The 72,089-nt window shown below is 35.6% G+C and overlaps 2 protein-coding genes across 2 annotated transcripts; one reads left to right on the top strand and one right to left on the bottom strand.

Annotated features, from left to right (window-relative positions):
- The first annotated feature begins 31,862 nt into the window (after positions 1–31,862).
- Positions 31,863–47,028, top strand: LOC133305585 (uncharacterized). The gene is made up of 9 exons (XM_061505841.1): positions 31,863–31,900; positions 33,030–33,935; positions 34,964–35,609; positions 35,712–35,795; positions 37,270–37,467; positions 45,309–45,406; positions 46,186–46,285; positions 46,515–46,613; positions 46,703–47,028. The coding sequence occupies exons 2-9, from the start codon at positions 33,031–33,033 to the stop codon at positions 46,763–46,765; spliced, it is 2,193 nt and encodes a 730-aa protein (XP_061361825.1). The 5' UTR covers positions 31,863–31,900; position 33,030; the 3' UTR covers positions 46,766–47,028.
- Positions 47,029–51,921: 4,893 nt separating this feature from the next.
- LOC133305576 (3-ketoacyl-CoA thiolase 2, peroxisomal) lies at positions 51,922–57,732 on the bottom strand. The gene is made up of 14 exons (XM_061505833.1): positions 57,576–57,732; positions 56,907–56,983; positions 56,548–56,632; positions 56,237–56,363; positions 55,997–56,095; positions 55,844–55,911; positions 55,637–55,744; positions 55,459–55,536; positions 55,254–55,386; positions 55,069–55,165; positions 54,058–54,181; positions 53,865–53,973; positions 52,306–52,389; positions 51,922–52,222 (listed from the first exon to the last, which is right to left on the bottom strand). The coding sequence occupies exons 1-14, from the start codon at positions 57,663–57,665 to the stop codon at positions 52,116–52,118; spliced, it is 1,386 nt and encodes a 461-aa protein (XP_061361817.1). The 5' UTR covers positions 57,666–57,732; the 3' UTR covers positions 51,922–52,115.
- Positions 57,733–72,089: the final 14,357 nt, after the last annotated feature.

Here is a 72,089-nt window from a genome sequence, read left to right as displayed (position 1 = left end):
ACTAAAAACCAAAATATCGTCAAAAAAAAACAATGATAAAACGACGAAGAAATGGTTTAAACAAGGAGTTCATTGTGGATTGGAACGTAGCTGGGGCGTTACACAGCCCGAACGGCATAACCAGATACTCGAAATGACCCTCGTGTGTGCGAAAGGCAGTTTTAGGGATATCACCTGGGTACATGTGAATTTGATGATACCCAGAGCGGAGGTCCAGCTTCGAGAAGTAGCAGGCGCCGTGGAGCTCATCGATCAGTTTGTCGATGGAAGGAATGGGAAATCTGTCACGCTGTGTGATCGAGTTGAGAGCGCGATAGTCAGTACAGAAACGCCATGAGCCATCTTTCTTCCGGACAAGTAAGACCGGCGAGGAGAAAGGACTTGTACTATCTTGGATTATCCCCGCCGTTAGCATTTCAGAGGTTAGCCGTTCTATCTCTCGTTTCTGAAAATAGGGGTAACGATATGGCCGTACGTTGACCGGTTATGCTCCGTCCATTAATGGGATGTGGTGATCCGTTAATCTGGAGGGTGGAAGTTGAGATGGTGCATCAAAGAGGCATGCAAATTTGGAGATCAACTCTTCAATAACCTCTGGAATAGGTGAAGGAGGGGGTGGCTGCTGTGGTGAGGGCAAGACTTGGAGGTGGAACATTTCTGAAATGGATTGGGTTGAGAGCATTCGCCGCATTTGGGCCACGGATACATCTTGGGCTGCTGCTGTTGGGTTGCCGTGTATTGTGATGACCTTACCATTTCTCACAAATTTCATAGTGAGAGTATCATAGTCAGTAAGAATGGGACCAAGTGTCTTGAGCCATTGGACCCCCATAACTAGATCAGCCCCAGAATTCGGTAGTAGGTACACATCCACCTCAAACTTGTGGTCCCTAATGAGCAAACTAACTTGTTGACACCATGTGGAACAGTCCAATTCATCACCATTACCTACCAAAACCTGAAATCCTTGGGCCTTTTGTACGTCGAGGCCCAGAAACTTAGCAATGCGAGGTTGGATGAAGTTGTGGGTACTCCCACTATCAATGAGAATGGATAGTTGGGAGTTACCAATTTTGCCCAGCACACAAAGGGTTTGAGGTACAGAGTGACCCAAAAAAGCGTGGAAACTGATCTGAGCAGCCTCGTCTTTGTGAGCATAAGGGACAGTTGGGTCTGGGCCCGTGGGAACACCCGATTCCTCTAACAGCAGTTGATGCATGTCACCTGAATCCTCCATCTCAGGGGATGCTATTAAAATCATAAACGTGCGTTTGCACCGATGATTCCTGTGATATTTGTCATCACAGTAGTAACATAACCCTTTGTCACGGCGGACTTGCAGTTCTTCTGGGGAAAGACGTTTAATCTGCGTCTTTGAATTAAATGGGACCTTTGAATCGGTACCTGGTGGTTTGGCCGGCGTGGCAGACGGACTCGGAGGAATGGAGGCCTGAATCAGCGGAGCACGGTTAGTTCCTCCCGAAGAAAACGAAGAGGAAAATGGATACCGAGAGCGAGGCATGTTTTTGTGGTCGTGCTGCTTGTCTTCTTGAAGACGAGCCAGTCCGATGGCCTGCGCTAGAGACATCGGTTGCAGCGCCTGAACATCGCGGCGAATCTCAGGTTTGAGACCGGAGATAAAACAACTGAGGAGGTAGGGAGGTGGTAAGCCAATACAGCGGTTGGCCAAAATCTCAAACTGAGATTGGTATTCTCGAACAGACGTCGTTTGGAGCAATTTCATCATATCGCCTTTGGGGTCGTCATATTGAGATGGGGCAAAACGGAGCTCCAAGGCGTGGAGCATAGCCTGCCAGGAAGTAATCTGTCCGTTAGCGAACATCCATTGATACCAGCCGAGTGCTTCCCCTTCCATGTAGAAGGAAGCAATCTGAGGTCGTTGAATCTCAGGAGTGCCATGAAATTCGAAGAACTGTGTAATCTTAAAAATCCATCCGAGCGGATCTGTGCCATCAAAGCGAGGGACATCCAACTTGATGGTGGCTGCTCTGATTTCTGTAGGGATGGACGAGGTGTGGGAGGCGGAGGCGGAGTTCGAAGCATGGAAAACGGGAGCCACTGTTTTAGCCTCCAACGATGAAACCTTTTCAGCCATGGCTCTGAGCTCCTGCTGAAGGGCCAACTGCGACTGCAAGAGCTTAGCGAGAGTGGAATCATTGTTCTCGGAGGAAGTGGGGTGGCCGGTCATGGTGAAATGGCTCAATGAAAGCACCAAATTGATAAGAAGGGACAATAATATCTCACTTCGAGGGGAGATAAACCTCCTAAACCATAAGGTTCTGAATTAAAATTTGCTTAACCAATTAAAAGAAAGGTTACATAGCTTTATATCCTAGCACTCTCTCTCCATAACAGAAAAACAACTCTCAGCACCACTATCTCACACACTCACATAACCAATTTCACCACAGATTCCCCCCAAGGCTAACAACTTGCCTATCAGTAAATCCTCACACCTTTCCTACGCATACCCTATTCTGTTACATGTGAAAGTCCCTCATCCATTTTGGTTTAACCTTATTCCTCTTAGACCACCTATTTGTTGGGCTTGGTTGATGGCCCAACCCATACCCATCTGAGTCCATCTGTTCTATTTCTTGGTCGTTCTCTTCTTCTATTGTATTCTCCTGCATAACAATGTCACATGAGGTAAGCTTTTTTTCTACACACCATTTGATAACCGTGCAATATTTTTCTTTTCTTTCTTTTTTAATTTTTAGATGGTGGGTCCTACCACTATGTATCTATAACATGAGATTTCTTCTCTCATACAACATGAGACTAGATAAGCCCTATATATATATATATATATATATATATATATATACATAACAAATAATTTTATACCAACAATTGAAATATCCTAATAATTGGGTTGAGCTGAAGCATTTGTATTTGAGGAGCGACAGAAGAATGGAAAGGCATTAGAAGTGATGTGCCACTGAACGCGTGCTGAGATGTAACGTTTTTGAGGTTTGTGTCACTTTATTTTTATGTTGCGCAAAATGTGACAGATTATTCTCTGAACATTTTACATTCTCCAATTTTTTTTGTTCAGCAGAAGACATCTGATGCAAGGACATTCAACTGTTGTCCGACACCAAAGAAACGTTAGTGAACATGCCGCCTTCTGTGCAAGATGAAAACGGCACTGACCAGAACGTTTTCTAAAACGATAGCTATCCTATCGTGTCCTTTTCCGGCAACTGACGAACAGTGTTCTCATGCATTACTTAGGGCAATAGTTTGACCATAAACTTATTCCGGTCAAAGTTTTACAATTTTAAACTAAATAGGTCAAAAAGCCAAAAAAATTGAACGGCGAATTTTGCCTAGTTCACTTAAAATATAAGGCGCCAAATTATGCGTGGTATTTAAATGAAAGGCATTGTTTTTTCCTGATGCACCCATTAATATCTCTTTTTTTATTGGGGAAGCAAAAGCAACAGAAAATTGAAGGCTCATAAAATGGGTTTTACATTGCAATGCTCAAACTGCGCCTATTCTATTTGTGTCCCTCATCGCCCAAACCCCTCTATCTTTTTCACGGTGAGTTTGTTCACCTCTCAACTCCCACATTTAATTGTTATATCGGTTTAACTGAACATCACCATTTACTGCATAATTCGAGTTGCTTGATTTTGTCGAATTTCTTTCACAGCTTGCCACTGGCAAGGATTCAAGATTGTACTTGTTGAATGGTATTTTCTGCTATGAACGAGCGAAGCTCCAACCTCGATTCTGAGTGGAAAAGGTCTTCGTTATTTATTATTACATTTTTAGCTTCAAATTCCCCTTTTCCTTGTGATCGGAATTATGATGAATGTTTTAATTTCATGTAGAAAAGTTGTGGTCTGCTCAGAGCAAAAGAAGATTTATCAGAAGAGGAAGAGAACGACATGCTGGATTATTTGTACACTAACTCAGTATTAGGTGAGTTTAGTGTCACTTGTCAAAGTATTGATATTTTGTGCTACGTGTCAGTACCTTGTAAGTCACATTTCTCATGGGACGTGTCTCTATCCTAAAATACGCCCTATGTGGAGCGTGTTCCTCTGCTGAGTGTATGTTTGAGCGTTATAAATTTGTATTTACATTTGAAACGATTATAATTTTGTAAATTTTTATTAAAAAAACAATATATTAATTTTTTTCCCTCTACTGAGTTCTGTTTCAGGGATTAATTAATGTTTGATTATGAGTCTGAAATGGAAGATGACATGCTTTCCACATTTCAGTCCCTGGCTGCATAACACGTGTGATATTTTTCCCTTCCTAATTTCTTATATTCGATGTATTGCAATTGCAACGATATACACGGATGCAGTATCCTTTATGTTAATTACTTTTTCATTTATGAATTTATTAATAGTTTATTATTATAATTTATTTAATAATAGCATACAAATTTTTTTTGATAACACTAAATGCAAGATTTATTGGAAAAAAGAGATATGACCGCTAGGTCATCCACTTAGAAGAACTTTCTTCATTTTCTTTCACTCTGCCATTGTCCCCTCCCCTCCCCTCTCTTCAACAACTATAACAACCACGCTAATTGGTGAGATCATATTGCTAAAAATTGAATGCCCAGTATGACTTTATACAACATCAATGGTTTGATGGCTGCTCTTTTATGTTGATTGTTTTGATCAGGAAAAAATGTGTATCATTTTGAAGGACATAAAATTATATTATTTTAAGTGAAAAAATAAGATAAATCATGGGGAAAAAAATGGATGAGAAAAGTTTTAGAGGTGTGAGCCCCACCTCTTTATGGGAGTGAAAAAATATAAGGCGTGTCATTTAAATTAACACACCTTTTTCCCATTGCAATATTGTGTGAGAAATGCACTCATTTACCTCTATGACGAAATTAGAGCATGAAATTAAGGGACTCAGTCCAAGTCCAAGGGGGTCCAGTTATGAAACCTCAAGCAAAAATATTCAAACACATGATGACAACGATGCAATACCCACTTAATGTGTTTCTATTTAAGCATTATTATATGACGACGTTTTAATTCTTGTGTGGAACGTGAGTCACCTGGTTAACGTGTCATCTCAGCTACGTTACTAATGTCATGTGATTTTGATTGACGGAGGGACTAATGTGAATCCATTTTGTCTTTCTTAAAAATTTCGAGACTAATTTTTTTTATAAAGAACGAAAGTGAAGATCGTATTTTTTATTAGGGACCCAAAAGAAGCTTTAATGTTTAATAAATTTGATTTCATAAAGTAGTGGAAAGATGAGGAGGCAAAGACGCTTTCTGGATTTTGATTGAGGTTGAGAATCATTGGACAGAGAAATGCTCTTGTCACAGTACATGTATATAGGTCGCTTCTCCTAAATCTTTCATGGTGAAGCTTTCAGAAAGCCACTCCTTAACTGTTTGAAGTGTAGGGATGTTATTCCCTATCAACAGTATGTCATCTACATAAAGCACCAAGAAAATAACATTGCTCCCACTAACCTTCTTGTAAAAACAAGACTCATCCTCGTTCTTGATGAAACCATTACTCCTAACCACCTCATCAAAATGAATGTTCCAACTCCGTGATGCTTGTTTTAGCCTATATGTTGACCTTTGAAGTTTGCATACCATATGCTCCTGGCCTTTGGATTCAAAACCTTCAGACTGTGTCATATACACCTTTTCCTTCAAAAACTCATTCAAGAAGGCAGTCTTGACATGCATTTGCTAAATTTCATAATTATTATATGTTGCTATAGCTAGCATGATCCGAATAGATTTGACTATGGCAACAAGTGAGAAAGTCTCGTTATAGTCAACTCCTTATCTTTGACGATATCCTTTCACAACCAACCTAGCTTTATAGGTTTGAACGTTGCTATTTGCATCAGTCTTTTTCTTAAAGACCCATTTACATCCAATAGGAATCATTCCTTCTGGATGTGGAACCAAGGTCCATACCTGGTTTTGACGCATTGAATCTATTTCAGACCTCATCATGGCTTCAAGCCATTTGGAGGAGTCAACATCATTGACTGCCTCCTCATAGTTACAAGGTTCATCATCCTCAACGATTTGCTGATTCTCAATCACATAACTGTACCTCCTAGGTGGTTGAATAACCCTAGTAGACCTACGAAGTTGTGTGTTTACTTCTCTATTAGAGAATGTCACCTGCGGAGCAGACTCGGGTTCTATAATATGTTCTTGTGGGCTTTGAACTTCTTCAAGTTCAATTTTATTCCCACTAACTCCTTGAGAAAGAAGATCATTCTCTAAGCACTCAGCGTTCTTGGACACAAATACTTTGTGATCATCAAGTGAGTAAAAGTAGTATCCCCTAGTACCTTTAGGATACCCTATAAATAGACATTTAGTACTCTTAGCCATTGTTGTCAAAAACTAGTGTAAAAACGTAAAAACTTATGTTTTTACGGTTTTACTAGAATGGTGCATGTTAAAACGCAAGTAAAAACGGCCTTTGGTAAAAACTGGTAAAAACGCCGTGTAAAAACGTAAAAGCGATAAAAACTTACATTTTTACCGTTTTTACTTAAAACGAAATTTAAAAAAAAAAAGATTTACAAAAAAAGAAATTAAAAAAAAAACCAATTTTCATTTTCCTATAATCATATGCACATTATCTTGATATCTTTTTGTTTGGATATATGTCTTTTATAATTATGTCTTATAAAGCTGCAATTCTATTATAAGTTATGCTATGAGAATAGTTGTGTTTTTTGATCATTGTGTGCATTGAAAAAAGTGAAATTATATGCTGATGAGCGATGGTCCAAAATCTGCAGAGTGTATGAAGCAGTTAGAGCAGATTGATTATCCATTACTTGTTAGATATCACTGTTTATAATTTTGATACTTGGTTATCAAAAATAATTTTTCTTTTTAGATAGATAAGTGACTCAACACATATGTTCATTATGTGATATTTTTTTTACATATAATTTTGTATCTTGACCTTAAGTATTACAAAGTAGAAACTTTACGGTTCGTGTCGTTTCTACGATTTACGTTTCTACCACCCCTTTTCGTTTCTATGTAGAAACTCGAATTTGACAACATTGTTCTTAGCACTAAGCTTATCTGATGTCAATGCTTTGACATATGTCGGAGATCCCCAAACCTTGAGGTAGCTCAAGTTTGGTCTCCTACCAGTCCATATCTCATATAGAGTGGTCTGAATAGATTTAGAAGGTACCATATTCAGAAGGTATGATGCAGTGCTTAAGGTGTAAGAACCCACACCGTTAATTAAGGGAATTAAGTAATTAATTATGTTAAATTAGAAAATGATTCCATAATTGACCCTAATAATTATTAAGAGGCTTTAATAATTATGATAAGTGATTAAGAATGCTGAAAGTCGCTTTTCGAAAGAAAAGTGCAAATACCGGTTCTGCTAGTCGGTATAAATGCGTACCGAAAAAATATCCCGGAAAATTATAATAAGTGCATGATAATTCCTAGAATAATATATAGGACCTGTAAAACGAGTTTCAAGTTAAAATAATGAGAACTGGTGCCAGAAACTGATACTGGCTATGAAAAGCGTGTACCGAAAAGGTGCTCCGAAAAATATAATAAAAATATGATAATTCTTGTAAAATTGAGTAGTTTAAGAATCCTGAGTTTGGGATTAAAATGCTAAGATTAGTAATTAAAGTTAATACTGTGTGTTTTAAGCTTAAGTGATTATTTATATGATTGGCACATGATCCTAGGGCAATTCCTTTTGTCTTGAGCGTGAGTTTCTGGTCCTCCAGCAGCTGAGTGCTTCTCCTCTTGTCACCTTCACCTTCCCTCACTCTCTTGAACCAAAGGAGCCATTTTTACCTTTGGTTTCTCTAACTAAACACCTTGTGGTTGTGGGGAGTAGCCTTGTGAGTGAGTGAGACTCCTTTTTCTGAGTATCCAGCCGCTGTGAGGGAGTGTGGTTGGGTTGTGTTCCTTGTTGGTGAGGTAGGGGCCTTTACCTTGGCTTTGTGGAGCTTCATGGAGCTTTCTTTGTGAAGAAAGGAACCACCTTGCTGTGCATTTTCGTGCACCCTTCCAAGTCAGAATCTTGGGAACTAGTTGTGAGCTCCAAGAGCCTTCCTTTGCTGAGTTTGAAGCCTTGAGTAAGTGTTGAACCTTTGGTCTTGTGTTTTGATGATTAAAAGAGGTGTCTTGGTATGTTTAATGAGTTAAACAAGTAACCAACAGTTGTATGAACCTCAATGTGCCTAAAAATGCATGCTTTAACGTGTGTAAGTGTTAAAAATGGAACCTTGGAAGGATATCTTCGCGAAATGCAGAAACTGCATTCTGTCGCGAAATATCCGAATATTTGCTCGTGAAATATCCGGATATTGATATCTGGATATGGGAATCTGGATATCCGGATATTGATATCCGGATATGTCCCCGAAGAATATCCGGATATTCTGGGATTTCATAGAACAGTAGTTGTGTTGTGTGTACAGTAGGCTACTGGGGGTTTGTGGACCCTAGATTGATGAAGTTGAACTTCCGTAATTAATGAACTAAGTCAGAATCATGTGATTAAGGGCTTGTGGCTTTGTTAGGAGCCTTAAGACGTTAAACGTAAAGGAAAGACGTTGTCTTTAAGTGTATGCTTGTAGAGTTTGATTAATGATGTATTATTGGTCCATATCAGATTGTTATCTGCTGTGTGTTGGACTTGAGCTGTGTGGACTCTTGGCATTGGATAGCTAGCTTGCAAGGTAAGCTTTCGTGTCCTCGGTTTAGCCATGTTGTGGTTCCACCATGTCCCATGGGGGTATGGTTATATGCATGCTGTGTTACATGCTTTGATGTTTTGGAAATGCTATTGAGCTGTTATATGCTAGTGCTTTTACGATATGCATGTGGTGTTCCACCTATACAGTAAGCCTGAGTATGTGGTACATACAAGATGGTGAGGCTGTGGGTGAGGTGCAAGCGGTGTTCCTTGTACTACATGTAGGTATAGACGTATTCCTGCATTTCTCTGGCCAGTAGAATAGTTTAAACACACATGGCATGGATATCTTTTGCACTGCATAGTTTTGGAACTTATATTGATATAAATGCTTTTAGAACTTATATTGCACAGGTAAGTGAGCTTGGGGTGGAAGATCCTTGAGGACCCCTTGTCTTACTGAGATGTCTAGTTTAGAGATCTCACCCCACGTTTGGGGAATGCTTATTTCAGGTTCAGGTAATGTTGGGGTTGAGGCCCCAGGCGGCAGGAGGCCAGAGTTGAGTTAGATATTGATGATATTATATGCTGACATGTTGGATGCTGGATATGCTTGCTGCTTTTAGCTTCATTTTTTGATTTTGGATTATCTTGTTGAGACTCTGTCGTTTATGCTGTTGATTTGGTGAGCATGGGGATTGTCCATTCCACGTAGACTTGTTATGTCTTGTTTTAGTTGGAGTTGTATAATGTATCAGGATATTGTCCGGATTACGTGATGTAATGTTGTGACTTAGATACTCACTTTATATTTTATATTGAGGTATTTCAGTTAGTTGTCTTGCAAATTACCTACAGCCATTGTTTTTATGAAATTGATTAAGTAATCAACTTGGCTAAGTATAATGACGTCATAATTGGAAAAGAAAAAGATATTCCGCAATTTTTAATTAAGCGCAGCTTAATACGATAGTATGATAACATTACCGGGTATACACGGGGTGTTACATAAGGCATACCCCCAAAATAATTTTGGGAGTTCTGTCTCACTCATCATGGACCTAACCATATCCAATAAGGTTCGGTTCCTCCTTTCAGATACATCGTTTTGGTGTGGCATGTAAAGCGTAGTAAGCTGTGAGAGAATCTCATTCTCCTTTAGATAATTTAGAAACTCGTTGCTCAAATATTCACCATCATGATCTGATCGTAATGTCTTAATCATCTTGCATTATTGTTTCTCTACTTCACTCCTATACTCCTTGAACTTTTCAAAGGCCTCAGATTTATGTCTCATCAGGTATATATACCCAAATCTTGACCTATCACAGTAAAGGTAATAGAGTAGGAATATCCACCTCTAGCCTCGACAGACATTGGACCACATACATCGGAGTGAATGAGTCCTAATAACTCACTAGTCCTATGACTTTCAAGCCTTTTGGGCTTGGTCTGAGTCATTTTCCCAGCTAGACAAGACTCACAAGGTCCATAGGATTCTAAATCCATGGAATCTAGGTATCCATTTGCATGTAGCCTAGACAGTCTTGTTTCGTTTATGTGTCCTAGTCTACAATGCCAAAGATAATATTGATTATCTATCCTAGATCGTTTCACATTCACATTGAGGACTTTATTTTCCATTTCTAGAACATATAAGCCATTTACCAAAGAAGCAGTAGCAAAAACAATATCATTCAAAATGATAAAAAAATTCACCACTCTTAATAGTAAATATAAAACCATCTCGTTCTAAACAAGAAATAGAAATAACATGAGGCCCGTAGGCAAAACAAGGTCAACATCTCCAATAGCCAATGCAGCAACTCTTGCTCCATTCCCAACTCGAAGATCACTCATTCTTGTCAAGCTTCCTTGGATTCCTAAGCACCTGCAACATATTACAAATGTGAGAACCACAACCGGTATCCAATACCCATGAAGCCGGGTTAGCATAAGAAAAATTAACCTCAATCATGTAAATACCTGAGGTAGAAGCATCACCATGCTTCTTTTCCATCACACCCTTGATGTAGTCAGGACAGTTCCTCTTCCAATGGCATTTCTTGCCACAATGGAAGCACTCAACGTTATTTTGTCCTTACCCTTACCTTTGGCCTTGCCCTTCTTTTTATTGGACTTTCATTTGGGCTTAAGAGGATTGGGATTCACAAGCTCTTTCCTTTTACCCTTATCCTTGGTCTTGGAAGACCCATCAATAAGAAGAGCATATGTCTTATCCTTTTTGATAGACACCTCAACAATAGTTAACATGCTTAACAACTCAGGCATTGTAACATTCATCAAATGCATGTTATAGTTCATAATGAACCCATTGAAAGAAGGAGGAAGCGATGATAGATCTAAGTTATTAATTAATTCAGCATCCATTGTGAAGCCTAGACCCTCTAGCTTCTCAATAAGCGTTATCATCTTCAGGACATGGCTGTTAACAGACATGCCTCCAGTCATCTTGCATAGAAATAATTCCCTAGAGGTCTCATACCTCTCAAGCCTACCCTTCTTATTATACAACTCCTTGAGATGAAGGATAATGGAGGGGGCATCCATATGCGTGTGCTGCTTTTGCAGCTCGGGTGACATGGATGCAAGCATGATGCAACAAGCCAACACATTATCATCCGTGTGTTGCTTGTGAGCCTCAAAATCAAATTCCGTGAAACCATTTTCCCCTTCCTTAGGCGCAATAGGTAAAACAACATCAAGGACATAAGCAACTTTTTCGGCCCGCAAAATAATTCTGACGTTCCGATACCAGTCCATGAAATTAGGACCGGTCAACTTGTTCGTTTCGAGAATAGTACGCAGAGACAAATGACCTGACATATTAAGCTAAAAATGATGTAAAAATAAAAATTAATATTGTTATAAATAGACCATATTATTAAAGACTTCAAATAAACGGCCCCTCCCACTATTTTGTCTAAGTCAATGACCTTTTTCTTTATTGACCTAGGGCTATTCTTCTTAAGAATTTTCGTAGTGGGTTAAGAGAACGACTGTTTCCTTTAATTCCCGTCTGACACCGCAAGATCAAATTAAACGATGGGTTGATCATTATCAACAATATCTCATACCTTCTTTTAACATCAGGTTGACAACTCCTCGTCACTTAGTGGTGCATCTCATGCAACTAACCTAGTATTATTGCCCCAAGTACATAAGCTCGGCTGAACCTGCAACTTATGCACCCGGTCAAGCACAAACCATCATCCTAAGTGTCTCTACACTTCAAGCATTCATCTTACCCAACAAAATAATGGGTCTCAACTGAGTTGTAGAGCACCACCACATCGAAGGGATTCAATTTGTACCGATGGTTGGAGGCAATCATTCACTTAATAATTGTTCGTTTTAAAGGTTCCTTTTATTTTTACTATGGATTTACCAAGTCTCATCAAATGCGCATATTGTACTATCATGCTAGTCATTGCCCTATCTCATACATCTACAACATACTATACTAGTTGCTTTTGGACATGCACAATTGAAACATACATACGCAATTTTATGACATGCATACTAGTCGCTTTGACATACACGCATACATTCATAGGCATAATAAATCATATTTATTTTGGGATAGTCATGGTACTTATGCCATCTTCTCCCATCATGCTCCTTAAGTCGCGGCTCCACCATGGACTCCTCCATGCCTAAAACCCCACTAGCCTAATTTCTAATTACATATTTAATTCAAGAAACCCCAAGTTACATTTGGGGGGAGTAAGGTGAGAAAAGAATTTACACAAGAGTAAAAGAAAGGCAATGCATACAAGCCTTATTTACCAAAATTAAATTATAACGATTACAATTTAATTTTGGGTACCATGACCATCCCCTTCCTTTATTTGCTCCTGAAAAGTTAGTAACCAAACAAGTGCAAAAATATACAAAATATGTTATATGCTTTTACATGGACATATTAACATTTAACATATCCTAAAATTCAAAATTTTATACAAAGATCATATTTTTACCGAATAAAAATTTAAAGATCAAATATTTATTCGCTCAAAATGTCAAAGATCATATCTTTAACCAACAAAATGCAAAGTTCACATTTTTAACCGATTAAAACGTCAAAGATCAAATCTTTAATCAACCAAAACATAAAGGTCATATTTTTAACCGATTAAAATGTCAAAGATCAAATCTTTTACCAAACAAAACATAAAGGTCACATTTTTAACCGATTAAAATATCAAAGATCAAATCTTTAATGAACCAAAATGTAAAAATCACATTTTTAACCGAACAAAAGTACCCTAACTTGTCGATAGTAAAGCAACAAGCTCTGATGCCACTTGAAAGTAGCCTTTTGTAGGCCATGAACATAAAAGAGGGAAAATAAAAAATTATGTGCGGAATAAGAAACCTTTGTCCACCCTAAATTATGTTCAACCCATGAATCATGCAATAGACACGTTAGGAGTTTAAAGTTGATACCTTTATTCGAATAACTATTTCTGATCAGATGCGTTCTTGATCAATTCTTCATACTTGAAGAACACAAGTCCTCCGATGGAAATCCACACCACCTCTTTGTCTTGTAAGAGAGCACTTCTTCGAATGCCCAATTTCCTTCAATTGAGGTTGCTAGTTTCAAGAAAAGAATAGAAATTGGGTGGTGCTTTTGGTTATTCCAAGAGAGAGATTGTAACACCCTGTTACCGGACCGGTGTGTTATCATCAAATATGATATTAAGCGCAATTATAATCACAGTAGTTATTTGTAATTTACGGGAAAACTTTTTCTTTTTAATAACGTTTGCCTTTTTAAATAATCGTATCCGACAATATACTAACTGTGATCATAACCCAAAACTTTGTGCGGAATTAATAACACCATAGCTTAACATCATACAACTTTCATTCACACAATGCTAAGTGGTTCCCATAACCAACAAAGCTTAAACTTATAATTTTATTCATGTTTAGTACCAGTGTATTCACTATCTTTCTTATTATTCAATTAATTTAAAACTTATCTTTGGACTCTCATATCTTATTATGTTATAGCTCTCTCTGTTAGCTACGTGTGGGTACAAACCGCGCTCAATTTGAAGCACTGTAGCCCAAGTTATGAATTTTCGAAGAAAATAAATGCTGAAATCCTCAGGACCCCCACGCTCATAGCGTGAGTCTCACGCTCATAGCGTGAGAATGACCCAGGAGGCAGGGAGGTTGACACCCATAGCGTGAGACTGGCGCCCATAGCGTCAATCCTACGGCCTCCCCCTGATGGTTGGCGCTCATAGCGTGAACTTGACGCTAAGAGCGCCGCAGTTTTGGAGCAAGCACCAAAACAGGGCAATTTGACCTCCTTTTGTATTTTATCCATAACTTTAGATATACTACTCCTATTTACGCAATCTTCGTCTCCTTGGAAAGCTAAAAGAAAGATCTATAACTTCCAAGAGGGCCAAGAGGTATAATTCCATCATTTATGAGACGAAAATCGGGAATCACTCTGTTTGTATTTTCAGCATTTCCCAACTCTTCCATTATGTACCTAATCAATTATCATCACCATATTCATTGGACCATTTCACAACTCAACACATTCATTATGTCATTAACGATTCCATCAACTATAAACCTACATAAATTATTCTTTACAACAACTAAACTTTAAGCATAATTCAAGTGGCAATTACCATGATTCCCAATATCGTAGCCATTTTACTCATCAATTGGTCTATTTACAACATAAGACTACAAATGCCTCAAAACACACATATGTGGCCATGGACAAGTCTCATGCTCCCCAGTATCCAAAATGTAATAACATGAGACATATACGATTTCATATATACAAAAATATAACACCATGATCAAATGACTTAGAATTACGTATGAACACCAAAGCATGGCAACTATAATCTCATATAATCCAATTTTCATACTCTAAGTCCAAGATACAAAATCAATGCTAGTATGTGCATCCTATGTGATCCTGCAAAATGCTATGCTCTCCGTATGCTCATCATGATCCAACTCCTCCATGCTCGCTATAGCATGAAATGATGTCCCCAAACGCGGGGTGAGATATACAAATATATCTCAGTAAACTAAGGATACTAGATGATCACTCCACCCCATGGCTCACTCAATGTGCAACAAATAACGTAGTATGAAATGCATAACATACAATATCACAAACACTGGGGACGAATCCAAGAACATCCACATCAGGATTCCGTTCAAGGACCCCATCATATAACTCCCGGAACCTTCCTGGTGCCTCTCCCTTGGATGAGACGACCCCATGGAGAAACCCAACTGGAACTCCTCATGAGCCCTATTCAGCGGAAGTCCCACGTTTGGATCATCCTAGTACCACTCCCATAGTCGGCCCCACGGCAACAACCCGACTGGAATCCCCAAAGGATATATCCAGCGGAAGTCCAAACCAACACACATCTACTGGCCAGAGATCAAACCATTCAAACACAACATGCTCCAAGCATGTCACACAATCAAGCAATAATGCATGAACATACATATTCACACAATGTCCAAAGGCACAAAATCCAACCACAACCTTCCACTAGGTGTGGTGGAGCACACAAGGGATTAAAACCCAAGTTTCAAAGATTTACCTCAACTCCGAAACCAATGCTCCACAACGTAAGCTCCAAGCTTATTCCGCTTCTATAGCGTCCGTGAGAGGCAACCTAGATTGATCATAATGTTGACCATCAATACAGTTTCCATGCAAACCATTCATTTACACAATTGATAATCAATTAGAATCACCTAGGACTAATGACACACAACCATATAATTCACCTATCTCAAACACATTACCCCTCACTTAATCACGAATCAACAATTATTCATTAACACCTCAATTTCCTTCTAAACCCCACATGGTTCGAAATCCCCATAGATGGTACCCCAAGGTTTTTTCGTCCGTTCTAACAATTATACACATCATATAATCTACCATCAATTTATACCAACAACCACCATCCACTTACACAATTTTAACACAATCCCAAAATCACAATTTCATGGCACTATTCAAAATTTCCTAAGTTATGAACACAATTTCACCAATAATTTTTATAACATTTCTAGCTCAAACACATCATTCTAAGACATAATCATCTAATACACATTTTTCATTTGAGCTCTCTAACAACACATATCATCCAATTTCACTCTAGGGCACATATCATAAATCTCATGAATTAATCAATAGAAAATGTTAAAACTTACTCAATAGGTCGGTCTAAGGCTCCTCCACATCATACTAAACCATTGGGGCTCCAAACAACTCCATGAACACAAATCTCACACAAAGGGGCGCGACCTTTAGGGGGTTTTTCTCAAAATGTAGTGGGTTTAATGGCTTAATACTACTACCAATGGGTTTGGAAGGTTGTTTCCAACAAGTTTCAAGTTAAGAATCACTTGATTTGGTGTTGTTTTGATGAAGTTACAAGAAAAAGGAATTTTTGAAGCTCTATAGCCATGGAAGGGAAGGAGCGCGCTGGGAAGAAGTAGAATTAGGAGAGAGAGAGTGTGAAATTGTGACATATAAGTCACTTAACTCATAAGTGGGTTCCACATGCGATTTATCTTTAATCAATCACCTAATTTAAACCACAGATTCATAACCTACGTATTTTTCTCGTTCATGTCATATTTTTGTTTCTTAAAAATACTGACAATATTTTCGCGCTTATCGGTACAATTATACCGCAGTATTTTTACACCGGTAAAATCACCATTCATCAAATTTTTCGAAATTTGCCTATCACTCGATTTTTCGTCCTGAATCCATTTCCGGTATTATTTTTATCATTTGAGATCTTCTACTCAATTTTTTCATGCCTCGGGTTACGGTTTGGTAAATTACCATTTTGCCCTTTTCACATATTTTGGCCCTAATTTCAGGATTTTCACTGATCCTACCCCTTTAATCAACATTATCACATATAAACACATTTAAGATACGAGGTGTTATATTCACCCCATCTTTTTGAAATTTTGTCCGCAAAATTAAGTTATACTTATACGCTAACTAAGTATACAGCCCGAGAATCTCATTCTCTCGTCCCTAAGTAGCCTCCTCAGGTATACGTCCTTCCTACTGATTCCTTAACATTGCAATTATCTTGCTTCTCAGCCTATTTTCACTATGGTCCAGCATTTCAATATGATTAATGAGAGTCTTTAGGTCCTCCCAATTTTCACTATCATCCACTATCACCACATATGATCATCCGGAGCATACGTCACAGTTGCGTACTTCCTCTGATTTACCAATTCATTTTCACAAGTTGGGTTATCTTACATATAAGGCCCATAATTTTTTTAGAGGGTTTGCTATTCTAGTTAGTTTGTCAACAATATCCACGTAGGACCATATCCAGGGCAATTCAATCCATCACTTCCTAACTTTCAATCCTTGCCTCACAGGAACACATCACCCTGACACATTTCAATCAGCAACTATCCTTAGCTGAGTTTCATTCCTACGAAATATATAACTTTCAACATTAAATCTTTCTCAATACCAGTTACCACATAGTCTTAATTTGTTATACAACCAAGGTTTCTAACATCTTAGCCCACATTAAATACTCTTTCGGTATCTCAACAATTCTTCAGTGCAATTTCATCGATTTAATCATATAGTCTCCGCACATGGTAATTTCAGTTTCCAGGAAGTAATCCCCAATTACGGCATTTAGCCACAAGTTGTACGTACATATATCTTTACTCATGTTCTTAATCTAAGAACATGTAATTCCACTTCTGCACTTGCTATAAAACAGGCACCATTCTTGTGCCCAAATGTCGAATCTAACCTTGCAGGTTCACTAACTTCCATTAAAGCACATTGGCGAATCCATTTCCCAACACATTTCACTGTTACCTAATGGACCACTCATTATAGTTTGCATAACACATTGGCCATTTGAAAGCCTTCAACAACAATTCCACTTATAAACTTCTACTTACAAGGTCAAGCCTATACTTCCCATCAATTGTTCATTTGTTTCTCAACTTAGCCATCTCAAGGCTTAACATACAATTCCTCAATGATGTATGTTTCACATTAAAGACATATGCCTAAGACTTCCACAACAACTATGTTTGAATATCATTCAATACTCTTGCTATAACTTCCACATATGTTCCATTCCTGTATACCTCAATTTCATAATCATCACATTTAACCATTTATGTACCGTTCAAATATATCATATCATATCTCTTACAATTAAGTCCCATCATATAGGGATTTTCAAAACTTACTTATCCTATCATAAGGAACTAAGTCCATCACTGTCATTACTTTTATAATTCAACATCAGTGGGTATACAAGTCTCTCGGAATATTTCAAGTTACTACAAGCACATGACCATATATCATGGTACCTAGCCAAAACCACATCAACATTGTGCATTTTCAACACATCTTCCAACATAAGTTGCATATGCAATATACCAAACTCTATAAGTCACTCTCCCAGTAAAGCAAATCTATCAACTTTTTATTTAACCAATGGCAATTCCAGTTTCCAGTTATTATTACACATTCGTACTTGACTCCATCACAATTAACCTTTCATTAAAGGCTAATAGGTCACCGTCTTAACTTAAAATCTTGATCATCAATAGCCTTCCTAGAAGGACACTTACTCAATCTGTCAACATTAAATCAAGCTATTATCTCATCATACTTAATTTACGCACACAACAGTGTGTTTCAATATCATACTTCAGAACTCTTACACATTATGCCTCACATCCTATATACAATTTTGACATATTATTATCCACTTACAAGTATATGACCTCACATCTTGCATTATTCACATGGCACCACTCATTTGTGCACTAACATATGACATCTCATCTATACAAGTCATCTCACCAATTTAGGATGCTTCCAAGGATCATAGTCCTTATAGAAAATAACAATAGTCTCCGGGAATATAATCCGCGCAGAGATAACAATGGTCTCCGGGAACATAATCCGCGCATAGATAACAAGGGTCTCTGGGAACATAATCCGCGCAGAGATAACAAGGTCTCCGGGAACATAATCCGCACTGAGATAGCCATACACTCCGGGCACATAAGCCGCACAGAGGTACCCATACACTCCGGGCACGTAAGCCGCACAGAGGTACCCATACACTCCGGGCACATAAGTCGCACAGAGGTAACAATATTCTCCGGTAAGCCACACAAAGATAACAACATTCTCCGGGCACATAAGCCGCACAGAGGTAACAATATTCTCCGGACACATAAGCCGCACAGAGATAACAATATTCATATCATATCCGTATATAATGGCAAAATGTGTTTTGTATAAACACATGAGGCTCCCCTCATTATAAAAAAAATGGTATAACAATTATATCACATATATACATAATTCACTATGACTTCCTGAGTATGTTCTTTTCCACGAATGGTCTACTCATTTAACTTGACTAATCATCAGACCAAGTCCATAACATAATCATCATTACATGATTCCAACATCTTTCTCATAATTCTGCACCTATTTTCCAACTCTTAATAATTCTCGTATCCTGTTACAGTTCTATTCCATTGTCTATTATGGCTCGTACAAACTATGCCCAACACTGTAGAGCAACCCATCAATCTTCTTAATCACCTCTCCTCTTTGTGACTGTAGAATATCTACTTCATTGAAAATACCATCACTTGTTCTCTCCATAATTCACTATGGCATGCAGAGTGCCATCATTTACTAGTCCACGCAGTCAGTGCACAAGGATCGCCAGGTGAGTCTCAACTTCGATCGGTGCACGCCTGGGACTTCCAAGAGCAACACCTCTTAGGATCTAATCCACAAAGGAAAGCCCAGGACATGCCCAACACTGTAGAGCAACCCATCAATCTTCTTAATCACCTCTCCTCTTTGTGACTGTAGAATATCTACTTCATTGAAAATACCATCACTTGTTCTCTCCATAATTCACTATGGCATGCGGAGTGCCATCATTTACTAGTCCACGCAGTCAGCGCACAAGGATCGCCAGGTGAGTCTCAACTTCGATCGGTGCACGCCTGGGACTTCCAAGAGCAACACCTCTTAGGATCCAATCCATAAAGGAAAGCCCAGGACATGCCCAACACTGTAAAGCAACCCATCAATCTTCTTAATCACCTCTCCTCTTTGTGACTGTAGAATATCTACTTCATTGAAAATACCATCACTTGTTCTCTCCATAATTCACTATGGCATGCAGAGTGCCATCATTTACTAGTCCACGCAGTCAGCGCACAAGGATCGCCAGGTGAGTCTCAACTTCGATCGGTGCACGCCTGGGACTTCCAAGAGCAACACCTCTTAGGATCCAATCCACAAAGGAAAGCCCAGGACAATTTCATGTATATCATTGTCTAACTTGTACACCGGGACTCTATAATGAATCCATTACCAGATTGAGCGTCCAATGACACTCCCAAGAGACAATCTCTCAGATACTTCCCATCATAGGAGATTTCATTCAACATCATTATCCTTTTACCAAAGAATTTAATAATTTATTATAGCACAAATACATATAAGTGCTCAGGCCTTCACAAAGTGTATATATATATATATATATATATATATATATATATATACTGGCACTTAGGCCATCACAGGATTATCATCCATCTATTCATCAGAGTAAGTAAGCAGGCCATTATGTATTATTCATTACCCATTACAAATATCCCCTAACAATGATGTCATTTCAAAATACAATATTCACCCCTTGTAATTTCCAAGAGACATCCATTATGAGTCAATTCTCTTATGCATTATACCACCTGAACCTCTACCAAGGAGCCATTTCCAAGTAAAATCCCACACATTAATGCACACTTATAAGCATGTTACATCATAACAAAATCGCAAACTATCCGACCCCATAAAAGCATACTACTACTCTTAGTACATAACATTTCGTCATAGTTTCTTATATCTCATTTGTTTCCTTCATGGCATATTCTTTCAGTTAAACCACTATGTCATTATTGACAATCATACTTTCAAGGAACCTTGTCCAATGCCATCCATGGCAATTCTCTCAACTTACTTCATTGTACTCACAGTACATTATGATTTCCCCACTTATGACCACTCAATATCAATCATCATGGACTAAAATTCCATGTTCTAACATTGAAGTACCTACCACATCACTATCATAATCTTTCCAAGGTACTCACATTCCTCAACTCAGATCTCAACGATTTAAATCATGTCTACATCCAAACATCTTAGTTCATTTAAGGGTATGCCCTTCACAATGGACTTATAACCTCCTTATTTGATCTTAATGTATCTAAGCTTTACATATAGCATACCTATTCAAATTTTCAAGAATTCATCGGGATTCCAAGTCACCCACCATGTCAAAGTTATATCCCTAACTTCATATATATACTCAATTATTTTAGCTACTCCATACATATAGAGAATATTTATCAACCCTATCATCATAATATCAACTCATTTCAATTATACTTTCTAACCATAAGACCACACATTCAACCATGGTAGCATTCTACCAAAAAGGGTTAGACACAGCTCCAATTCGTTCTTACTAATTCCTCAACTACATATAATTGACTTACAAACATCTCTGTCCATTGAGCAGTCAACACTGCAACCACAACATCAGTCTAAGGACTGGAATTAGGTGCTCCAGGGTTGTCACGAAGGCGTCTTATAATGGCCACACATATAACACAAAGGAATGGGCTGATCAGACCCACACTAAAGAATCACATGTGCAATAATCAATAAGAGTCTACGTACAACTATACAGCACATACCACAATCATACACTAATCAAAGTTCCCTAAGAAACTGCTCTGATACCATAAATGTAACACCTCGTTACCGGACCGGTGTGTTATCATCAAATATGATATTAAGCGCAGTTACAATCACAGTAGTTATTTGTAATTTACGGGAAAACTTTTTCTTTTTAATAACGTTTGCCTTTTCAAATAATCGTATCCGACAATATACTAACTGTGATCATAACCCAAAACTTTGTACGGAATTAATAACACAATAGCTTAAAATCATAAGACTTTCTGTTAGTATATGGATGTCCTAGAGACAATCTTTTAATTAGATTAGGACATATGTGGACATTTGTATTGTCGCAAATAAATAAAAGCACTATTTATCCTGTTTCATATTTTGTCTCAATATTACTGTTAATATTTTATATGAGTAACTGGATAAACCCCTTAGAATAAAATATGTATCTCTTAAGTATCTGTGATGAGATCACGATCATGAGGATTCAAGGATACTGGATATTTATTCCTAATTTTATGTTCCTAGTCTAGAGACATTGAGAATGGGGATCAGTGATCTCGAGTAGGACTAGAACGACTTATCTACTTGTATTCGGATGCAAGGTAAAGACCTCATGAGCTACAGATATGGAGATGTCTTAGCTAAAGTCGTGGGTGGATCTATAAGGGTATAGCTCGCACTGAACAGACCCACAAAAGAGACTCTATGAGGAAATCTCACAGAGAGTATCATTAGAGTAGTCTCTTTATATTTGGGTATATCTTTCCTTAGACCAGAAGTTATTACCTAGACAGTGTTCTAGAAGGCATGCTTTGAGTGTATACCTCGTCTGCCTGAAACATGGAGACTCATAGGTATACTGTTGGGCTTGTCCTAAAAGAGCACAGGGCTAGGGTGATAAGCTGAAGGAATTCGTCAAATCTCTGTGAGAGATTAGGTTATTTGTAAACCGGAGAAATCGGGATGACAATTACAGGGACTCAGGAATCTATGCATAGTAAAAGAGATCATGAGATGATATGCCTTTAGAGTCAGTAAATTGAAGATTCCCTATTTCGAATAAAGCTTACCCTAAACCGCAAGGGTTGATACGCTTCCTTACCCTAGGTTTTATGGGAAGGTAACCGAGAAGAAAAGAAATACATACGACAACCAAATATGTGTAATAGGATGATCAAGTCATTAATCTAACTAGCTCTGGGGCAACAAAGCATTGCTAGTGCTCTGTGTTGTCATTAAATGGGTTGTGGGCTTGTTGGGCCCGAGCCCATTTATGTCAGTGGCTATGTTGGACCTAATGGGTCACACACTAACAACTTAATGTCATGATGATATAGCATCAAAGGTATTGGGCCTAATAATGGTTGTTAGCCCAAGATGAAGTTTGGAAGCCCACCTAAGAAGGGAGAGGCCCATGGTATTGTTAATGGGCTTGGATGGTCCACGATATTACTAATTAATTTAATTAGTTAAATTAATTATCAAATATTTAAATTTTGAATTTTGAATTTGAATTTTGAATTTTGAATTTGAATTTTGAAATTCGAATTTTGAATTTGAATTTTGAATTTTGAAATTTGAATTTTGAATTTGAATTTGAAATTTGAATTTAGAATTTAAATGTTTAAACGTTTGAATTTAAATGTTTGAATTCGAATTTGAATTGGCTATGAAAAGTTGTTTCATAACAAAAGGATAAGATGAGATCTTGTTGGAACAAATCCCTTGTATCAAGAGAAGATCAATGGAGATCTCCAAGGGCTGATTTGGGGCGCCATTTTGGTGGGAGATGATTGTCATCTTGTCAAACCAACAAGCTCCAATCAGATTTGGTTGTTGAGAGAATCAGTGAGCTAGTTGGTTCAAACTTGAATGTAACAGCTCAAATGTATCTGGACCCTTTTTGGGCTGAATAGGGGCGCATGAATTGGTGGTCATATGATGACCATTGGTTCAGAATTTTGACTAGATAAAGATCTAGTCTTATGAGGATTCAAAGGGGAGGTTGTTGGGATTTTTGAATTGCAACAACTCCACCTTTGTCTCACTCACTTGTGCGCCACTTTCATTATAAGTAAAGTAAAATTCTGATTTGATACACTAATTCTCTCCCTCTCTTGTGCGCCTAGTTGGTGAGTTCCTCCTTAAGGTTTTTCAAAAGAACCTAGCCAATTCTTCTATATACCATTCCCACTCTTGTGAAGTTTTCGTGCTGGAGACTTCACTTTTCTAAACACATATACCTAGCCTCCTTCTTCACCTATTGAGAGCATAGCAAGCCTCTCTGTGGTGGTCAATTGGTGGCTTTCAAGAAAGCGTTCTTGCATCTTGACGTGGGTGGTGTGGATCAACGTTAGAGGGTTTGAACCCTTCAAACCTAACACTGATCGTCTTGGAGTTTTGAACTCACAAACAAAGGTAACATCACATGCCATAAAGCATGATTCTTGATTGCATGTGTAATTCCGCATATGAAAAATTTTGTTTTTCCCTCTCACATGCGACGACCTTCAAGGTCATTTTAGTATCAAGTGGTATCAGAGGCCCGGTCGCTTTACCATCGGCGGGTGATGGTACTTTGTTTGTGAAATTAATTTTCTCACGGTCAAAAGGTCTTTTTGTTAAAGATTAATTCTTTGCATGTGGATTTTTTTTTATGAACATGTTTAATATGATTATGGTGTTCATATATCTACATGACCTCATGGTTTTGTTTGTTTTGATTCTTTGTGAAAGTTTTCAAAAGAAATATTTTTTTTGAAAAGGGAATATGATTCTGCCATGATGTGAATATTCAAAAGCATTATTTTCTCCATGATTTTATTTAATAAAATTTTTGTATATGATGATGTATGGTTCGGTCATATGAGTTATGGTTGAATAAATGGTTTAATTTTTGTGATCTTTGAGAAAGATTTGACAAAGATTTGAATTATGCATAAAGATGCAAAATTCGACCATTGAGAGAAAATTGGAAAATTTTTGAATTTTGATTCTTGTTTTGATATTTTAATTGTTAAATTATCAAAATATATGTGAGGAAATATTATATATATTTGATATTATGTGCTTGCAAGCTGTTTAAATTTTCAGGTGCAATTTGGAAGGGGATGGTCATGGTGCCCGGAATTCGAATTTCAAATTTTAAATTAATGTGTAATTTTGCTCTATTTTAATTAGAGTTGTAATTTGAATTTTGTATTTTGTATTTTTATTATTTGTCCCTCCAAAGATGTTTTGGAGTTTCTTTAATTATATGTAATTAGAGAATTAGGCTAGTGGCGTATAGACGACGAGGAGCCGATGCTTGAGAAGCAAGATGGACAAATGCACGAGCACCATGATCATCTCAAATAAAACTGTTTTATATGCATGTATGCTTTTATGTTTTGAACGACTAGTATGCATGAATTGGATAAATCGTGTTTGTATGTATTATTATGCATGTCCAATTACGACCAGTGTAATTCGATAGATGTTTGACATAGGATAACGACTAGCATGATAATAATATAAATGCGTTTGATGAGACCTAATAAACCCCAAATAAAAGGAACCCTTAAAGGAATAAATTATTAAGCATATGATTACCTCCCACCACTAATATTACTCGAACCTCCTCTACATAGTGGTGCTCCACAACTCAGTTGGGACCCACTGTTTCATTGAGTAAGAGTAGTATTAGAAGTGTTAGACACTTAGGGTGCTAGTTAATACTTAACTGAGACATAAGTTGCAGGCTCAGCCGGACTTATGTGCTTAGGGTAATAATGCTAGGTTGGTTGCATGAGATGCACCACTAAGTGACAAGGAGTTGTCAACCTAATGTTAAGAGAGGGTATGAGATACTATTGATGAGGATCAACCCATTATTTAAATTAATCTTGCGGTCACAGACGGGGGTTAAAATAGATAATCGCACTCTTAATCTCACTAAGATAATCGCACTGTAGCCCAAGTTATGAATTTTCTAAGAAAATGGATGCTGAAATTCCCAGGACCCCCACGCTCATAGCGCGAGTCTCACGCTCATAGCGTGAGAATGACCCAGGAGGCAGGGAGGTTGACGCCCATAGCGTGAGACTGGCGCCCATAGCGTCAATCCTACGACCTCCCCCTGATGGTTGGCGCTCATACCGTGAACTTGACGCTAAGAGCGCCGCAGTTTTGGAGCAAGCACCAAAATAGGGCAATTTGACCTCCTTTTGTATTTTATCCATAACTTTAGATATACTACTCCTATTTACGCAATCTTCATCTCCTTGGAAAGCTAAAAGAAAGATCTATAACTTCCAAGATGGCCAAGAGGTCCAATTCCATCATTTATGAGACGAAAATCGGGCATCACTCTGTTTGTATTTTCAGCATTTCCTAACTCTTCCATTATGTACCTAATCAATTATCATCACCATATTCATTGGACCATTTCACAACTCAACACATTCGTTATGTCATTAACCATTCCATCAACTATAAACCTACATAAATTATTCTTTACAACAACTAAACTTTAAGCATAATTCAATTGGCAATTACCATGATTCCCAATATCGTAGCCATTTTACTCATCAATTGGTCTATTTACAACATAAGATTACAAATGCCTCAAAACACACATATGTGGCCATGGACAAGTCCCATGCTCACCAATATCCAAAATGTAATAACATGAGACATATACGATTTCATATATACAAAAATATAACACCATGATCAAATGACTTAGAATTACGTATGAACACCAAAGCATGGCAACTATAATCTCATATAATCCAATTTTCATACCCTAAGTCCAAGATACAAAATCAATGCTAGTATGTGCATCCTATGTGATCCTCCAAAATGCTATGCTCTCCGTATGCTCATCATGATCCAACTCCTCCATGCTCGTTATAGCCTGAAATGATGTCCCCAAACGCGGGGTGAGAAATACAAATATATCTCAGTAAACCAAGGGTACTAGAGGATCACTCCACCCCATGGCTCACTCAATGTGCAACAAATAACGTAGTATAAAATGCATAACAAACAATATCACAAACACTGGGGACGAATCCAAGAACATCCACATCAGGATTCCGTTCAAGGACCCCATCATATAACTCCCGGAACTTTCCTGGTGCCTCTCCCTTGGATGAGACGACCCCATGGCAAAACCCAACTGGAACTCCTCATGAGCCCTATCCAGCGGAAGTCCCACGTTTGGATCATCCTGGTACCACTCCCAGAGTCGGCCCCACGGCAACAACCCGACTGGAATCCCCAAAGGATATATCCAGCGGAAGTCCAAACCAACACACATCTACTTGCCAGAGATCAAACCATTCAAACACAACATGCTCCAAGCATGTCACACAATCAAGCAATAATGCATGAACATACATATTCACACAATGTCCAAAGGCACAAAATCCAACCACAACCTTCCACTAGGTGTGGTGGAGCACACAAGGGATTAAAACCCAAGTTTCAAAGGTTTACCTCAACTCCGAAGCCAATGCTCCACAACGTAAGCTCCAAGCTTATTCCGCTTCTATAGCGTCCGTGCGAGGCAACCTAGATTGATCATAATGTCGACATCAATACGGTTTCCATGCAAACCATTCATTTACACAATTCATAATCAATTAGAATCACTAGGACTAATGACACACAACCATATAATTCACCGGTCTCAATCACATTACCCCTCACTTAATCACCAATCAACAATTATTCATTAACACCTCAATTTCCTTCCAAACCCCACATGGTTCGAAATCCCCATAGATGGTACCCCAAGGTTTTTCCGTCCGTTCTAACAATTATACACATCATATAATCTACCATCAATTTATACCAACAACCACCATCCACTTACACAATTTTAACACAATCCCAAAATCACAATTTCATGGCACCATTCAAAATTTCCTAAGTTATGAACACAATTTCACCAATAATTTTTATAACATTTCTAGCTCAAACACATCATTCTAAGACATAATCATCTAATACACATTTTTCATTTGAGCTCTCTAACAACACATATCATCTAATTTCACTCTAGGGCACAAATCATAAATCTCATGAATTAATCAATAGAAAGTGTTAAAACTTACTCAATAGGTCGGTCTAAGGCTCCTCCACATCATACTAAACCATTGGGGCTCCAAACAACTCCATGAACACAAATCTCACACAAAGGGGCGCGACCTTTAGGGGGTTTTTCTCAAAATGTAGTGGGTTTCATGGCTTAATACTACTACCAATGGGTTTGGAAGGTTGTTTCCAACAAGTTTCAAGTCAAGAAGCACTTGATTTGGTGTAGTTTTGATGAAGTTACAAGAAAAGGGAATTTTTGAAGCTCTATAGCCATGGAGGGGAAGGAGTGCGCGGGGAAGAAGAAGAATTAGGAGAGAGAGTGTGTGAAATTGTGACATATAAGTCACTTAACTCATAAGTGGGTCCCACATGCGATTTATCTTTAATCAATCACCTAATTTAAACCACAGATTCATAACCTACGTATTTTTCTCGTTCATGTTATATTTTTGTTTCCTAAAAATACTGACAATATTTTTGCGCTTATCGGTACAATTATACCGCAGTATTTTTACACCGGTAAAATCACCATTCATCAAATTTTCCGAAATTTGCCTATCCACTCGATTTTTCGTCCTGAATCCATTTCCGGCATTATTTTTATCATTTGAGATCTTCTACTCAATTTTTTCATGCCTCGGGTTACGGTTTAGTAAATTACCATTTTGCCCTTTTCACATATTTTGGCCCTAATTTCAGGATTTTCACTGATCCTACCCTTTTAATCAACATTATCACATATAAACACATATTTAAGATAAAAGGTGTTATAGAGATAGTCGCCACACTGATGTGTGTGTTGGCTAAGGTTTCAATGGAGAAAATTAGAGAAGAAGAGATGCAAAACTAAGGAAGAAGATGGGCTATATATAGATGTGACACCTCATTAACATAACACTGGGTCAAATCATCGCCTCATCAAATCCCAATTTTATTGGGTAATTTTCTTAATTTTATCCAATCAATCCAATTGAATGGTTTCCCCAATTTCAGCCAATTAATTTAATTAATTGGTTTCCTTAATTTTATCCAATCAATCCAATTGATTGGTTTCCCAAATTTCTGCCAATTAATTTAATTAATTGGTTTCCTTAATTTTTGTCAATCAATCCAATTGATTTGTTTCCCCAATTTCAGCCAATTAATTTAATTAATTAGTTTCCTTAATTTTGGTCAATCAATCCAATTGATTTGTTTCCAATCAATCTAATTGATTGGTTTCCTTTATTTTCTCCATCTTCAATAAATCTAATTTAATGACTATATTTAAATTCAAATTTCAAATTCGAAATTCAGAATTAGAATTTAAAATAATTTTATTTAAATTCAAATTTCAAATTCAAAATTCAAAATTGGAATTCAAATTAATTTTATTAATTTAATATTTAAGTTAATTAGGTTACATCATGGATCAAGTCCAACTTGACCCATGATGCCACCTACTTTCTCTTGGTCCAACATGTGCGTTTTTTCAACTTAGGCCCATTATGCCTTATTGGGCCCAACCACATAAGCTAGAATTCAAGATAACTTAAGGTGTTTGTGTGCGACCCGGCAGGCCTAACATAGCCACTGACATAAATGAGCTTGGGCCCATTAGGCCCAATCCATCTAATGACAACACAGAGTACTAGCAATGCTTTGTTGTCTCAGATCTAGTTGAGTTCATCGAATGGTCAACTTGTTATACCTATTTGGTTACCGTGTGAATTGTCCTTTCGTCTTGGTTATCCATCCCATTGACCTAGGTAAAGAAAAACGTATCAACCCATGCGGTCTAGAGTTAGCTTTTGCCGAAATAGGGAATATTCATTTACAGACTCTAAAGAGCGAGCCATTTCATGACTCCTTTACTATGCATAGATTCCCGAGTCCCGTAAATGTCATCCCGGTTTCACCGGTCTACAGATAACATAATCTCTCACAGAGATTGACGAATTTCTTTAGCTTGTTACACTAGCCCTGAGTCCTGAGGGCATGCCCAAGAGTATACCTACGAGTCTCCATGTTTCAAGAAGACAATGTATACAATCAATATGAAACAAGATAAAGAGTATTTTTATTCATAACTAGTAAAGAAGTACATGGATACATCTGACACTCAGATTGTCTCTTAGACACCTATGTACTAACACTTGAGAAAGCTGGTTTTAGTTGTTGGAACTCTTCATTTTCTCAAGTTAAATCTAAAACCAAAAATAGGCCCATGATGAGATGACACAGCAGGAAACTTGGAGCTTATAATTTTCCCTTTTTCCTCCTTATTAGCTCCATTGGAGTGTGTTGTCCTAGTTCAAAATTTTTCTCAACTTTGGCTCTCTCAAAGATCAAAGCATTTTGAGATAGATAAGATTTCACTAATAGATATAGGTATATAGTTGCTCCAGACCTGCAGTTATTCATTTTATCAGCAACATGTAAAGCCATCTGGCCCATCTCCCTCATTTTAAGATTACTACTTCTTATAATATGATCAATTTCCACGTACTCCTTCATATATCTATTTTTGTATCATACACAACGACTAAGGAATATTCCTAAAATAATAGTTATAGTAACTTATCATGTAAACTTTCCATTACATATAAGAACTTTACAAATTCAAATATTCTAGATGTACAAATACTCTTGACCCATACTTTTTTTTTTTTTTGGGTAAACATTGACCCTATAATTTAAAATAGAAATGAGAGTGAATAAGATAATAAAAAATATTAAATGAATGTAAACTTCACATCACAATGGATCTGTAAAACATACTTTAACTAAAAAAAATTTAGTAAAGAGAAAAAATTTAAAAAGTGAAAGTGAAAAAGAATAAAAGGAATAAAAAGATAAGAGCCTCCTTAAAAGAAAACAAAAACACCAATGTTTTAAAACAACCCAATCCCTCAACATATCTACGGGGGAAAAGTGCACCATGATATGGAAAAAATGACATTGCCACAAAATTATGGCTTCTTTATTTTTACCAAAACTAGTCATCAAAAATTGATCCAAGCATCTAGGGCACACATCTAAGGGTATAAATGGGCTAGGCCAGCCTACAGGGGCCTACGACCTCGCCTATATTAAGTCAAACTTGATTTATTATAAATAGTAAAATAGAGTAGGCCTAAGCTTTTAAACAAACCTATTTAAAAAATAGGTCACATGCTATTTTTGTACATGTCGGGCCTATAAGCTTATGGGCCGACCTATATCTTATTATTTATTTTAAATTAATAAAATTATTATTTTAATAATTTAGAATAATAAAGTAATATTATTTTAGTTATTCTTTTAATTGTTGAATGTTTAATAGGCTTAAACAGGCTAACATGCCTAGATCAAAACTTTTATTTTTTAAATATAGGTCATACCAGACCCAATATTTTTTACACAGACCTGACCTATTTAAGTTAAAGTCTAACCTGACCTATTTACACCCCTAGGCACATCCAATATTTTCCAAAAAAACATATCCAAATAAAGAATTCCAGAACACGTAGCAGCAAAACAATGTGAGAATCACACCAAAAAAAAAAAATGTGCGAATAAATGAGGAGCTTATCTTTTATTAAGAACAAAATATTTATGTATGACTTAAAGATTCCCTACAGAAAAGAAAAGAGAAAAAAATTAAAAAAATAATTTATTTCCGAAGTTTTAAATAAATATTTAAACTAAATGAAAAAAATTGTTACAAAAAGAAAAAAAGAAAAGAAATTGACAACCCGCTTTTTTTATTAGATTATTATCTATCTTCACTCACAAAAATATATGAAATTCACACAAGATCATATAAAAAGAAGAGAGAGAAAAAGATAATATGACTCCACACATTTTTATATGTTTGTAGGAGATAAAATTATTTTTTACATAATAAAAAATATTAATCTCTTTTTATTAATCTAATAAATAAAGGATATATGATATTATTAAATCAAAATTTTAAGATAAAAGAGAAAGAATGAAAATTAGTTAAATTCTAATATAATAGTATTTAAGATAAATAAATAAAATAAGCATGATAAAAAAATAGATAAAATATCGTATTCCAAGATTTAAATAATCTTTATAAATTGCGCAAGAGATAGAGAGGAAATTCACATCTTTTATTTCATTTATTTTCGGGCTCTTTCATCCCCGATTTGTGTCCAGTGAAAACGGTCCGACCCGACCATTTTGCATCTGAACAGATCGATTCCATTGAGCGCAGTGATAAATTCTCTTCCTTTCTCTCTCTTTCTCTTACAATTTTGGATCGCTCACTTCTAATCAGGTGTTCATTGTTATTTTATTTTGAAATTTTTAGAAGTTTTTGTCTGAATTCTGCTTTTAAAAATCGTATCAATTGTATCTGTTTTTTGTGCATGTTTTCTTTTAGTTTTCGACCTATTCCGATTTTATAATTTCTTTGATCTTTCTCTGTTAATTCTTAGGTTTTCGTTTTTCTTCAAAAAGTATTATCAAATTATTGTGTGGTGTTGATAGTGTCTCCCGTTCGTTTATTTTTGCATTTGTTTCAAGATTCAGTTTTTTTATATATTCTTTTTATGATTTTGTGATAAGGGTATGTCACATAAGTCATGTTGCTGCAGTGAAGCATTTTTTTTCTCCACTTTCTTTGGGGAATTTAAACTGTTCTGCAACCATTTTTCTCTTTTAAACCTAAAATAATCCCACACTTTGTGATTGTTGTGGTCATCATTCAGCGAAGTCAAATTATTTCTTATAATTTATGGGGTTTCATTTTCTTGGAGGAGTAATGAACCTTTCCTTTTAAGTTTGTGTTAAATTTTTTGTGTAGGTAGCCATTCTGCTTTCCCTTCAGTCTTACTTGGTTTAGTTTCCATTCCATTGCAGTTGCTTATCTTTGCATAATGTAATTGGTGTGCAACACTGCATTTACTTATCTTTGCTTTCCCTTTGGGCTCATTTCAGATTTTTGTCTCCGACTCAAGCCATATCTTGTGAAATTTTGCTTGTGGCTTTAAGAATTTGGATAAGTTCTTTTGTAGGTTTTACTTTCAATTTGTGACCTTTGAGTCCTGGGTTCTAATCTTCGTTTGTCATTGATAAATGAAATACCCGCTTTGGTGGCTGCCTTTGTTTATGTGTCTGGAAATATGAGTTACTTGTCCATTGCCTTGACCATAATCGATGTACATGAGATTTCTATACTACCTTGACTATGAAGTTTGCATTCATGCAATGCTTTTCGTCATTCTTGGCTATCATTTTTCTGTCAAATGTTGTTGGGTAAACTATTTTTTGTGCCTTTATAGCATTTGTGTACGTAGAATTCTTGTAGTCAATAGAAAGTTTTCATGCCATAAGTTTCTATCATTTATAATTATTACTTTACTGTTTTATGGAATAACTCTTGATGTTGTATATGATACAAAAACAGCATGGCGGAGGATATGGAAATTGATCATATTGTGGATGTACCTGATACCCCAGATAGATTAACTGTCAGGCATGATGATCGGAAATATGTAGGTAATCCTGAGAAGAGGGAGAGGGCTTTTCCTGTCGCTGATGAAATGAATAGCTGCAGCAACTATATAGCAGTGTACCCCTCAGAGAAATCTTATCCATCTCAAAATGCTCCCATTTTTAGGAGAGCCCAAACTGAGAAAAATTTTGGACCTAAGACAGAACACTCTAATGGAGCTGGAAAGATGGAAAAAGGGAAAACTATTAGCTCTAAGTTTCCTTCTAAATCATCTCACCATGGGCCTATTTCTGTTTTAGATTTGACCAAAGAGAATGGACAGTTCCAGCCTTTGAAACCATCTTTCTCACATCGTGGATCAAGAGAAAGTATTGGGAACACTTCATTACCATTCATTTCTGATTCTTCTGATACATCTAGAAATGCCTTCACTGGAAAATGTAAACTAGATAATAAAACACTTCCAGGTCGTAATATATCTATGGACCGTGGCAAGAGCATTTCTCTGTCAAATGATTCTCATGCTCAATCAAAAACTGATAGGCAAGAGTCTTTGCCTCCTCGTTTTTCCACCGCTCCAAGGAGTAGAGGGCACAAGAGATTGGTACGAAACGGGTGCATTTCACCACACAATATTGCATCAAGGGCAAAACAGTCAGCTGAGCAGAGCAGCCATCAAACCAATGATGTTGAGCACAGTCTTTCTGGGCATTCAGTTTCTAGCATTACAATGTCACCAATTACTGTTGATGATATAGTTGCTGAAGGGAGAGGCAGTGGTAGAGTGAAAGGAAAGGAAGTACTTATTCATCCATCATCACAGGAACTGAATGCTGGAACTATTCACACTGTTAACAGGTAATCTGACTGTGTTTCACATTGAAGTGCTTCTTAGTCGATGACCTGGTAGTCATATCACCTTTTCCAGGAAATCTGGCATCAATAGTTATGCAAGATTTCTATGCATGGTATTATTAAATTATATTAATAACCTGTTTGTATGTTCATAAATGAAAAAGTAATTTACGTAAAGGATATTGCAGCTAGTAAATCATTATAATATATTGAATCTTAGGAATGCAAAACTCTCCAATTTTAAAACATTTTTGGGTTTGTTTCCTCATTTCTTTCCTTTACCTATTTTCTGTCAGCATCAATTTGGTTATTTTTTGTCATTTAAATTTGTTGGAGATTGGTTACTTAGGTTTTCATGAAGTCCATGTATTTATAGCTGGTCACTGAAGAAGTATGTCTTCCATAAAGGAGCCTCGGAAGTTTTTCAGTTAAATGGATTATATTTTAACTTTTGTTGTTTCACCAGAAAATGAAATTAGATTATTTCTTTCATTACTTAAACTCAAAATGCATGTGAGTAGTTCATTTATAAAGGTCAGAATCTTTATTCAATAGTATGACCATATGAACATCATAATTATTGAAGTTGGTCTGACTTGTTGGAGCTTGGTATAATCTTTGTCAGAAGCACATTTAATCAGAATTAGGAGTGACTAAGAAAAATAACAAGTCAAATAAAATCTTCCACTAATATTATGGTAATTCTGATTGACAGGACAAATAATTGTTCTGCACAAAAGGAAGAAATTTAATTTGTAAGAGAGGAACGGTGATGGGAAGTTTGCTTTGATATAGATATCTTGATATATAATGGATCCTTTAGTTTTGCAATCCCGCTCAAAAATTCGCAGTGATTTGCTAAACCAGTACATTGATGCAAATTTTGTTATTTGTGGAATCATTCTGGAAAGTGAAAATATATTTAGATGTATATGAAGTTTTTCTTTGATTGTCTACATGTTTAAATAAGCCCTGTCTCTTATATCTGTTGACTACTTATGCTGAGATTGAAGGATTTACTGCTTCTTCAGCAGCCCTGTGATCAATTATGAAGATGCCAATGCTACCAGTAATGCTATAAGAAATTCACTTAAATTCTCTGGGGGACAAGGTGGTTGGAGAACTACACATAATGAGAAGAATGCTGATCAGCACTTGTATGATGTAAATGGGCATTGTTCAAGGAGAAATTATGATGCTGGAAGATTTGTTAATAGACAGAATACGAACAGAATGGACAGAAGAGACACTGGGAGCAGTCAAATCAGAAAGGAGGTTCATGGTTCTGTATTAGATCATACAGCTCATCCAACTTCTCTGATCATTCCGGAGGTAGACCCAACAACTGGAACACGACCTACTGCTGACACACTGACTAAAAGGCAAAGGAAACGTGGATCAACTTTGGGAAATCCTAATGAAGCTTCTTATAATTCAGAAATTATGTTCCTCGGTTCATCTGGGGAATCATCAAGCTCATCCCGGAGCCCTGTCTTGGATCCTGAAATGATTGAGTTGTTATCCACACCTGAGTACACCAACAGACTTTCTGAAGATTTAGATGACAACGAAAATAATAGCTCAGATGCTCGGGCAAGACAAGTAGAAGCAGATGAGATATTGGCTCGTGAACTCCAAGAACAACTGTATCATGATGATTCTTTTGAAGGAAGAAGGGTCAGCTATTTTCTTTTGCTAACTTTTTTTATGAATGATAAGTTCTAGTTTAAGCATATGCTTCCTATTTACAAGAACTTGTCATATGTTGATTTGCTGCAGATTGACGACCATTTAGCGTGGGAGATACAGCATGCAGAGGATCATCTGCATGCATCTGTTGATAGTCACCATATTTCTTATCCTGTAACTAAGCCTCTCTCTCTTTTACTCTGATTTAGATATACTAAAGTGAACTCCTTTCTTTATAAGCAAAGTTTCTTGTCTATGTTCTGCAAATTATCATCTTTCTTTTGTGTAGCAATGCTAAAATGACCTGTACCTAAGTTTTTGTCAAATTTTTGATCTGTATATCATGATTTAGTCCTATCACATTTATTTTAAAAGACTCATAGATGGTCCATGGATGATAAATGTGGAATTTAAAGGTGGAAGTACTTCGAGGCACTTGAAAGCTACATACTGCATAACCTTGTATCTATGTATTTATTATTAGGCTTAGCTTTTTTATCTCTTAAAGAGATCTGTAATAAGGATGTGTGATGTTATGTTGTATCCACATGATAGAGAGGTGGCAGGAAAAATATCAAATATTAGAACTCATACTTTAAACTTTAAAGTAGTAGGGCTAGGGCATATATTCTGGATGCTTATCCGAGATGCTATTCATCTTCTGTAGCCCTCCCCTTCCCTCCCACCTGTGGTTAGTGGGATTAGTATCTTGGAACCTTGATTATGCCCCCTACCCTTTAAAAGTATGGGATATATAAGATAGTAATTGATTGCTAAGTGGGTAATGAGTTTGGTATTCATGCAGCAGTGCTTAATGTGTTATATAATGAACCATCTATTTTTCTAGGTTATTAATAGCACGTGATTGCATTGCTATTGTGCCATATATGTGAGTAGTGGCCCCCTCTGCGATTTCTGCTACGCAATGCAACAATTGGCAACAAATTGCAGTAGTGGCCAAAATTGTGGCAAATCGCTTCACTACTCTGAATGAAGGATATCCTAGAACCCTAATTAGAGGGCTCACCTCGAGAGCCATTGCTGTGTTCTCACTGCTTTTAGAGAGAGAAAGATATGAGACTGGAGGGCTGTTCCTTCATGTGTGTGACTGTGAGATTTATATATGCCAATAAAGATATATGTTATGTTATTGTAAAATTAAAAGACAAGATAAAAACATTGAAAGTAATGTTGTTAAATTTAATTGAAATCCATTAAATGGAGTTTTATCATTTTGTTATCATTATTTTGAATTTTAAAATGAATTTGATTAATTTTGATTAATTATCTCATTTATTGTGGAGGGGTATTAATTAATGGGTAGTGGAAGAGTGGGAAGAGAATTCAAGAAAAGCGTTGGGAGTAGTAGTAGACAAGTTTTGGTGCCTTAATATCTTATTTTTTTTTTTTTTTTAATTTTAACCATTTACTTGTCTTCTTTCGAGTTTTGGGTAATATAATCATAACAATAATTAAAGAATGGTCATAAACACATAATGGTTTTGTATTTATTCCGTAATTAATCTCATAACTTGACCTCGTTGTAGCGGCTATACCGTTACCTGCTATCCCACTATAGCAGTTGTTGGGTCAGCTGCGATGCAATGTTATCCAAGATTGATAACTATGCTAATTTTTAATTTTACAGACATGGATACCAAGGGCAAATAGACAGCCTCGCTCACGGTCTCGTCAAAGTCTTTCAAATAGGAGGAGAACTGTGCCTCAAGTTCATTTCTCTAATAGAATGTTACAGTTGAGGAGTCGCATTACAAGTCGGTCTCCAACACCATTCTTGTCTAGAGAAAGACGCCCCCGGTTTCCTCTGGATATGGACTTAGACATGGTATTTTCTTACCATTTCCCATTTGTTCTACTCTTGTTTCTTTTCCTCTTTTACCTATCTTTGCATGCCATCATGGTTTTGTACTGTAAATTTTCTTGCAATGTCATGTTTGAATATCATGTTTATTGCTTTCATAGATTTCCTAGAAGGTATCATTTTTAAATTCAAGATTGTAAGATTGAATTTCAAATTGATTTTAAGATTTCTGGTTGTCTCTCTAGTGCTACTTCTTCTATGATTGTGAATGGTTTGGCTCTAATCCTTGTTCTTTAGTCAACAAGGTATTTGACAAGGGGATCTCTATCTTTGTTTTTGTTTACCTTAGTAGGTAATATATATTGGATATCTATGGATAGAATCATCAAGTGGATGATACATGTTTCAATAACATGGTTTTCTGAATAATTGTAATCTATAACACTGACTTTGTACACCTATTCATTTCTGCTATTTGACTTCGTAATAACCCTTATACCCTTTACTTTTGGTGCACTGCAAGAAAATCCTTTCTTTATCGTTAGGACTTTCCTTACATGAGACGTGCCTTATTAGTTTTACAATACTCTTTCCCTCCAACTCCAAGGATATTTTTGGAGATAGGGTTTTGGAGGGAACGAGAAGGGAGCATAATGTTCTCATTTTTTAATTTATAGAGTTATATAATGTTTAAAAAATGAATAAGGGATGATTTCAAGGCTCTGATAATATATCATTTTATTCCTTTCATTTTAAAAAATTCTTGAATTAGAGTATATTTACTGAAAATGAAAAATTCTTTAATTAATTCTTAGCATATCTTCCCTTTTCCTCCAATATCCCCCATCCGTAACATACCCTAAAGATTTTGGTAAATTTAATGTCAAAGCATTTTGGTAGTGTGCAATATTTTTTTTTTGTTCTCTGGTGTATTTTTGTTTTTTTGGAAAAGAAAGTAATAAAAGATTCTCTTTTGCATTTGCAAGTGGTGAGATTGTTTCTTTGTGACTAGAAGGTCACGGTTTTGAGTTTAGGAAATAGTCTCTTTGAATAGATCCAAGGGTAAGGTTGAGTATAATCAACCATTACCTGTACTGTTGCAAAGTCTGGAAGCTTTATGCATTGGGATTTGCCCTTTATTCTCTTGTGAATTTGGTTGTGGTATAATGGCTTCATGTTTGAGGATATTTTTTTGCTAAAACACTGTATTTCATTGATTGTCACCCAATAGGGTGTGGTTTTACAACATATGATAAGAATATAGGGGTAAAAGAGGAAAGAATCAAAGCACAATATGTTAAAAAGAAGGTAGCAATGTGGGTTCAACCCACAATTCCTAATTACAAGGATTTTCCACACACTCTGTCTCTAAATTTTGTGTGATAGAATTATATCTATGATTTGTCTTTGGTACTCTACCCATTTCTGTTTCATTCAATTTTTGACATGCAGAGGGACTGCCATCATTGTTTTTTGTTTTCCTCAATCTTTTTTGTACTTTTTATTTGGGTTCATTTGCCACCGACCCAAACTAAGTTGGGATAAAAGTGTTGTTGATATTGGTGTAGAGGGATGGACAACCTTGTTGCATTTGTTTTCTAGTTCGTGCTTTATTTATTTAAGAAAGCCAAGCAAACCATGAATTTTCTTTTTAACATTAGATGCTATTCAAGAAAGAAAACAAATAAAACATGAGGGATGAAAGTGAATTTTGAAAATAAGTTCAGGGACAAAAGTGTAATTTTTGAAACATGTTACACTCTCAAGTCTTTTACACGGCCCTGGTAAGTGTTAGGTTTCCCCTGAATGGTAATGTTACGATCCGCCAGAACAAAGGACATACAAACAGACCTCCAATCGATCCTCACATCCCCTAATGTTTCTAGCCAAGCAATTCCTAGAATTACATCCACGCCTCCTAAATGAAAAACAAAGAAGTCTCCCATCAGGTCATAGTCTCCCATGACTAGAGTCATTCAACTGCAAGACCTATTGATTGCTTCTTCTATCCATCTCCAAGTTGTACTCCAAATGTAGGAGTAGGGGTCACCTGTAGTTGCAGCCGTTGAACCAACTTTTGTTTGATGAAGTTATGGCTTGCTCTGCTATCAGCAAAATCAGCACTTCGTTTCCATCAAGCTCCTCCAACAACTTCATGGTTTTTGGAGGTGTGAGACAACAAGCCAAATGTAGGGACAGGTCCAGCCATTTGTGGTCCACCTTGTCCTCCAAATCGGCAGCACACAGCTCTCTCCGTTCAGGCTCGCCAATGATGGTGATCGGATCTCCATCTGGCTGCTCATTCTTTCCCAGAATCGTGTTCTTGGACTGACATCAATGGGCTGGGGTAAATTATGGAAACACCTCCATTCCTCCTGTTGGCAGACAAATTCATTGTATGGCAAACGACAGTTTCCTCTCCTGTTTGCTCCAGTAGAGAACACAGCTGCTGCTCCAGCCATTGGTGGTCCACCTTGTCCTCCAAATCGGCAGCACACAGCTCTCTCCGTTCAGGCTCGCCAATGATGGTGATCGGATCTCCATCTGGCTGCTCATTCTTTCCCAGAATCGTGTTCTTGGACTGACATCAATGGGCTGGGGTAAATTATGGAAACACCTCCATTCCTCCTGTTGGCAGACAAATTCATTGTATGGCAAACGACAGTTTCCTCTCCTGTTTGCTCCAGTAGAGAACACAGCTGCTGCTCCTCTGTTTGCAAATGAGTAAGTTGAGCTTCCAGCCTGTTACGACTTTGGATTATTAAAGGTAAGAATTACAGAAATGGGGTACGGGGAGGATGGAAAATGAAGGGAAATGGAAGTAAGAATAGTTCTTTATTGATTGATAGGAAAGAGTATAAGGATAAAGAGCAAGCTCTTCACAAGGGGAACTCCCCTTTCTTTGAGAAATTCTCAGCCAAACAATGAATCAATCAAAAAACTCCTGACTACAATCAGAGTATCCCTTTTATACATCAAGCTGTACCTATCCCTTAAAGGCCTAGTTGAATAACCACCTAATTACAAGCCTAACTGCCGGATACAGCAGTTACAACTTAACCACTCCCTAACATAGGTCATAACAATGCCACCCCTTTGCAAAACAACCTTTTCCCCAAGGTTGGAATCTTATAAACTGCTCCTGTATGGTGGTGTTATCTTCTGAGGAAGCCTCACTAGTGAGTTGATGTTGCCACTGGCCAAAGACTTCCCTTAATGCAGAATTGTTAGCATGCCTGGCCCGGGGACAGTTAAGAGATGCACAACAGCCCTCTCAGCCCATTAATTTGCCTCACGATGTCTGTGAGAAGTTCCTGAAGTTTAATTAGCCACAATCCTTCCCAAAACACAATAACATTTCCTAGTTCTTTTATCATTAGTTGAGCCCCTTGAACTAGTTGAGGGTGGATACCCCTTACTCAACCCAGCACATGATGAAGCTCTTATGAGGGCTTCTCTTCGTAAGCATTAACATCCACAAGTGTTGGGTACGCTAGAAAACAGGGGAATTGCTTGGCCATCATGTTCAGTAAGCCCTTCAATTGTCTCTGAATCACTTGTCCAGGATGGGAACTTATACGTGCAATTTGTTGAGCTGTAACTTCAATGTAGCCCTCAAGGTGTAGCTACCAGTTTTTTTGCTTCAAAGCCTCGAAACCAGAACCAAGCATCTGACTATGGTAAAAATAGGAAGATGAATAAGAAGGATATTGAATGTAATCATAAGCTGCATGTCCAAACAGAGACATGCTCAATGTTGTTAAAACGTAGAGTCTATGTAAAAACGGTAGGGGTGAGCAAAAACGTAAAATCGCAAAACGTAAACGTAAACGTAAAATATATATCCAACATATATAAAACCAAAATCCACAAACATGTTTATTTTATAAGAATGTCAATTTTAATCTTTGTTTTAATTTATATAGAATAATTTTAATGTATTAATTATATAAGTTACTAAATTTAAGCTAATTAATGACTAAAAATATATATACATTTTTTTATTATTACGTGTTATATATATATATATATATATATATATATATATATATATATTTGAACTATGCAAAAAAAAAATCATATTACGTTTCGACACTATGTTTGAACCGTTTCTACGTTTCGACACTACGTTTGAATCGTTTCGATTCAAAACCTGTTTCAACTAATGTTTTGACTCGATTTTGGTCATAAAAACGTAGACACGGTCCGTTTTTACGTTTCGACACTACGTTTTTACAACACTGGACATGCTTCTCCTCAAATACCCACCAAATATCAATAAAAGCATCCAATGCAAATATTGTATCAGATTCTCCTAGCCCAAAATTTTCATGTAACAAGCAAACTCTTAACCAAGATATCATGAGTGAACTTATAACAAGTAATGGAATATCCTTTGTCACATTTGAATGTGGTTGAAAGTGAAGGAACTGCAAACCAATCTTATGATTAAGAACATTATCCATTAGAGTCCAGGGGTTCTCTACATCCAAGGGTGGAATCCCAATGAGCAACTTGAATAAAATGACTGTAACAGATCGCCAATCTGCAGTACCCTCATGTCCAGTTCTCCAACATTTCATTGGTTCCAAGTAATCAGTCATATTCATGGTAGATAGTTATTTCCTCCGTTCTCCATGATTCCCTTAAGTGATTATGTGAGGTTCTCGCGTTGCTTCCGATTTGAGGTTCCCCAACTTGAATAAAATGAGTATAACAGATCGCCCATCTGCAGTATCCCCATGTCCAGTCCACCACCATCATTGTGATTCTTTGAATTGCAAATATTACAAAATAGTTGCATATGAGGAATCTGCTCGTACCTGACCATCTCATACCTATGAAAACACCCATTGAGCGTGACTTGTGTTGCTGCCATGTCACCTATCAGGCACAATGGCCTTCCTTCCAGGGGCATGTGATGAGTGATTTGCTCACTGACCTTGCACAAAGGAAATGGTTTCTCTCCGCCTACCTTTAGCGTCAGGTGCAATGTGGGTGTATGCTTAAATTGTGGGGCCCTTCCCAAAAATTGTTTTAGGTCATAAACAAGAGACCCATTAAGTCAAACCTAGATAGCCCAATCCAATTTGCTATTGTATCTCCTGAGTTGTGCAAGAGACCCAAGAATGGAGATTGGCATTTGGACGTGCTATCAATGGTGGCACCAAGCTTCTCTTCCACGGCATCTCAACAGTATCATGGATCCATCTTTCCCCATGAATGAACCTATTTTGGTCTTCTCCATTCTATGCTCGATCGCAAGTACTTCTCCATTTGGCTTATGCGATTGTTTCATCTCTGCATCGTATTTTTTGCTTTCTCTTAATTCCAAAAGATGACGTCTTCTGGCTTTCGCTGCATTTCTTCCTGCAATTTTTCTATTATCTCTATTTTGTTTTTCGTCTCCAATTCATGATTTGATTCTATTGTAAATAACTATTATTTTATTTATTATTTAGTATTCTAAAATCTTCTTTGGGCTTAGCCTAATAGGTCAGTTAGTCTCTTTAAATAGAGAACCCTTTGTACAGTTGTAATTACAATTCAATAATATATTTTTCTTCCATTTTTCAAGTTGGTATCAGAGCTCTGCTTCCGCGACTGCTGCCTTTAGAGCGGAACCCTATTTGTTTGCCTCTAGCTGCCAACTGAAAGTTTTCCGCAGACCTTTTGGACCGAGAGGACCTTTATTTGACTTTTTTTTCCCCAGATCTATCAGTCTGCAGACGTTAATGTTCATCGTGTTATTGTTCATTGTCGGAAACACTGTTCATCAACGGAGTCAGAAGTCGTTTCGATGTGCTTTTGTGTGTTTTTTGTGCCTCCTGTTGCTGTTTTTGAGCTATTTTTCGCATTATGGCCAACTCCGATGATGATTCGACTGTTGCACAACTTGTTGCGACCCCACTTAGTCCTAGTGATCTTCCTGCTCTACATCAGAGTTATTGACTTGATGGGTTGAATTATTTGTCATAGTCTAAGCTTGTTCGCACTACCATCAAGAGTCGCAATAAGATTGCTCATCTTGATGGCCCTATGTCGTCACTGCATACATTCCCTCTGGACGTCAATTAGTTGATATTTTGACAAAGGGACTTCCCTTGGATAGATTTCAAGAACTTACTAGCAAGCTGAGAATGATAAATATCTATTCCTCAGCTTGAGGGGTAGTGTTGTAAATAATTATTATTTTATTTATTAATCATTGTTGTATTCTAGAATATTCTCTGGGTTTAGCCCAATAGGCTAGTCAATCTTTTTAAATAGAGAATCCTTTGTATAGTTGTAATTACAATTCAATAATATATTTTTCTTCCATTTTTCAAGTGATTCCGAAACACAGCCACCCATGATCGAAGAGGCCTCAACAAATTGTTGGGTCTATCTAATAGAATGATAGACCTACCTTCTTCTGTCTCCTCTTTATTTTTATTGGTTTCTGGTTTTGAAACCACCTTTGCTTGCATCTTCTCCTCTCCCCTAGACAAACTCTGAGACTCTTCTTCGTCCTTTGCCACGGACTTCTCCGTACCTGATTTTGATTGCAAATCCTACTTTTCTTTCCCCTCATCTGACATCTTTGTTCCTTCAGTGCTGCTTTTCAAACCACAAACATCCATGGCAGAAAATTCCCATGATCACTTCTTAATTTCAGAGGATAGCTTCTCTTTCTCTTTCTCCCAATCACTTTTTGGGATCTTTAGCAATATTATTAACATCTCCTTATTCTCTACAATTTTGGAATCGCGCTCATCTTCGCTGGTCTCTCTTCAAAATCTTTGTCAAACTCTCCAGAGCTCCAACACTTGAATCCATGGCAGCCTTATCCAAGATCTGGAAGGTCAGACCAATTGTTACAGCCCTGGATTATTAAAGGTAAGAATTACAGAAATGGGGTATGGGGAGGATGGAAAAGAAAGGGAAATGGAAGAGGTCTCACATAGAAGAGGTCTGCTGGATTAGATGGAATTATGAAATAGGAAAATTTTGCTACATTTTTAAAAGATAAGTGGCTATTTTGGATGAGATAAAACTCAAGGGACAGAAGTAAAATCTCAAAAACAAACGAAGTACACTGATAAGGACGTTATACTCAAATACAGAAATAACACAAAGAACAAAGACTTTGGCCTGAATAATCAGATTTTCATATATTCATCAAGAGATAAACAATCCAGAAACAGTGAAACAAAGACAATTACAAATAAAGGAGAAAATTACAATGAACTGGAAATGTACTAACAAAAAAGGAAATAACAGTAAAGGATAATTCTAGAGGAATTCTAGAGTCCCTAGTCTCTCCCAAATCACCCTAAGGTGCCCAAGGTTCCAAAATGCCCAAAAATCCTTCCATCCTCCTACTATCCCTTATTTATTCTAACCGCTCAGCAATAACAAACTTGCCACAGTTACTAACCAATTCCCACTCACAAATTTGGGAATATTCTCCCATAACTGATTTGATGACTATCCCCTGTATACACTTCTAGAATTCAACCATAAGTTTGGTATTGTATCATACACGAAATGTTATTTTGCCTTAATATTTAGCATATTGTGATAAGAACCTTGGGATGCACCACTCCAAAAGTTAGCTCAAAGGGTGAGAGTATTCAAGGGCTTATAAACCCCACATTAGTTTCCTATACAACTAATGTGGGACTCCAAGTCCCATACCTTGCAAATGGGTCCTATACACTGCTTAATGTGAACATAAAGATGAGTTTCTGAACATACACCGCTTTTAGTCTTCAGAATTTTTATGGTCATTGAATGTTTAAATTTTGTGTAATCTTTTGTCATTGGGTGGTATTGCATAAATATAGTTCAAATTATGAATGGCATATTTCTCTCCTATGCAGAGACTTGATATATTGGAAGCGTTAGAGGATGCAGTGGGGGATCTTAGTGATATGGGAGTGGCTGATGACATTTTTCATGCTCATCGCGATTTCAATGAGTAAGCTCCTTGTGAATGATTTATACGCATAAATTATGTTTCATTCTTGTGTAGAATGACACCCAAACAGGCTCCGTGTTTCATTTACAAGATGGTTTCCAATTCTAGAAATTGGTTGATACCAGTAGGCTTGTTCTCATCAAGGATTTACGTTTCGGATATTATACATATTTTCTGTTTCTAATGGATGTGGATGGAACATTGTAGAAATAATGGTAATTGACAATGTAGAAGCAAATATATTTTCTTTTAGTTTGAAACTAAATTATCACTTTTCTGCTATAAGGTCAAAGAGTAGGGATTGGAATAAGATATATGAATTAAGCTGGGCAAATGTTTCCCTTTTTTGGTTGATTATTTTGTTTAACCTCTACCAAAATGGTGGAAAGTTTATTTTAATCTCAAAATCTGGCTTCTTAACTTTTCATTCTAAAAATTCTTAGAGAATAGCAAACTCAACTTAGAAAGTAAAAGAAAAGGATGAACAAATGCACTATACTTGATTAGACAAAGTCCCTCATTGAGACGAGAATCTCTCCATTTATATATAATGTAGTACTGCACTGTTTTTAAAAAGTCTTTGAGTTGTGCAAGGGCTTCTAGTGGACTCATTTCGGCATGTTCTCCTATTCCTTGATATCTGGGTTTTGTTAATAAGTTCTTGTGTCTGGCAGCTCCAAAATTGATAAGAAAAGTGTTTTTTTTTTATTTTTTTTTTCTGTTTATCATAAAAATATAACATTGAATTTAAGGTATGCCTTCCTTGTGTCCTTATGCAGAAACGATTATGAAATGTTATTGGCCCTTGATGAACAAAATCACCAACATACTGGTGCATCTGCCAATCAGATCAATAGCTTGCCACAGTCCACCGTCCAGGTAACTCATGAATGTCTAGGGATAATGGTCGGTACTTTTTGTCCATTTTTGGGCTGACTCCCCTCCTTTTATTTTAATTACCAACTTTTCGTCTTTTGCTATCACATTTTAGGTTTTGGGGCAGGGAAACCAGGTGGGGGGAAATAATGGTTGCGGGCAACAATTCACTTGGAAATTGTGGGAACAATTTTTGATTTAACTCTATTTTATGTTCCTGTTTATTTGCCAGACTGACAACTTCACAGAGGCATGTGCCATATGTCTTGAGAATCCAGTCAGGGGAGAAATTATTCGCCACCTTCCCTGTTTGCACAAATTTCACAAAGATGTGAGACCATTAAACAATGAATCTATTTATTTGTTTTTGTAAAGATATTATTGCAAAATGCTAATGCGTATTAACCTGTGTTATGGCAGTGTATTGATCCTTGGCTCCATAGGAAAACGTCATGCCCAGTGTGCAAGTCATCTATCAGCTAATTCATTTTGGAATTTAAATGGTTAATTTATCATGCTGCGGTGGATTATCTCAGCCGTCTCATTTTGTCTTTTGAGGTAAAGCAATGCATGACAATACCTTTCTGCTAGAAGTTGAAATTGTAATAAAGACATGCTTCCTTTTCAGTGTGCTATTTTAACTTCTTGATCTATTAATTATCAAAATATGAATATTACCGTATAGAAAAATTTGCAAGTTGGCAACTTTTATGGTGCTGATATAGTGTTACTGTCTTTTGGATTATGATTAGTTCTGGGATATGCATATTGAGATAACTGTTCTGAATCACGGTGTTGTAATTGAACTCCTACTGCTGGTGGTAATGAAGTCTGCAAATCAGTGGCAAGTCTGAAGGCCGTATTATTTCTAAGACAGATGAGTTACAAATGTTTGGTTGATGGAACCACAGAGATTTGTGGTAGCAGGTATCATGGATTCAAAATTAATTTGCATGTGGTAATTGGTAAAGATGTATAATTTTGCACTGGCAAGAGCATGCCAAATGCAAAGTTTCATTAACCCAGTTGTTTCATTTTTTTTCTGCTGCATCTAGATGGGTAATTTAGCCTATGAAACAAAGAAAAATACAAGTCAATTGAACTTAAATGGCTCGTTTCCCTTGTGAAATAAAAATAATATTGGAAATAAGTTTTGCCAACTAATAATGGTTTGATTTTTGGCCGTGTATGGAAAAGGTTTTGATGGAAGTTACTTACTTAATGTGATTTCTCGCCTCGAAAGGATTAGTCTTCTGCTATTGGAAGAATATATTGGGAAATGAAAAAAAAAGTCTCAAGGTTAGTTAGTGGCGGAGACAGGTTTTAATTTTAGCTTGGGTTAAAAAAATTTACATATCAAATTATCAAAATATTTATCGTAATTATAGGATATTGATTTAAATTATGTACTATATAATGTCATATAACATTAAAAATTCAAATAAAAAATTGCTAATGATTATATTTAAAGCAAACATATAAAAAGGTACTAATGTGACTGAAAAAAGAGAGGAAAAAACAAGGTTTTTCGTGTGAGAGTGAGACTAGGTCATATTGCTATCACATCACAATCGGCATGTTGCTAGACAAAGAGAATTTTATCAAAACTATAAACTATGATTAAAGATTGCAGGTTTCCATTGTTGTGAAGAGTAAATTTAAAGGGAAAGGTTACCTAGTGAAAGTCTTGGTCCATCTGACAAACTAAGAGAGCCTTGTAAATTGGAAAAAAAAGAAGGAAAAAAAAGTGGAAAAGCAGAAGTTAGAAAAGGTTTAAGATATAAAAAAGGAAAAATACTAATTAAGCAAAGCTCAACAACATTCTAACATGGATATTGTAGAAATTGATATTGAGAGAGAGAGAGAGAGAGAGAGAGAACAGCTCAAGAGAAGAAGAAATCTAAATCGAAAGAGTTATATTTTTATCAGAAAAATATTTTTACAGGTACTGCAGATCAGTTATCTGCATTTATTCACAAAACAACGTCGTTTTGAGATTGAAATATTAAAAAATTATAATTATAAAGACTATAATAATCTTGAAATAAATTAAAATTACAAAAACACTACGATTTTTGTCTCAAAGATATCGTATTGGGTTTACTGCAGATAACATATTGCAGTAACTGCAGAAAAAGCGAACCCTATTTTTATTAGATATTCTTATATGTTTTTTAATTTTATTAAATATATTTTAAGAGGGAATATTCTTGCTATAAAAATTTTTCACTATCAATCCACTATCTCTCTAAGAATATCCTCCCTCATATTTTAATTTTTAGATAGGTCCAAATTATAATTTTAACCATGACTAAATTATAATTAATTATATAATGAAAAAATCACTTTTTCTACATAAGTGATTTTCTCAAGTCACGGACTCACTAGCATTTTCCATTTTTTTTTTAAAACATGATGGGTCCCACCATGTTTTTGTGTCAGCGGGAGACTCTCTTAAAGTTTGCAGCGACAGAAGATAGGGGTGTAAATGAGCTAGGCCGGCCTACAAGGGCCTACGGCCTAACCTATATTAGGCCAGACTTGGCCTATTATAAATAGTAAAATAAAACAGGCCTAGACTTTTAAGAAAACTTATTTCGAAAACAGGTCATAGGCTTTTTTTGTACATGTCGGGCCTATTAGCCTACAGGTCGGCTTATATTATATTATTTATTTTAAAATAAATAAATAAAATCATTATTTTAATTATTTTGAATAATAAAGTAATATTATTTTAGTTATTCTTTAATTGTTAAATGTTTAATAGGCTTAAACAGGCTTAAGCCAAGACTTTTATTTTTTAAATATAGGTCAGGCCAGACTTGTATTTTGGGGCTTACACAGGCCAGATCAGACTAAATATTTTTTACACAGGCCTAGCATACTTAAGTCAAAGCTTAGTCTAGCCTATTTATACTCTCTAACAGAAGAGATACAGAACTCTTATATAATTATATATAATAAATAAAATTTGTGAAAAGTTAACCTGGGCGCCAAAGTGACCACTTTGGCTGGTGTGTAACTCTCATACAATGTACGTATTAGTTTGTTGCAGGAATGCAAATGACCTGATAGTATTAATTTGAACCAAAAATACTCCTTACTTAAAGAAAATAAGACACTGTTCCAAATTTTATGATCGATTTTATTAAAAGCAGTTTTTATGAAAAAGGTGTATTGGAAACACTGGTTGATTTGAAGAAGAAAGTACAGGTATTATGTTTTAAATTAGGCAACGGATTCCACTAGGTGACTCGTTTTTCTTTGGCAACATTAGAGTGGCATTATATAAGTACTGGTATGCAACAATGCACAGGTTAAATATGCTTTCAACTTTAGATGTAAATTATTCAATGTTTGGTTTTATATGGTTATAGGAGGTTATGATTTTAAATTTTTTACGAGTGAGGTTTTAAAGATCTAGTGAAAAGATTTTAGGTTAAACCATAGGCGTGCAATTAATCCCTTCTGGGCACAACATGCTAACGTAAAATCTTTCTTGCAAGTAGCGTTTTTAAGGGTAGTACTTTGTCCTCGTGATAACTCATCAGTATTCCCAATATCTTGCGAGGAAAATTGCCCCGGCTAAGCATTCTCTAAACAGTTATAGTTGGGGTGTTCTAAGTATATATTGTGAAACAACTATAATGACTCCCATTTATTTTATGGGTTTCTTTGAAATTTAAACTGTTACCTAAGATATTATAATTCATTTATTTTAACCTGGAGTTGGATTGTCTCCAAAACTGTTACCTAAGTAGAATAGTGATTTTGACGTACACAAAGGGAATAATTGATAGTTTGAACTGCTGAATACTAATTTCATTAAATAGGGCAAGAAATTAAAGTTTTAACAAAGTGTCATGAAATAAATCTTCTCATATATGATTCTACCCGTACTTTTGTTATAAGATATCCATCACTTCAATGTCATTTGCTAATTCATTTACGGGTTTGATTTTCTCATGTTGTATGAGAATTCAATTCTCATGTTATGACTCAACTAGTGGTGGCCCCCACATTTATTTAAAAAAAACAAACAAACTTTGCACGCAAATCGAAGAATCACAACATAAGAATTGAATTCTCATGCAACATGAGAAAATGTTTTCCCTTCATCTGCAGAGAAAAGTTTTTTTGAAATGAATTGAAAAGTACACTAAACGGAGTCTAAGTTTGTAAAGTAAATAAGGATGAAATTTCAGTGCATTCAGATTATATGCACTTTAAATTAAATTAGGAGTAAATACACTCTTAACTTGTTCACAAATAAGCTTACTTAAACGGAGTCTTTTCAATTATTTCTCTATTATTCACTGGTGGAATTACGATAAATCTATTCACCTTCTGCAATACAGATTGACTCTTTTAGTTGCGAATGGGAATGGGAATTGGGATGTGCTCTTCCACAATATTATGGAACAAGAAGGTGTCGTCAAAGAAACTTAACTACGTTTAAAAAAAAAAAAACTCTAATTATCCCTAGTTTTTAAATAGCACCCATTAACTTTCTAATGAAGGGTATATAAATTTTCTTAAAGTTATAAATAAATCCTTTTATACATAAGTTAAAGTAAAAGCTATATTGATTAATAATGCATATGATAATTTATTTATTTTAAAAAAACTCTTCTTTTAATATGATTTCTTTGAAAATTATTATATATTTTCTATCATGTAAACAGAAAAATAAAAAGGATAATAAAATATTTACGTTTTCTTTGAAAAATAATAACAAGTTGGTGGCTAATTATATGTATGAATCTACAGATGTAACTGAGGTGATAACTAATTATAACTTAAGCATAGAGTAGGAGTTCAAGATAACTATTCTAAAATAACACAATGTAAGGAGTGTATACATTTTTCTTATCTTGTTTTTGTTTATAAAAACTAGAGAGTCTAACATGGATGTGAAAATAGAGAAGGTAAGGAGGCAAGTCACCCTCATCAAAATTCAATTACGGTACCAATCAATTCCTAAAAAAAATAAAAAAATGAATTTAATATTGGGTCCTTTTTTTCTAAAGTGACTCCGAAATTTTTTCTAGGTCAAGAGACACAGAAAAGTAATGCCCACTCATTTTTTTTTTTAAATAAAATAATAAATCCACCAGCATATCCTGATATTATTATGTTTTGCTGTAGAAGCTTTTTTTTCACAATAGAAGTATATTTCCCTTTAATTAATATTTCTATTTTTGCTGCTAATTTTTTTTTCTATCACACTCATATTCAATTAATATTTTCTCTCCTCTTTTCAATAAAGCCATTTACTTAATATGAAGAACTATTTTGGGTATTTTTCCCCAAAAAAAAAAAAAACATGATAAGATCTTGAGCACAGCAATAAGATCTAGTAGGATGTTCACGTAGACTAACTTAAATATCATTACAGAACTCTACCCTGCAATCTTAGTTTTTCATTCTAGTGTAGAATGTTTCAATCTTCAATCTCTTTTCTAAACTATATAGTGATCAACTCATCGAAATTCAGAATAGTCATTACGTTGTTCATAGACTTTAGTTTTTACAAGTCAAGGAACAAACTTTCCCCTAAATCATTATTAAGTTCATTCCCTTCGCGGCAAGCAACCAATATATAGGCTACTTGGGTCTACCGGATCATAGACAGAATATTTGATACAAAATACTAGTTTTCTACCCAACACAGATTCTGCTGGTAAGGTCAAAACAAGAATAGCTCACAAACTAATGAGTCCGATAAATATAAAGTATTGAATTCTTGAGTAGTGATTCACTACCATGTAACAAAGCTTTATTTTGATTTCTTAATTGATGACCAAATAAAGTGAGTAAGAAGTAACTAATTCTAGCGAGCATTCTTGGATAAAAGAAGGTTGTCCACTTTTCTGGCATTGCAAAGCTCATCAACACAATCACCTCTCTCAAAAACAGCAGCTGCCCCCATTCCAGTACCTGCTCACAATTGACAATATCAATTATTCTTAGCAGAGTTCAAGCACGCGCGGCACGCACACATAATGAGAAAATGAAAGTACCTATGCACATAGATATAACTCCAAATCGACAGTCCCTGCCACGTCTCTTCATTTCATGCAATAGAGTTGCTGCACATCGAGCACCTACCACCCCAAAAAAAAAAAAGAAAAAAAAAGTGCTTATATGAAGACAATAAAATCTCATTGGTATTTAACAAGTACAAGTAACAGCAAGTTAGTTCCAGGTTGAGTCCCAGTCAGGAGTATCTATGATGCATGGATACTCCTGAATGGGTGCCCTATCAGTGTCGTATACGTATTTGATACCAGTACTTATAAGGTATACAGGATACGTACCTAGTACTCATTGGAGGAATAGGGACTCAATATCATTCAAGTACTAGTCAATCAATACATAACGAGTTTGGTTGCTAAGTTGCGTGGTTTGCTACTAAATGGAACAAACTACTACTCCACTCCCTTCAAACCTGGTGTCTTCTTATAATATTTTCGATTACTTGATATGCTTAATGGATTTTTGTTGAAACTTTGGAATCGGAACATCACTGAAGTTACTTATCCTCTTATGAGGTGAATTTGGGGCCCACCACACACATAACTAACACTCTAAAACTAACCAACCATTGAACAGGTAAAGGGAGTAATTCACATTAACGATTTAACCATGGTTGAACTGGAGTATAATTGTAAGGGAATATGTTTCTCATGTTGCATGAGACGAATTGTCTTGTCTCATGCACACACAAAAAGTGGATGAAACCCACTTTTTTCTTTCTCTCTCCTCCTTAGTGGGTCCCACCTATTTTTATTTTTTGAGAAACATATTACCCATAATTAATATTAATGTTTTATATAAATGTAATTACTATATTAATTTTTTATATCAATATCATTAATATTTGAGCAAAACTGTTAATTCTCACATATCTTAGATTCAAATTCCAAAGCAAGTTATATTATTTTTGATTAAAATAAAGAAAATTTATACATATCATATATTATGAGCCAAATAACCAACAGGTTTACTTGTTTTAGTGGCATGTCAATCACTTTACATTTACGAGATCTAGGTTAGAGACGAGGTTTTCTCATTTTGGTGTCAAGAACTAAGAAAGTCTCAACCGGTTCAACCATTCAAACCGAGACCTATTTGTATTGGTTGACCAGTAAAATGCTGGTTTGATGGCTCAAAGCCTGGTTTCCTACATTCAAGCATGACCATACCGGTCGGTGGACCAATTCCCAGTTCAACCAATCCAACTGGCCAGTTCGATCTTATTATATCTCTTGATAAATTGCCTAAAAAGAAGAGAAATTTCTATAAGTCTAAATTATGATTTGTCCCTCACTTATTCAGTTTTTCCATTTTGGCCCCTAAATTTTCAACCAATGATTTCAACAATCAATTTGACCCCAAATTTTCAAATTTGTACAATTTTCATCTCATCATGGTAATGCCTTCAGCAGTAAATTCTGCTTTTTTTTTTGGGTGGGGGTGAAGAAAGAGGATACAAGTATGAGAAGTTATATTTTATATATAAATGGGAGGAGTGGTGCCGTAGCTTTATGAACTTGAGAATATAAGTTGTTGTACATACCTGTTGCACCCAGAGGATGCCCAATTGCCATTGCACCTCCATTAACATTGATCTTTTCTGGATCAAGCCCTAGCTTGTTCTGGCAATATACGAACTGGGATGCGAATGCCTGAACATATGCAAATTATTAAAGTGAATACACACAAATGGAGAAAAAAGAAAAGAAAATAAGACAACCATATTAATTTAATACCTCATTGATTTCAAAAAGGTCAATATCATCAAGCTCTAGACCTGCAGCCTTCACAGCAACTGGAATCGCAGCAGCTGGGCCAACACCCATGATGGCAGGATCCACACCAACTGCAGCGAAAGTTCTACATAACCGCCAGCAAATAATCTTCATCAGATAATAATAAAGCTAATTTTTTCCCTTATCAATTTCACATCTTAAGGAAAATATGATTGATGATTTTTGGATGGAATATAATTTATTAAGAGAAAGATAAATATGTAATGGAATATAATTTATTAAGAGAAAGATAAATATTTAAGTATGAAATCCCAGTTCCTGGAAGACATGCTTGACAAGTTTGCTCCATAAATTCGATAGGATGAGTCTTCCTAGACAATACTGCATGAGTAATTAAAAGGATCAAGTCTCGCATTAAGGGATTCTAGTGTTTTTAAAGTATCCTCAATAATAATGTATTTCATATACCATCACAATCAGTTCAAGTGGAAAATTGGCAAATGTTATATGAGATTAGGAATGTGTACTATAACAGAGTGGTGAACACAGGAATTTGTCAACCATCAGGAATTTTTTATTTCTTTTTATAATGTATTTTGAGCTATGAGCTATTATGCTTGATGAATCAAGCACTCCATCAGAAGTTACTGGTGTAGTCAAGAAAGTTGGTACTAAGCTAGTGGAACTTGAGATTGAGAACCATTTAAATACACCCAATATAAGAAGGAAATAGTTATATGAAATCTGGTAAAGTATAAATGTAGTTGTTTGGCCAAACCAATAAACAAGAAGTACATTTTTCTGACAAGCTACCACTGAATTAGTATTTGTCCCAATACAATCAAACACATATATTCCATTTTAAATTTTTTTATAAATTTTATCTTCTTGTTTAAAGGGGGAGAGAAATCTATTGGCCCTTCCTCATTTATAGAGCACGCAGCATGCCAATTTGAAATGCGGATATAAATATTGACAAGGTTTATAGCTTCTATGTTACCCATTAAGTACCTGAATACACCAAGGATGGGTAGCCCCTTTTGCACTGCAACACTTCTTTTCATCAGCAGAACTGCGCCGGCACCATCACTTACCTGGCTAGAATTACCTAAAACACAGGCATCAAATGATTAAATAAGGTTATATCAACTAGAAAGTATTTGAGGAAATGAAACACATTTTGAATGATCTTATACCAGCAGTGGTGCTTCCATCTTTCTTGAACACAGGCTTAAGCTTCCCAAGATCAGACAACGTTGTGTTTGGTCGAATTCCATCATCAACGGAAATGGTGACAGATTTCTCCTCGCCAGTTTTTGGGTCCACAATCTATTGAAGAAAAGTCTTATTTAGCACCTAAGGACCCAAAGAAAATTCAATAAATCCTGTAATGGAAAATACCTTGGTGGAAACTGGGACAATTTCTTCTTTAAATTTACCAGAAGCAGTTGCGGCAGCAGCTCGCCTATGAGACTCAACCTACCAACATTATTGTGAAGAAGATTAAGTTAAGAGTTGTTAAAATAAAATAAATAAAAAATAGAACATAATGTTGCACAACTAGATATATCCAACTCACCGCAGCCTGATCTTGTTCCTGCCTTGAAACCCCAAAGCGCTGTGCTACATTTTCGGAGGTAACCCCCATCGGTAGAAGGCAGTTTTGGGCTTGTTCAAACATTTTAACCTGTCACAACACAGTAAAAAAATATCAGGACCTTGTACCCATTATCTGAAAAACAATAACGCGGGAAAAGTGATGAGTGAAGACAAGAGGGGCAAATACTTTGGGGTTCACTGATCCTTCCCATGCCATTGGATTAGCTGTCATAGATTCCAAACCAGCACCAATACCTAAATAAAATAGTTAAAGGTAAGACATGGTGCTAAAAGTCATAGCAACCATAAGTAGTATGAAACAATTTGATGAATGCTATACCAATGTCATAGAATCCAGCCCTTATAGCTGCAGCTACATCGGCAACAGCCTGGAGCCCAGAGGAACATTGCCTATTAACTGTCCTAACAGGCACAGTTTCTGGATGAAAAATAAATAAATAAATAAATAAATATATATATATATATATATATATGTATGTATGTATGTATGTATGTATGTAAAATTAACAAAACAAAATCATCTATCAGGTTCACAAACTCAAATTATCAAGACATATACCAGGAAAACCAGCATAAAAAGCAGCCATTCTGCATTCACTAGCTCTTTGAGATCCAGGTGCCAATACAGTACCCACAACAATGTCACCAACTTCACTTGGGTTCAAGTTGGTTTTCTCTATTACAGCCTACAAAGAAACCTCAACATGATGTTCATGTAGATGGATATACATTAATAGAGCAGAATATGAATTAGAGTACAAAGTAAATGTACATAGACCATCATTGGTTACACAATGTAGTAACTCTTTTCAACTCATTTAAAATTTCGAGTGCAAAAGAATTATAAATAAATAAAAAAATGAATGAAACCTTCAAAACAGGGGCAAGCAGATCATCAGCGTGAGTGTCTTTGAAACCACCACGTTTAGATTTGCAAAGAGCAGTCCGATATGCACTGCAAATACATAATATTATTCATCTGGATAAAAATTTAAAGAGCTCTCCAAAATACATTCTCATAATTCATAACTAAATACTATTTGGTGCACAAGGCTCCCCGACTTGCGAGGGTAAGGATGAGGGTCAACTGTATGCAATCTAACCCTTGTATTTTTGCAAAGAGGCTGCTTCCTATACTCGAATCGGTGATCTTCCAATATTATTATTTATTTATATTTAAAAAAAAAATTTAACTTAAGAAATTTCAATCAAGTAAGAGCTGAACTTACGCCACAATCACTACATCGTCCCCAAAGGCAGCCGTCCTTGGATAAGCAGCAGTATCTCCCGCCAAACACACTGAAGCCTGGTGATCAAATGTTCAAGCAAAAAAGAAAAATCCAACATAGTAAGTTCAATTCACATCACATGAATACACCCATACACACAATGTTTTGAGCTCTATATACAAACACACACCACAAATACAAATAATATTTTCTAGCTATTGCCTAATACTAAATTAATGAAACTAGTTATAGCAAGAGAGTAAGATAGATGGGTACTTTTTCCCTCTTGCCAAACACGCCATTCAAATTCTAATGAATACATAGATAACTGCATACAATTACAAGATCAGAACTTTTATACAATTCTAAGCTACTAATCAATCAAGGAGAAAGAATTCAAGCAGAATTGGCTAAAGGGTACTTTTCCCCCATGCCAAACAATCTATTCAAGTAAATATACACACATTCAAGACCAAAACTTTTACAAATTTCGAGCTAATAATCAACCAAGAAAACTGATTCCGCAAAAACTGCCAAATGGGTGTTTTTCCCACACGCCAAACAAAATATCAAGACGGGTTAGGCGAAAAGGGTAACGATTAAAACGCCAAATTATTGAACAAAAGTTGAAAATTGAATATAGAAAAAGAGACAGGAAGTGAAACTAACATAGAGGGATGATGATGAACCGTTGGCGTAGATCGATGTAGGGTTGAGATGTTGAAGCAGAACTTTCTGTCTGTTGATCGCTTTCTCCATCTTTTGGTGTTTCGTGAATTGTGAATCGCAGCGAATAGTGTGAAAAACAAAATCTTGAATTTTAACTTTATTTATTTTAGCTTTTGGCTGTTGGAGAAGCAATAGAAAAATATATAATTTATTATCAAGGGAAAGTAGTTGCGATTTTAAAGGAGTTAAAATTATTTCATTTTACTAAAAAATTATTGTATTTTATGATGAGAGATAGTGTTATATAATAGAAATTACGATTGGGAGAGAATGAGAGACTTTTTTTACTTATTTAAAGGATACAATATTGTGTTATTTGAAATATAGTATTTTGGTATAATAATAGGGAAAAATATTTCTGCAGTTAATGCAGAGAAGTTATCTGCATTTATTCTCAAAACGACGTCGTTTTGGTATTAAAATCTTAAAAAATTATAAATATAAAGACTATTATAACCTTAAAATAAATTAAAATTACAAAAACATCATGATTTTCGTCTCAAAACAACGTCGTATTGGCTTACTGCAGATAACTTATCTGCAGTAACTGCAGAAAAAGTGAACCCATAATAATTTTTTTTTTCTTTCTCATGTTGTGGAGGATAAAAAAAAAGTAAAAACAAAAAAATATAATAGTTTCATTTAAAATGATACAAATTATAGAGATATGATATTGTTACTATTAATTAGTATTACTGTAAGTTTGTTTCATCGTTAAATTGATTGAACGGTTATATTTACCTTTATATGGTTATGAACTTATGATTCCTCTATTTAATATTTAATGTGAAAACATTAAATTTAGAGAATCATAATTATACAAAGGTAGAAATAAATATAAAGTATAAATTTATGGAGGAAAAAAAAATTAAAAGTTAAAGCAGAACGTTTGTATCCATATAATTGATTTACCAGGTAGTGACGTTGATAGCATAGTTGTTAAAATCTCAATTTATCACCACGATTTTACGTTTTTACGGTTTTTTTTATCAAAACGATTTTACCAATATTCTAAACGTTTCTATATTTATACGATTTTATTATATTACGATTTTATGTTTTACGATTTTTTAACTCCTTCTCGATTTTATTTAAAATCTCAATTTTAACAACCTTGATGGATAGTAGTGCTAATTAATATTAACAATATCCTATCTCCAATAATATTTTCATCGTTATTATTATTTGGATTGAAATTTAAAAAATATAATAAATAATAATAATAATAATAATAAACGATGTAAGAAGATAATGTTGTCCCGTATGAGAGAGGGACACTCAGGATGAGAAGATGACATTGGAATTTGTGTCTAGAAAGTTGGGCATTGCTTCGACTTTCCATTCGCGGCTTCTGGCGCGTGATTTTACCATTTTCGATCATTTATTATAGAAGCATAATTTTAATTGATTTATGAGTTCACTTTTTTCTAAGTAAACATACATAATTTATTTATATTGAGCTCAAAATAATATTATTTTGAAGAAAAGTTAAGGTATTTTTATAATTATAATTTATTTCAGGATGATAATAGTCTTTTTCATTATAAGTTTTTAATTTTTTAGTCTAAAATGATATCGTTTTGAAAGAAAATGTAAATAACTTATCTACATTCACTCTACAAATATTAAAGCCTTGATTTATACATATTTATTATTATCACATTATCCGTATTCACCGTTCAATTTAATTGATTGAACCTGAATAGAAAGTCTCATAATTAACTATAAATAGGAGTTGGATCCTCTCATATATTATTTAATATGAATATATCATGCGAGAGTATTATAATCATTTAAGTATAAATTAATGATGATGAGAGATAATAGAAAAAAATATTGGAATATGATTAAAGTGACCAAATCATAATCATTAATTTGTTTTTGAATAATTATAATCCTCTTACATGACATAGTTATGTCAAAAAATACATAACTCACATATAAATAACCTAACTTTGAGAGGTATGAGGATTAATATGGAGTAAAGATAAATTTGGTCATTTAAATTTTGTTCAAAATATATCAGCATCTGATCTATTAGTTTGGTATTGGCTAAATAATGAGGCTGACTTAGCATATATTTTAAAATAAAAGATCTACCCTATGTCTATTAACTTATATAAACTTATTAGAATGTCAATATCTATCAAGAATTTAAAATATTATTTTATTAAATAAAATTATTTAACATATTATTTTATTTATTTTAATTAAAATAAATAATATAATATTGGACAGCCTATAGAATTGTAGATTAAGCCTTGCAAAATTAGTTCTATAACCAATTTTTTAAACAAATTTTTCATAGGCTTAAATATGTTCTATTTTGTTCTATAGTAAGTCAAATTGGTTTGGATTAAATATAAATCAGGTTATAACCCCATAATAAACAGTGAGGTTCATTTACCCCCTTAATATTTATTCCTATCCTATTAATCAGAATTTATAATGTATTTAGTACGACGTATAACTATAAGGTTTGATAGTATATGTATAACTATAAGGTTTGATAGTATATGCTTATATTATACATTATGATATTTTTAGTTATTTGATATGACTATTGTATAGTATAAGCTTATACAACAGAACTCCTTAATACATCAAAATAATGTATAATTTAATTAGGCCTAAGGATATGGAATTAGACCTGATAAGAAATTGATGTATTGACATTACTGACCAATACAATTCTCAAGAATTAATGTATTATTTTAATATTAAAATATTAAAATAAAAATTACTTTTTTTAATATATTAATTTTTAAAATATTGAAGTTTTTATTTTTATAAAAATTAATATATATTTTTTGGATACACTGATCAATAGATTTTTATAAAATTTAATATCATATGACATATTCGGAAGAATTATATAAATTCTTGATTAAGGATATTTTTGTTAAAAATATTTATTTTTATCATATTTAGTATACCAAATAGGTTTGATAGTATATGCTTATATTATACATTATGATATTTTTAGTTGTTTGATATGACTATTGTATAGTATAAGCTTATACAACAAAACCTCTTAATACATCAAAATAATGTATGATTTAATTAGGCCTAAGGGTATGGAATTAGACCTGATAAGAAATTGATATATTGACATTACTGACCAATACGATTCTCAAGAATTAATGTATTATTTTAATATTAAAATAAAAATTACTTTTTTTAATATATTAATTTTTAAAATATTGAAGTTTTTTATTTTTATAAAATTAATATATATTTTTTGGATACACTGATCAATAGATTTTTATAAAATTTAATATCATATGACATATTATATAAATTCTTTATTAAAAGATATTTTTGTTAAGAATATTTATTTTTATCATATTTAGTATACCAAATAGGCAAATACTGGATGATATTGTTATATAATATATTATCTTATATAATATTATATCAAATATTGAATAATATTAGAATTTAATCAAACATTATACTATCAAGAGAGTCACTTTAGCTTTAGGGCATATTTGGTGTGACGTATAAGGCCTGATAGTATAAGCTTATACTATACGTTATGACATTTTCAGTTATTTGATGTCACCATCGTATAATATAAGCTTATACAGAAGAATTCTTTAATACATCAAAACGATGTATAACTTAATCCGGTCTCAGGGAGAGGGATAAGGCTTGATAACAGTGGCGGACGCAGAAATTTTAATAAGAGGGGGCGAAAATAAAAAATATTATATCATAAATAAAAGTACTTAAAATATAATACAAATTTAATATACAAAAAATCGAAAAAAAAATCTATTACAGAACTTAATATCATTTCACTTGACTCTTGCTCTACGTGTTTTCATATTGTTAAATTCATCTATAATTAAATCCGTACTAAAACTCAAAACAATTTCTTTTTCAATGCATGTAATCAAAGAAATATATGGTAAGAGCGAGGTCATCTCTGTACATTTATAGTAGGTATATCTGCCATTTAACAGGTGACACTTGGATAAAAAAAAAATATTTTTCTCTCCTTTCTATACAAGCATGACAATTATTTCTCATTTTTTATTGGATAAATGCACTGAGCGAATGGTACAATAGTAGTACTATAGATATTTCAGGTAAGAGCGTGAGCAGAAGCATGAAAAACTGAAGAGAAAAGTATGTACAACACAATAATTTCATCATCACATTTTTTTACATATAATATATAAAAAAATTCCCAAATTTAAGGGGGGCGGAGGCCCACCCTAACCCCCTTACTCGGTCCGCCCCTGCCTGATAAGAGATTAGTGTATTAACATCGTTGACCAGTGCAATTCTCAAAAAACAATATATTATTTTAATATTAATATATTAAAATAAAAATTAATTTTTCAATATATTAATTTTTAAATATTGAATATTTTAATTTTTATAAATTAATTTATGTTTTGGACACACTAATCAATAAATTTTTATAAAAATTAATATCATATGACATTTTTTTGAAGAATTATATAAATTCTTTATTAAAGGATATTTTTATTAAAAATATTTATTTTTATCTTATATAACATTATATAGTGCATTATCAAATACTAGATAATATTATGTTATACAATATATTATTTTATACAATACCGTACCAAATATTTGATAATATTAAAATTCAATCAAATCTTATATTATGCTTATCCCCTTAGTTTAGTTAAGACAGAACAAGCGGAGGTGTATCCACGTAATTGAGGGCGCTTGTAAATTATCCAAGTTTGGACTCTTGAAATGCGTGCCTTTTAAGTAAGCAAAGATTACTCAATACGTAACACGTATGTGGATAAACGATTATTCATTCATTCACACTCAACGTGGACGTGAATGAGGAAAAGTTAGCCATAAAATTGTATAACATGTTCTGTCAGAAATTTTGGCAATAAAAAATTAAACAACTATCTAAAAAGATATCAAAATTTCTTTACAATTTTTGGTTTTCTTTTAAAAATAATTATAACAATAATTGTTGGAAGATAACAAAATAGGAGAAAATAAAGTCAAAAATGTTTTGCATTTAGATATAGCATTTCAAACATATATTTTAGGTATAAATTGTTGGAGATTATTTGTAACTGTAGGTTTGAATTCTTTGTAACGTATATTGTTTGAATTCAATTCTTTGTAACCGTAGGTTTGAATTCTTTGTAACGTATATTGTTTGAATTCTTTGTAACCGTAGGACTGTTTAGATAGAGTATTTATTTGTTTTAGTCTGTTACGTTGTTACCATTTATTGTATGTTCGCCTATTTAAAGGCTACCAATGAATGAGATAAACACACAGTTGAAATATCAAGTTTATCTTGGTATCAGAGCCATCCTAGTATACACGTTTTCGCATTCCCCTTTCAGTGCAAAAGCTGGTTCATTTAACATGGCACCAGGTGGTGGCAGCAAGTCCAAAACAACTGATCCTAGTTCGCCATTTTACTTGGCTGGATCCGACAGTCCAGGTCTCTTGTTAACGACTGTCATGCTGCGTGGTGAAGCCAACTATGACAACTGGGCCAAGCTCATGAAAAACGCATTGAAGGCGAAAAACAAATTGAATTTTGTGACCGGTTCAGTCAAGAAACCAGGAGAGGATGATGCCGAAGAGTGGCGCGCCTGGGAGATGTGCAATTCGATGCTCAATGGTTGGATTCACAACACCATTGATGCAAAACTTCAACCATTCATTAAGTGCTTTGATGACGTCAAGGACTTATGGAATGACCTAGAGGAAAGGTATGCAGTGCAAAACTTTCCAAGACAGTATCAACTGAAATCCAGTTTAGCCAATATCAAGCAACATGAAGATAGCGTTGGTGATTATTACACCAAACTCAGGGCTGTATGGGACGATCTGGAAGGCAGCAAAACTCGCAAGTCTTGCGATTGTGGTGATAAGTGTGCCATTGCCAAAGCAATCGAGGAGGAGCAAGAGCATGATCGCGTTTATCAATTTTTGATGGGGCTGGAAGAATCTACATTTGGAAATCTGAGATCCCATATCCTCAACACTTCTCCTCTTCCCAGTGTCAACAAAGTGTACGCAATTGTCACTCAAGAGGAGACCCATCGTAGTATTTCTCGCGTTCAAGATGAGAGGAGTCAGGTAGTGGGATACTCAGCCCAAATCGATTCCATGAAGCAGGCAGACACGTCCATGCAGCAGCAGATGGTTCCTAACAAACCACAAGACAGAATAACTTGCCCTCATTGTGGCAGGACCAATCACGACCCTTCCAAATGCTGGAACGTTCATGGTTTTCCACCAAACATGAGTGCTGGTCGCGGATAAGGAAGGGGAGGACGTTCGGCAGGACGTTATACGCATGCTCATGCGACGTTTGCAATGGATGCCTCACACCCAGTTGCTGCTAACTCTCTTCCTCCGGACGTCTCCCATTCTGCCTCTTCTCAAGTTGCTGCACACTCTGTTTTGACCCCAGAAATTGTGAACAAACTGTTAACATTGGTAGACCAGCCTCAGTCACATGAAAAATCATCTGGTAAGCGTATACATTCTCAATGGCTCATTGATAGTGGGGCCTCACGTCATATGATAGGCACTTTGGCTTTATTAGCTGACATTACACCTATTCCCCCTCTATCTGTGACTCTACCAAATGGTTCTATTACTTATGCTGCAAAACAAGGCTCGATGGTGTTTAATACAAACTTCAGCTTGTCAAATGTTTTATATGTGCCTAACTTACGCTGCAATCTCATCTCTGTTTTCTAATTGCTTCACTCCAAGAGCAGTAGCGTTACATTTACTGATAAAAAGTGCATTTTGCAGGACCAAGTGCTGAAGAGGGAGATTGGTTTGGGTGAACTTCATGAAGGAGTTTATGTGTTTCAGCCTTCATGTGCTTCAGCTTCAGCAGTTCAAGCAGGAGAGTCAATTGACTTGTGGCACAACAGGCTAGGCCATGCATCCTATGATATCTTATCTCTGGTTCCAGAATTTAAAGCTTTGCAAAATAAAGTAGTATGTAAGGCATGTGAAGTTTGTCATCGTGCCAAGCAAACTAGATCAATGTTTCCTATAAGTTTTTCTCGCAGCAAAGAATGTTTTGATTTAATCCATTGTGACACTTGGGGTCCTTGTCAAAATTCTTCTTCTTCTGGTGCACGTTATTTCTTAACTATGGTGGATGACCATAGTAGGCATGTATAGGTTTTTATGTTGGCCGATAAAAGTGAAACTTATGATCGGATGTGCAAATTTCTTGCTATGGTTCTGAACCAATTTGGTAAAACCGTAAAAATAATAAGGTCTGATAATGGTACTGAGTTCAAATCTAATAACATGGTGAAACTCTTGAATGAAAAAGGTATTTTGCAACAAACAACTTGTGTTTATACGCCTGAACAGAATGGGAGAGTCGAAAGGAGGCATAGACACATCCTTAATGTATCACGTGCCTTACTGTTTCATGCAAATCTCCCTGTTGATTTTTGGGAGGAGAGTATTCTTGCTGCTGTTCATATAATTAATAAAACACCTACAAGAGTTCTCCAAGGCAGGTCACCACATGAAGAATTGCATGGAGTTAAACCAGATTATACATACTTGCGCACGTTTGGTTGTCTGTCATTTGCTAATACAAGACCGAAACCAACTGACAAATTTGCTCCACGTTCGCGACGATGTGTTTTCATCGGATATGCAATAGGGCAGAAAGGTTGGAGATTGTTTGATATAGAAGCGCAACAAAGCTTTGTGTCCAGGGATGTAAAATTTTTTGAAAATATTTTTCCTTTTCGCGAAGCTCCAGTACAATCTATTTCTGCACCAAATTCTCGTGTGCCTACAGAGCCAAATTACTTTGACGAAGGCCAAATTGTCCATGACGGTTCTGATGCATCAAATGACAGCCCAATGCCTAGTGGATCATGTGTTCCTCTGGACGATAGGGGGAGTGTTTCGCTGGAAGCAACACCAACTAACGAAGTTGCCGCTAGGGAGTCCTCCTTACTAGAAAGAAGTTCGAGTTCTAGTGACGCATCAACCCAACAGCAGTTGCTGGAAGCAAATCTGCGTCAAACAGTCACACGCCAGCACCGTAACAGGTGATGAACCCTTAGTTCATCAGGTTTTTAAGCATGAATTAATATCAATTTGTGTGATTAAATGGATGGAAAAGAGGTTAATGTCCTGGAAATCTCTCAAATACAAGTTCTGAAGCTTATGTTGAAAATTTACATTGTTTTTGTAGGGAAATGAAGCTCAAGAAGCAAAAGAGAGAAGGAAGAAGATTATGAAGAATAGGAAAATTCTAAGTGTTGGGCGCTAAACCGCCCAAAACCGAGCGTTTTAGCGCCCTGTTGCACAAAAGATGCTGGTGCTGAACATTAAAACGCCCAAAACTGAGCGTTTTAGCGCCCAAGACAGTTAAAAGCAGTTGGGCATCCGTCAAGGTTGAGCGCTAAAACGTCCAGAAATGAGAGTTTTAGCGCCCATGTCAGTTTTCAGTTGTAATTTGTAAATTATAAAAGGACAAGGGGCCTTCACATTCTGCGAGATTCCAGATATCAGATCCAATCCATCATATCTCATTCTGACTTTTCTCATCATACTAGGAGAAGGGAGATCAGATCAGGTCTTTCATAGATCTGATCTGACTCCTCATTTTCTCTGAATTTCCAAATTCTTAGGATTAGTTCTTGTAATAGTTAGTATTTCCTATGTAATTGCACTTGGAGATTGAAGACTCAACTATCATGTCAATGGAGTTTGATCTTTCTTCTCTTGTTTGTATTTCAATTATGTCTTAGGAGAGTCCTTTGTAGTCTGATTCAATGGAACTCAAGTTTGAATTTATGAATGGTTAATTAGATGTTTTGTTTATCTATTATGTGATTGTATGAAGTTGTCTTGATTAATTCTTCATGTTGAGGAATAGTGTAGAACAGATATGTTTACATTGTTTCTCTATTTTTGACAACTTCATCATCAGTGTTCTAGTAGTCAAGGGATTGATGCTAGGATTCTGATGTGTTCTTAAGACCTTAGTAATTAATGCATGTATTAAGAAAGGAATCACCAAGGGATTGGGGTTTCTGATTAATGTGTCTATCAGGGTAGTAAGGGATTACATCTTGAGATGATAAGAAAAAGGTTGATCAACATCACATAGTAGATAATTCATAATGGAAATTGGTTCATCTATAAATTCATGTTTGAGGGAAAATGACATCTGACTACTTGTTTACATTATAATTTACATTTTATTTATTTATCAAGTTTTAATTCAATTCAGTGTAGTTTCTGGTGACAAGAAATCTATGCAATCTATGAACTTTTGTTTGATTCAACTCAAGTACATATGGTTAGTCAGTGCTTGACATAAATCCTCGTGGGAACGATCTTTACTCATCATTTTATTACTTGTACGATTAGTGCACTTGCTAAACGTCCAACAAGTTTTTGGCGCTGTTGCCGGGGATTTGTTCTTCAACATTGACAGACACCATTAATATTTGAGATTGAATCTTTTATTTTTCAGCAATTTATATTTTCATCAATTCTGGTCCAGAGCGCTAAAACGTTCAGACGTGACCGTTTTAGCGCAAGGCTACGCACATCAATGTGCACTTGTCTCTGGAGATCAGCGCTAAAACGCTTGATTTCAACGTTTTAGCGCTGGTCCACTCATATGATTTACATGTTTCTGGGTAGTTTTCTCTTAGTTTTATTTTGCTGTTAGTTTAGTTTTGTAATTCAGTTAAGTACATTGGGATATTCGCTGTTTTTTGCATGATGCACATTATGATAGTACTGATGCTATTGGTTTATAAATGAACGTGTTTCAGTGATCCATTGCTGTTTCAGATTTGAATTAGTTGCTGGGGACAATAACGTTTAAATCTGGGAATTGGGTGTGAATGAATGGCATGCAAACATCATGGAGATGTCACACAAATTGATGAGCCAAAACAGGGAAATATCTCAATCTTTTTCTTTTTGTTTTTAAGTTTTCTGTGTGATTTAGATTTTAGCTGTAATATTGAATTTGGATTTCAGATGTGATATGGAATTCCATGAGGATTTGACTGATCAAAGTTTTATATGATTGATCAAATTAAAGGATACAATCTTATACCTTGCATGCTGAACTTAAATGAAATGATTGCATGACTCATTCAATGTGTAAGAGTAGAAAGATTAGTTTTGATGCATATAGAGAAAGTCAAGCATGCACTCTGAACTGTGAGGAAATTGAGCCTATACAGAAAATTTTTTGTTCAAAGAGCACTTCACTGCATGAATAGCTCTAGAACTTGCCCTGTTTCTTGCTTGAAATGGTTGATGATGTGTAGGGTAGAGGCATTTCCTTCTTGAACCAGAAAGTCAAATGGCCAACCTTTAAGTTCCAACTGCATGAAACACTTGAGCCTAGCCTGTTGTCTATCAAGCCAAGAACCACATTTATTCCAATCCTTCAGATTAAAAGTTTCAGATAAGTGATAAGGGATGGAGTGTTCTGTGGGGAGGAAAGTGTTTTTGCAATAAATGAATGCAAGGTGTTGGAAACATAAGAAAGAAAGAAGGAAAAGAAAGAAAAGGTTGTGAAACACAAAGTGTTTGGAAGAGACAGAGGGAAGTATTAAAGACACAAAGTGTCTGAAAGAAAAAGCAAAAAATTTGTTAAAGATATAAAGTGTCAGGAAGAAAAGGAGGAAGAAAGGTTCAAAGAAAAGAACAAGGAATGAAAAGGAATAAAGTTGAGGGAATTAGGAAGAAATTGATTAATTACTGTGACTTCCCTCTTATCTGAATCTGATTCATTTGATCTGAACTTACCCTTTCACAGAAATCCTTACCTTTAGTCAAGCCACACACCAAGCCTCATTGCTAATCATACCAAAACCTTTTTGATCTACCTTATGGATCATTGTTACTATGAATAGTGAGAAGATGGGCAAGCCTATGGTAGTTTGAGTGCAGTGAAGAGTGAGTGATAAGTACATCCTTAAACACTAGTGTGCAAGAGTGTTAAAATTCTCATAATTTTTGAGAAGTTCCTAGTGAGGGGGTGTTGTTGTTTGGAAGTCTCTGTATATCATCTTTACTGATCTGTTGAAAAGTCACAAATGATGTTGGGCAAATCATAGGAAATAAGAGATTGCATGGTTATAATTTTGTATCATGAAATGTTGATCTTTTGTTAATTGAAGTCCATCCTCATGAATTTCATCTGTAAAGAATCTCAAGTCCTTCTCTATTTTAATTCATTGCTGAGGACAACAATGTTCAAATCTGGGAATTGTGATGAACCCTTAGTTCATCAGGTTTTTAAGCATGAATTAATATCAATTTGTGTGATTAAATGGATGGAAAAGAGGTTAATGTCCTGAAAATCTCTCAAATACAAGTTCTGAAGCTTATGTTGAAAATTTACATTGTTTTTGTAGGGAAATGAAGCTCAAGAAGCAAAAGAGAGAAGGAAGAAGATTATGAAGAATGGGAAAATTCTAAGTGTTGGGCGCTAAAACGCCCAAAACCGAGCGTTTTAGCGCCCTGTTGCACAAAAGATGCTGGTGCTGAACATTAAAACGCCCAAAACTGAGCGTTTTAGCGCCTGAACATTAAAACGCCCAAAACTGAGCGTTTTAGCGCCCAAGACAGTTAAAAGCAGTTGGGCATCCGTCAAGGTTGAGCGCTAAAACGTCCAGAAATGAGAGTTTTAGCGCCCATGTCAGTTTTCAGTTGTAATTTGTAAATTATAAAAGGACAAGGGGCCTTCACATTCTGCGAGATTCCAGATATCAGATCCAATCCATCATATCTCATTATGACTTTTCTCATCACACTAGGAGAAGGGAGATCAGATTAGGTCTTTCATAGATCTGATCTGACTCCTCATTTTCTCTGAATTTCCAAATTCTTAGGATTAGTTCTTTTAATAGTTAGTATTTCCTATGTAATTGCACTTGGAGATTGAAGACTCAACTATCATGTCAATGGAGTTTGATCTTTCTTCTCTTGTTTGTATTTCAATTATGTCTTAGGAGAGTCCTTTGTAGTCTGATTCAATGGAACTCAAGTTTGAATTTATGAATGGTTAATTAGATGTTTTGTTTATCTATTATGTGATTGTATGAAATTGTCTTGATTAATTCTTCATGTTGAGGAATAGTGTAGAACAGATATGTTTACATTGTTTCTCTATTTTTGACAACTTCATCATCAGTGTTCTAGTAGGCAAGGGATTGATGCTAGGATTCTGATGTGTTCTTAAGACCTTAGTAATTAATGCATGTATTAAGAAAGGAATCACTAAGGGATTGGGGTTTCTGATTAATGTGTCTATCAGGGTAGTAAGGGATTACATCTTGAGATGATAAGAAAAAGGTTGATCAACATCACACAGTAGATAATTCATAATGGAAATTGGTTCATCTATAAATTCATGTTTGAGGGAAAATGACATCTGACTACTTGTTTACATTATAATTTACATTTTATTTATTTATCAAGTTTTAATTCAATTCAGTGTAGTTTCTGGTGACAAGAAATCTATGCAATCTATGAACTTTTGTTTGATTCAACTCAAGTACATATGGTTAGTCAGTGCTTGACACAAATCCTCGTGGGAACGATCTTTACTCATCATTTTATTACTTGTACGATTAGTGCACTTGCTAAACGTCCAACAACAGGAAGCAGCCATCTTATTTGCAGGACTATGCATGTCAAGTAGCTGAAACACACACTCCTTCATCTCTCCCTACTCAAACCAATGTCACCTCAGGTACTCGGTATCCTATGTGCAATTATCTTAGCCTCACTAACTTTTCTAAGCAACATCAAGATTTTGTTGCAGCTATTGACACATGTCATGAACCACGAACATTTCAAGATGCTATGAGAGACTCCCGATGGGTGGAAGCCATGAGGGCTGAAATCACAGCCTTAGAAGACAACCATACATGGTGCCTCACGAATTTACCTCCAGGGAAGCGTGCTCTTCCAAGCAAGTGGGTGTTGAAAATAAAATATCGTTCTGATGGAACGGTGGAACGATATAAGGCAAGATTGGTGATTGCAGGTAATTATCAGATTGCCGGAGAAGATTACAGTGAGACTTATGCACCAGTGGCAAAGATGGTGAGTGTACGTACATTGCTTGCAGTGGCTGCAACAAGAAACTGGGAGTTGCACCAGCTTGATGTTCATAACGCATTCTTGAATGGAGAAATAAGTGAGGAAGTTTATATGAGATTCCCCCTGGATTCAGTCCTGGGTCTAAGCATAAAGTATGTCGTCTTACAAAGTCATTGTATGGTTTGCGCCAATCACCCCGAAACTGGTTTTCCAAACTCAGCAGTTCGTTGACGGCATATGGATTTGTTCAGTCAAAAGCTGATTACACGCTCTTTACTATGCAAAAAGGGGAGGTGTCTCTTGCACTTTTAGTTTATGTCGACGACATCATCTTAGCAGGTAATTCACATGCTTGTCTTGCAGTCAATGAGTATCTGAATCAGTGTTTTAAAATAAAAGACCTGGGTAGTCTGAAATATTTTTTTGGGTATTGAAATTGGCCGCAGCAAGAAAGGAATATTTTTATGTCAGCGTAAGTATGCCCTGGATATTCTTTCTGATTTCGAGCTCAGTGGATGTAAACCGGCGATTTCCCCCATAGACCAAAATCATCGTCTTGCCTTGGATGACGGACCAGTATATGAGAACCTTGAACGGTATAGAAGACTCATTGGTAAGTTGATTTACCTCAATATCACAAGACCCGACCTGAGCTATGTTGTTCATATCCTTTCTCAATTCATGCATTCACCGCGCCTAGTTCATTATGAGGCTGTTCTCTGGGTTATTCGATATGTAAAGAGAGATCTTGGTCAAGGACTTCTCCTCAAATCAGATTGTGACCTAAAAATTCATGCCTATTGTGATTCGGATTGGGCTTCATGTCCTCTTACCAGACGATCTCTCACTGGTTTCTTTATTATGTTGGGTTCTTCACCCATATCCTGGAAGACCAAGAAACAAGTAACGGTGTCTCGCTCTTCTACAGAAGCAGAGTATAGATCAATGGCTGCAGCTACAACAGAGATTGTGTGGCTCAAGTCGTTTCTCACCTCTCTTGGGGTCACTCACTCAAGTCCTATGGAATTATTTTGTGATAACCAAGCTGCTTTACACATTGCAGCGAATCCGGTGTTTCACGAGCGTACCAAGCATATTGAGTTAGATTGCCACTTTGTACGTGAACATATTCTAGCCAAGCATATTACAACAGCTCATGTGCCTTCTCGTTCCCAACTTGCTGATTTGTTTACTAAAGCCTTGGGACAACGCGAGCTTCTTAGTTTTCTTCCCAAGTTGGGCATTTCATCCTTACATACTTCAACTTGAGGGGGAGTGTTGGAGATTATTTTTAACCGTAGGTTTGCATTTCAAAAATGTTTTGCATTTAGATATAGCATTTCAAACATA

The sequence above is a fragment of the Gastrolobium bilobum genome, unplaced genomic scaffold, assembly GCF_033153095.1.
Source record: "Gastrolobium bilobum isolate Gb01-03AN ecotype WA unplaced genomic scaffold, APGP_CSIRO_Gbil_v1 utg17671, whole genome shotgun sequence".
NCBI classification, from domain to species: Eukaryota; Viridiplantae; Streptophyta; class Magnoliopsida; order Fabales; family Fabaceae; genus Gastrolobium; species Gastrolobium bilobum.
This window is presented reverse-complemented; position numbering and strand designations above follow the sequence as displayed.

Coding starts and splice junctions, on each gene's coding strand:
- LOC133305585 (XM_061505841.1), top strand. CDS start 33,031: ATGGCGGAGGATATGGAAATTGATCATATTGTGGATGTACCTGATACC. Junction 35,796..37,269: donor GTCACCATATTTCTTATCCT/GTAACTAAGCCT, acceptor TTAATTTTACAG/ACATGGATACCAAGGGCAAA. Junction 46,286..46,514: donor TGCCACAGTCCACCGTCCAG/GTAACTCATGAA, acceptor TTTATTTGCCAG/ACTGACAACTTCACAGAGGC.
- LOC133305576 (XM_061505833.1), bottom strand. CDS start 57,665: ATGGAGAAAGCGATCAACAGACAGAAAGTTCTGCTTCAACATCTCAAC. Junction 55,912..55,996: donor GGCTGGATTCTATGACATTG/GTATAGCATTCA, acceptor TATTTTATTTAG/GTATTGGTGCTGGTTTGGAA. Junction 55,387..55,458: donor TTGTCCCAGTTTCCACCAAG/GTATTTTCCATT, acceptor TTTCTTCAATAG/ATTGTGGACCCAAAAACTGG.